The 52,261-nt window shown below is 41.2% G+C and overlaps 1 protein-coding gene across 2 annotated transcripts; it reads right to left on the bottom strand.

Annotated features, from left to right (window-relative positions):
• Positions 1-15,572: 15,572 nt before the first annotated feature.
• oprl1 (opiate receptor-like 1) lies at positions 15,573-49,477 on the bottom strand. Of its 2 annotated transcripts, none has more exons than XM_037479249.2 (6): positions 49,059-49,477; positions 44,285-44,495; positions 25,232-25,319; positions 24,439-24,621; positions 23,641-23,731; positions 15,573-16,516 (listed from the first exon to the last, which is right to left on the bottom strand). In XM_037479249.2, exons 2-6 carry the CDS (start codon positions 44,491-44,493, stop codon positions 15,972-15,974), a joined length of 1,116 nt encoding a protein of 371 aa, XP_037335146.2. In that variant the 5' UTR covers positions 44,494-44,495; positions 49,059-49,477; the 3' UTR covers positions 15,573-15,971. The 2 variants fall into 2 exon arrangements, with proteins under 2 accessions (XP_037335146.2, XP_037335147.2); XM_037479250.2 differs by lacking the exon at positions 49,059-49,477 and adding an exon at positions 48,833-49,044.
• Between the last annotated feature and the right edge of the window lie 2,784 nt (positions 49,478-52,261).

The following is a 52,261-nucleotide window of genomic DNA, read 5'->3' as shown; positions in this document are numbered from 1 at the left end:
TTTTTTTTCTCCAGAACAATGACATTTGTTTTATTTCCCCCTTTGAAACAGTTTCACGATGGCACTTACTTATAGCACTTTGGCTTTCATTTAGAAGTTGTACTTTCTTGATTCTTGTTGTTCTGGGTCGGCACCCTCTTGGTTGAATGCACTTATTGTGAGATGCGTTGGATAAAAGCGTCAGCTAAATGAACATTTTAAAATGCAATGTAAATGTTTCATCCTTTGACGTATGGGGGACTTAATGTCTGGAGTGTCTTTGTGTCGGGTTCAACCTCGTGGAGAGACTCTGTTCAGTGGAATATTGCTATTTGTGATTCACACTGTGACTGCACTGGGTTTCATTTTAGGTTTTGTTATAAACAAACATATTTATTTTAATTGAACCATTATTCACCTTTGTTTTGACGCTTTTTCAGTTCCCAATCGATAGACATTTTTACGGGAAATCGACATGCCATGTATTCTCATTCTTATGCGACAACTTTTACATTTTACCAACAAAAGGAATCAGTCCACCAATCAATGTGATTTGTAGGAATCCCCTCAAAGTATTCCTTAGAACTGCAACCACAAGAACGAGACGGCCCCGAGGTCATGGGAACATTGACCTTTCGACTCCAAAAAATCGTAGAAGAACTTGAGAACTAAGAATGGTGGACATAAAGACTGAAGCACAGATGAACAACCCTAAGTTCCTAACAACACCCGGCCATGGCAGTTGTCGGCAAAGAGGCGTAAAATCGACATTAGCATTCTTCACTTTAACGACAGAAATATAGTCTAGATTTCATAGCGTTTTTGTCGCAAACAGATGACGCGTTTGTGCAACGTGAACTGACTCTCCCCACAATTTAACGAATACATGCCGGCGTCCGTTTGTGCCGGCACTATATTTATGCAATAAGTCCTCCAGGGGGGAAAAAAAACACCCGTCGCTTTTAACAACCTTTTAGAGCAACTCATAGAAGCGATCTCTCCTCCCACGCTGTTTCTCCAGGATGACCTGATTTGTCTGCAGCTTCCATAGAAAACAAATCATTGTTATAAATCTGTTTTATTGCCGCTATGGTGCAAAATAACTAATTCTCCATTGCAACGTTGCTTGACTCCCCAATAGAACTGAATGTCCCAACATTCCTATATTTTCTCTAAACATCTTGATCTATTATTCTCCTAACGGCTTCCAAACATCATCCCACAACAAAGCCCCACTGCTATTTCTTAAATAAATCCTCCGTCCCTCAAATCAGCTTTAGGTACTTTGCCAAACAACCTTTTCTTTATTGTTTTCATCATCTGTCCTCCCTGCCCCTCTCCTGCTCCTCCCCCTTCTACTTATCGACTACATTTAATAGCATCCATTCTTCAAGCTTGATGTTGAATGCCACCTGGTCTTTTAACGTTTATCCTCCATTATTATAACCGTTCCTCCTCCATTAAATGCTTGAAATCACCCGAACATCTTATCCCATGCGCTCTCTCCTCCTCGAAAAAAATAAATAAACAGAAATTCATGACGTTCGATTCTCGCAATCAAATCAACGTAACGTTTCCCGTACTTTGGTCCAGTGCGAGACATTTGTAACAACCAATGTGATTTACTTTAAATGTGTAGTGGACCTTCGTAGTGCTCAGAAGATGCATCTTAATGGTTCAACATTTCCTCTTCCGCCGCCACCGGGAAAACAGTCCTTTAGGGAAAAAAAGCCACATTTACACAGAATTGCAGGCTGTGGTTCCATCATATATACACAACTCAGCTTTATCTTTTATTCATCAGTTCTCTCACACAAGCCTTCATCTGTATGATAATCGACAAGCACATATGGAGGACATGGTGCAAAATGTGTCAACGGTATGAATTCAGTATGCTTCCATTACTGTGAAGAGGCTTGTGTGTGCCTGTGTGAGCGTGTGTGAGTGTGTGTGAAAACACAGAATATCAGTAAACATTAGTTTTTAATTCAGGCATTTCTACCAAGGCACAAGTTAACATAATTCAATATGCAGGCTGCTTGGTCAGCATTCTGGTGTGCATTTATAAATGTGTGTTTTAAGAAAACATTTTTTAGTTTGATGAATGTCCCTGCAATTTTATGTTTACTTTGATGTTAAGTTAAGTTCGCCAATACAACTTCCATTATGAACAGTGGAATGCTAGCTGCTTCAAAACGTCCTTCAAAATGCTAGTTTCAAAACACATAGCCTTTCTAAAAGGCTGCAACCGTCATATTTCCCCTCTTGAGCCTAACATCTCCCCACCATGAAATCACAGCCTTCATTGAAGCATAAATTGCATTTCACCTCATCCTAGTCCAATACTTATCTTCCTCAAAATAGTTTTTGTCTGCACCGTCCGGGGACCTGTATGCACTTTGTACAGAAACACAGCATCCCAAAGACGTGTTTACATAACATGTATAACATTCACGCCGCCGTTAGATTCATCTTATTGCATCCAAAGATTTCTCCTGCTCCCTGTTGGACTTCAATTATATCTCAACCCAAAATGAAAGTCCTGATTTTTGGAAATTATATTTCGGAACCACTCTCTTCTCTGTAATTTGACTTTGAGTTTAATCTATGATTATTGCTGATTATTATTCCATTACATTTCAGATGTGTTTCCTAGACAGCTGCTAGATTCAATCATTTTAATCTCAAAGAACATTTATTTGCAGACACATCAGAATAAACCATTTGAGGTGAAAAATTAAAAGTATTAGGTACATTGACAAGTTATGTGACGTAAAGGGTTATCAAATAAACAAGGAAAAACCAGCGTGTCCTTAAGTCCTTTGGTAAAAGTGGCGAAAAAGGAGGGTGGCTTCGATGCTGCACACTTTGAGGTGATCCCCGCCACACCTGACCAACCATTTGTAATCCCAGATTGGGTTGTAATTTTTCTTGCTGGAGTTTACAGTACATCCCTTGTGATGCTCTTTGAAAAATGGCACCACAGGAATGCCCTCCTGGTTTGGTTTTGGTTGTCGTGTGTTTGTTGTATTGAAAATGGGATGTGAATTAATTTTGTTGAGCATCCCCGTGTTGTATAATGTATATAAATAATCCTTTGAGTCCTTGAATTCTGAGGTCTAAGCCAGTTATTACAGTCATAAAACATTTGCCGTAATGTGTAAGCCTGCGGTGCCTCACATATTGGACGTTAATCCAATCACAATAACTGCCACAGTCTAGGCCCGGCCAGCAACAGTTTCATAATTGAACAAATATATTGTTACACTTCTTCAACTCAGGTGGTACTGGGAGGGTCCCCCAGTGGGACCCCTCTCTGGGACCTTGCTGGTGCACCACAACAGGCTCTGGGTGTGGAAAGGCGTAAAGGTGACACGAGTTGAGTAACCAATACATTGATTGATTTAACAATGCTAGGGTTCAGGTTTGGTTTGTGCACAAAAAGATTAAATAAAAAAATGACTTTTAATTTTAATTTGTTGTTTTCGTTTTTAATGTTCAATTCATCATTTTCTTCAGTTTGGTACAAAATGACTTTACTTAATCTTCTCCTTGTTTCTGTCAAGAGGATGACATTATTATCGTCAGCGACTTTCAGAGCTCCTTTAAGCAGATCTCCACAGCTCTCTAAAATCAACCGAAAACAACTGCTGTAGCGAATGTAGAAAATCAATCTTCGAATTTATGGAGGCACCAGTTTGGTCAATGTTGTCCAGAATGGAAAAGGAAACATAATAAAACATCCAACCAATGAGCCGTTCTCTGTCCAGGTCAATGAAATCGCCAAAGCCGCCTGGAGTGAATACTAGAAACCGACTTTGACAGGAGTTGCCTTTCTGTCAAAGTTTGCATGTTTCATTCATGAGAGTGTGCTCGAACACTCACCTGCCTGGCAGTGGGCATTTTTTGCTGAGGTTAATACTATTTTGGATTGGACTCTAGACTTTCTTTATTGATCCATCCTCCGTCCTCCGTCTGCCTGTAATTTATTACCTGCAGCTGATCCCAAAGATTCAATGAAGGCAGCATGGAGGCGAACTCCGGGGCCCTCAAACAATGGGCAGCATTTGCAATCTCAGACTACGCTGCCCCACTTTTGAAGCTTCATTCTCACTTTGTTTGTTCAATTTGTAGTGCTGGCAGCACGACAAGATATCCGATCAGCATGCAGAAACCGTTGAATTTCAACGTGAATTCTGAAAAATCAATACGACCGCCCTTCTAGCGGGGCGTGTCCGGTGAAACCGGCCCGGATCGATATTGGATGTTTTTCCACAGTCCCTATCCATATCATTTGGTATGAAGAGATGAACGTTGCCCTGCCCCTAGTTTGTCCTTTTGTCCCCTCGCCTCAGTAACTCCATTGGATCCGTGTGTGGTGTTCCTTAAATACAAATAATAATACCACACCATAGACCTTGCAATGTAATTGAATCATGATTATTAATGCAGCAGAACCAGATAGCACCTCTTCGTTGTATTTCATACATACTTCGCCCTTATGAAAAGCCTGGTGGAGAGGCACCGTGTGAGGAGGAGGATGAGGGTTGCTGGTGTTACTCATTCCTTTCCTACACTTAACATTTCCAAGCTGTGAACTCCCTTCCAACTTGTGAAATACCGATACTTAACTGCCAACTGCGAATTGGTCCCATTGGATGCTGCTCGCCGACCGAAGAAGAAGAAGAATAGCCTGTGATCACATGACAAAAGTGTCTTTGAGTATTGCTGAAGAGGCCTAAGGATGCTTACAGTGTTTTGTGAATACATACCCTCTGAATTGACAAACGCGTTAAAAAGCTGGACCGAAGTGATGTGGAGCGTGCAGAGTGGGGACGTAAATCGGTGTGCAGAGAAACAGGGGCTACATCCGTCAATCCAGCTTATCTGATTTTGGTTTGCAGTGGAATGAGGGAAGGTAGCCAGACACATTTGTCAAACCCCTGCCTACTTTTCCCTCCCACACACAATAAAATAAAGCATCAGGTGACATAGCACACAGAGCATAACACAACACATTTTCTCCTCTGCAGCTCTTACTGAGAGCCGACCAATTACCAGGTCATTGCTGCACTGGTGTTGCTGCTTCGGGGCAGACTGAGGTCTCTGAGGCTGTAAGACAGACCTCTGGCTTCGACATTTCTCTCTCTCTCTTTCTCTCTCTCTCTCTCTCTCTCTGTCTCTCTCTCTCTCCATCTGTCTGTTGGGCATTTCTACCACCCACTGTCTCTCTTTTGTTTACTCTGTGTGTGGTAAAAAAAATGGGGAAAGGGGATGCAGGGGCAATAATGTCATGCACAGCCGTTTTTGAATGACACACTCGAGGTCATGTGTATGTTCTGCTGAGTTTGATTGGTTTTTACAAAATCATACAAAGAATTTAACAATTTAAACAAAGATATTTTTCAATTACGTTTGTCAGAAAAGGTTCTTTAAGCTCCAAACGAATTTGAACTCCCTGCAACAAGGATTTGCCCCAACATATGAAACTATTTTATTTTAGCATGTGTTAAAAATGTCAAAAGCCAAGCAATAGTTATATTGAGAGAACACAGTCGTCTGTATCTCTGCCTACCGCCATTTTGTCGTCCATCATTAATTCTATCCCTCCCCTCTTCTGCCATTAATCACTGTTCATTAATTATAGCTGCTCCTATTTCTGGATCAGCTCACTGAATGGTCACTTATCATTTACAAATACAAATGCAGCTGTTTTTGACAGCAACCGAGTCATATTAAGTGTTCGCATCAGTTGCACCCAATGCAAAACGCTGTCAATGATTCATGTTTGAATGCACGGGTTTGTGTGCGTCCGCATGTGTTTGCCTGTGCAGGGTTAGCTGAATGAGGGCTCCTCCCCCCCCGCTGCTGCCTGGAAATGATTTCAGTGTAATCACCTCGCTGTAATTGCGTCATGGCACTAACTTGTCTTCATCGTGACCGTTCTCAAACAGGGCCGAGGTCATGTAACGAAAGGAAGTGATACATGCACTATCTTTCCTGGTTTGCTCTGTGGAAGTCAACATGCTCAAAGGCTCTCCTGCTGCTGTGCCATAACAACAGTAGCGGGGTGCGAAAATGTAAAGGTGTGAAGGCTTGTCATAACAAGAAAAGATTTTATCGATTTTTTATATTGCTGTCTTTGTGTGGCTGTGCAAAGAGAGTCAGGGACTGCAGGATTACATGACTTTATCATGAAGAGGACCCCCCCCCCCCCCCCCCCGATATGATGAATCGCATGTGGAGAGTTGCTGTTGCTACCTGTGAACAGCCCAGTTCAAGCTCCATTAATACCGCTGCATTTAATTGCAGTGCTCTGGTGTGAATTGAAAAACATTGCAAACTAAGATTTTCTCCATCATCATTTGCCAAAATGTCACCACTATATTCATACTTTTAGGATGTTTCCGTGACCACCCTGTTTACCCTTTAGCTATGTTTGAAGCTCTGTGAATTAGCATGTTGTAGTTTGTTTTTATTTGAAGATATCATTGCTGAATATTTTGAGAAATTAATATTCAGTCAAATTTGGTCAGGGCCAGCCACTACTCTGCTTGGAGGTGCAAAGCCGTTGAGCCCTTGTTATTAGTTCATTTGAAACCTAATAAAGGTCAAGGGTCTGTCGGTATGCTGGTGAACTATGCAGCTGAGACCCAAATCCCCAAGGACCAATTGTTCCTGTTTCCCATATTCATCAGTCACAGTTTTGCAACAACATCACATCAGGAGTGCATGACCCCTGTGGAAGTCAAAGGTCGAGCTGTTACTAAAATCAGAATCGTCATGTCATGGTATCATCAAATGGATGAGAGACATACAGTATATTGATGGGCTCACGCTGTCAGGGGACAACTGTGTGTGTGTGTGTGTGTGTGTGTGTGTGTGTGTGTCCAAGGAGGAATCCAAATGGAGGCTACGTACTGGGTGTGAGGTATTTTATTGAGCATCTGTCTGAAGTCTGCTCTTCACAATTGAATATCATCCAAATGTCTCGATTCAGGATGTTATTTAATTCACATTTCTGCATATTAGAAAGAGAAATGCCACTTAGGAGCCTCATAGCACATTGTGTTTGTACATTAACTCCATGGTTCAGATTCATTCAATTTCATCGAGTGGTCATCGCTGCCAGCATCGGCGAGCACTGGTGTATTAGTTTCTCTCCACTGGCTCCCTGTAAAATTATGATTAACATAATGGGCTGTATTTATATGGCATTAGTGTCTGGCATGAAACCCTTTTAGAACTCTGCGGTAGATCCGGAGAGTCAATACAGGTCACGTAATCGAGCTCCTGACCTGGGTGTGTCACAGATCGGATAGTCATCGTCTCAATAGGGGAGTTTATTTGATGCTTAATTTACACAACACATTCAACAACATTCTGTACATTTCTCACATGTGTAGAAAAACAGCAACGGACTGGAGAGAACAGCAAAACAAGACAGGAATGGGTTTTGTCTTTGGGTGTAAATTATATGAGGCTCTTATGGTCAAAATGTGAACAAAGCCAGTGACATTTACTCAAGCATCTGCAGGCTTTCTTTGTCCTGCTTTCCTGGTGAAGCTGCGTCTTCTGCTCTTTTGCATAAAGCCATTCATTATTCTGTCTGAAGCTATTGAGTGAAATAATAATTTAGAGACTGTCACATTTATTGCTCAGTCTGCAAAGCAGAAAATGTTTACAGTGCACATAAAACTGGCCTAGAATCTTCTCTCCAAAAGTCCATGAAGCTGATTGACATGACTGAATGGCATTTGGTGATGTTTGCCCCGAAAAGCTGCTCGCAAATGGCAAGCCAGAGTGTGTTAGTGTATATCCAGAAGATTTACAATATGAATAAAGTATGACTTCCAAATAGGCACTTTGGATAAAAGCGTCTGCCGAATGCACAGGTACAGGTATATGAAAAGAAAAAAGAGCTCTGGGGAGCCAAGTGTGCACAAAAAACTTGGTAATTTAAGGAAAGACACAAACCGAAAAGCTCTGACAAGTTGAAGAAGGAGCAGATGAAAACAATAAAAAAAAAGGTATGAAATGGAAGGAAGAGATTGTGGGTGCAGTGAGGGCCGATTGGGGAGGAGATTGCACGTGTGTGGTGCTGGGTGGAGCGAGGTTATAAAGGACAATGCGGTGGTGTTGTGTAATCAAGAGGAGGAGAGGAGACAGAAAAACAGATGCTGAGAAAGATGAATCAGTAAGCAGATTAATAGATGCAAAGCCTTTTCTTTGCAAAGTGAGGAAGCCCTTGTCCTCACAAGACACTTTGAGCTTATTTGTCATCCAAATTCATTTAATCATAGCAATTTCAAAATTGAGAAATTAAGAAAAACATAGTTGAACAAACCACCAAAAAAAGAGGTTAAAATAGCTGCTGGAAGGTATGTGCGGGAAGAATCGCTCAATCTGCCCATTCAAGTAAAAATGGGAACTTTGTCCTTGTGGTATTGTTAGAGGAAAGGTTGGGGAGCATGAAGATGCAAATTAAATATAATACAAATCCAAACAAAGGATTCATGTACGTGTCAAGATGAGGATTTGGCCTGTGCTGTGTAAAGGAACAGTGGACGCAATCCTAATTAGGATTTAGGACAATACATATATGGTAGAGAAATGACATTCTCTCACACTAATTATACGAGAAGCACTCATCGAATGTATCCCACCCATATTCATTCATTCACTCACATCCACTATGCAGCTGCTGAATCACGGTATAACAAAAAGAAAGAAAAGATATCCCCACGGTTTTACCTGACACTTGGTGCTACATATGTTATGGTAATAAGGATGTGCCTGGAAGGCGGAAATACCTTCAAGGATAAAGTTAGGTAACAAACATCTCTTTCACGCAGTGTATGCCACACATTACCATCGTGTTGGCCATTAACCTTTGTGTTGTGCACAATGTTAATGAATGCATTGCTCTGCAAACAATTAAAGGAATAACACACGAGTCCTTATAAGCCATACGTGGCCATCATTTATTTATTCATTTCATATGCAGAGAAAAATATACAATTTAAAGTTCAAGCTTCAGCAAAATGTCTATGCTTTAACAACAAGCCAGCTAGCATGATAGTTCAGTCTGTTATCTGCACAACAGGAACATTCAAGTTTATGAAGCTACAGCCAGAGTGATGTGATATAAACAGCTCTGTCACTTCACCCCAACCGAGGATAGAAAACTATTCAAACCAATGTAATGGTATCACATTTTACTATTTTTCTGATGCACTGATTTAGTCCCACTCCTCACGTGGGATCAGAACCATAGAAACCACTTCAAGCTCCGGGATCAACGCCAAATTGTGTGAGCAGATTTGCGGTTGAGAAAAGGCCTTGAAAGCAACAGGCGCAGAAATGTTTCTCATTTTTGGGCCCTAACAGCTGTTTAATTTCATAACTCAAGCGGTGAGCAAAATGCAGTCCACAAGTAATACATAGATACGTACTGGACAGTATCCCGCACAGCAAAGAACACAAGCCAACACTGTTTTTCTGTTTTGATAGCAATAATAGTAATAACAACAACATCAACATAGTACCTTTTTTTTCTTCCTCAATTTGGATTTTCAACATTTTATTTTTATTTGACATTCATGTGGTCTGTAAAATGTAAACAAATGAAAGGAATCTCCCTGCGTTCAGATGCACGGAGGTAACAACGCGTACCATCACGGTTAGCAAGAAATAGTTTGGATTTATACACCAAGAAGAACAAGTGAAAGAGGTTAAACCAATTTCATACTTTTACAGAAGTATAATATTAAAAGAGAATATTCAGACAGAGCTAACACACAATATACTTGCTATGCTCACTCTGCGTTGTTAAACAAAAGGATTTTTTCCCCTCTTTGAATCCTATGCATGTACTTTTGTGCTACAAAAAAAACATCCAACAGTATTACGAAATAGTGTAGTTCCTTCAGTTTGAACATAAACAGTTAAGCACAAAGAGCCTAACAGCTGCATCATAGCCTCGCCTCCATAAAGGTGAATCATGTCGAAGCGAGCGTCCTTGATGCTCTGCACAGGTTTACTACACAAAGTCTGCTAGGTTGTACAAAGGATCAACCAGTATTCATAAAACTATCATAAGAACAGAACGGACGGGCTCCATCATCAAGGAGAGCAGGGGGGATGGCAAAAAATGATGAAGAACTCTGAAAATGCATGAAACTTTTCATGGGAAAGGAGAGCCTCGCAAAACCAGACAGTTTAGAAAACAAACCTTCAAAGGGAGATTCAGTTCCTGCATTTTTATACTAAATAGCCCACTTTACTAATAGAAACTTGTAGACCTTTAGTATGTGATAATGTGTCATTGATTGGGATTTTTAACAAACGGCACATTGTGGAGGCGAAGTAGGGTTCTTTGTTGTCTATATCCGATCACCTTCGAGTTTCTTACCGTGCTGAAAGCAATGTTACTTCTATCATGTACAATTGAACTGTTTTTCTGTTGTATAGGATGTTTCAAAGGTGTATCTGTGAACAACACCTTGATCAGTGATGCCTAAACCGTTGATTCAAACTCCTTTTTTTGGATTCCCTATGAACCAAATGCGCTGTGCAATTTCTGTAACTTAAGGTGCTTGATGCAAGGGTATCAAAACTTCTAAGACATGACTCTCAGTTAACTGAGAAAAGTACTTTTTACTTGGGGATTTTACCAAAAACGCCAATTCTTCTGTCAAATGCAATAGAAACTCAAACTTCAAAAAATGCTGAAATGAGTCAGCAGTCTACAAATATGGGAAATGAGAATACCGTTGATTTCATTGTTTTTTCTTTTCACTGAGGAGGTTGGTTAAGGGCTTTTTTGCCAGAGACACCTGTTGTTTTTCTTACTTCCATGAAGTAGATTTTGTTCACATGCCCTTTTGGAGTTTTACAAAATACTGCAACAAACGAAGCATTGAGAACAAATGCCATCTGTTTAAAATGTTGTAATTCTGTAGTCACCTCTGCACACAAAGGTGAGAACCAAAGTGACGGAAAAAGAAAAAGGTTTAGGGGGAGAACAAAGAAAAATATACATTTTCTAAAATGCCCGAAATTTGAATGACACTGCATTTGCCATTGATATTTAAGCTGTTGGTATTAAATAAATGAAACCCTCGATGTTTGATAAAGCTTTGTATGTACAAACTCAAAATGAAATTGTTCTCTGTCCTGATGGCTTCTGTCTTCGGAGGCTTTATGAATACAGGTCTGGACTAGTATAAACTATCAGCAAAGCACCAGTGAGAACTAGAACACATTTCATCCAGCCGGAGAGCGAGCTTCAGTTAGCGGACTTCACTTGATATTTAAGGCAATGTAAGTTCATGGAATAGTTCCTCTCAGAAAAAACAGTAGACAGCTCTGTCAGTAACTGCAGAAAAGAATGTGGTTTGCACATAACTGAAACAACAACAACAAGAAAATACACAACCCTTTGTGACAGCAAATGGTGTCATACGTGTTATACGAAATGATTAAAAACTAATAAACTAATAAAAAAAACTGTGTTTAAAAGGAAAGACATTTTAGACAACCAGAAATGACCCATTTATATGAAGACATACAAATTAAGTGACACCAACCCAAAAACAGAATCCACATCTTAATTCCTAATGCCTGGGCAGTTTAAGAACTGCTAACTCTTCATGGGAAGCTTTATATTCACGGACCGATGACTTTATTTTGATGATAATCATAAATAAAAAGCAGAAAAATCTATATTTAATAATCAAACTGAGATAATATTGTTATTTGTAATGACTATTAAAAATGTAAAGACAAATATTCTGTAAAAAGTGTAAGGTAGGTAGGTAGTTTTTGGTCATCACAAGAGGGATCATATAAAAGCTGCTACAGATCCAACAAAGCCAGTTGGACTTGTAGATAAGAACAGAAGGAAATCATAATATATGCATTATTCATTCATAATGGGTTTCTTTGTCTGTGGTTTGTCTATTTTTTGTCAGTTTAAGTATTACATGTCCCAGAAGATGTCCAACAGTTGGAGTACTCTCTCTGATCTAATGCTGTCAATAGTATTTACAAAACTAAACAGGAAATTAAGAATACCGGATGTGGTTTCTGTTTCATACTTTATTTCCACTTTAAGACACAATGAAGATAGAGAGAGAGCCTCTTTGTCCCTTGAAAAGAAGTCAAAGCACTGTGACCCTGATATTATGCTTTTCCACTTTGGTGCTGGGAGTCAAAATGGCGAACTTATAGCACGTCTTTCCAAACCCTCACAATTAATTAGTCCCTTACTCAAGATATCTCAAACCCAGAGTTCATCTTCAACACCAATCCCAGCTGTGACTCGGAACCTCGTTGTTTTTATCTCTGATTCCCCAAAACAGCAGCTTCAGACCTGGAAAAAAACAGCCCACCCATATGTATGATTTTAAAGCTGATAACAATCACTCTGTATGCTTAGTTTGCTTTTATAAATTCTCAAACCGCCATGGGTGTGATAGGAAATTAAAACGTACACAACAGGATGTTTCAGATTGCAATGTAACTTTTCTCCTTTCTACAGTGAGTCAGATGAAATGGCTCTGGTCATACTGAGGAACAGGGACTTGCCTTTTCAACTGAAACTCTAGACATATCATTTACTGGCTTTTGAAATGAAATATTCCTAAAATCTATCTGAATCCTTAAAAAACATGTTCAACATATCTGCAAGAAAAATGTGGTTTCTTTATGCTAACAAACTTCAAAATCATCATAGAATGAGGAAATACTTATGTAAAGTTATTACAGTATGGCAGGTCAGAGGTAGTGTTAAATAGTATGATTAAGCATTCAAAAGGACTATGATTCGGGAAAAAAGGTGGTACTTTTTCTGCAAAATGTGGAATGTTTTAATAACCGCTTCCACGGTAACGATGCTTCAGAATCGGCTATGTCAATGTTTTAACTGTTTGTTTTTTCAGTTAACAAACAGACAATAGATAAATAATACAATTCTCCCGAAATATCCTGTACAGACTGTATAAGGAAGCCAAAATATATTTCTTTAAATTGGCAAAAAAAAAATTGCAATTTATTAACATTTTTTGATGAAGAGCTGAATGCGACGGGTTGAGAGTGAGGAAACTACTTTCACATTTTCTCTTTGCAGAATCATGCCATGTTCAGTATAAGAGCCGCTCACAGGACAACGGTATTTTCCATTGTCCTGGCCTCTCTATTGAAACAGCAATAGCTGGTTTTACCATCCCCAATCTCATGCAAACGTTGTCAAAGGATATAAATACAAATGTTTTTATGTTTGTGCTCCAAGAAAAGACAAATATTAGAGCAGGAACCAGTAAGTAAAATCAACACATATCAGGTATAAATGATAGGCAGTCCTAATCATCAATACTAGCAATTGTTTTTTTTAATTAACTTTGACAATGTTGGCTCAACTAGCCAACTGCAGTGTGGTGTATGACTCAGTTTTAGACTAATATTTCCTTGTTGTAATATTTAAACATCCACTGTCGCAAAGTTCATCTGTGAATTATCTTTCAATTTCTATCACAACTTAGCAGAATCAATTCATTATTAGTAATCTCCCTAATCTCTGATTTCAAATGTGGCTGAAATCAATATTTGAAACCACTTCAACGAATGCTTTTTTTTTACCCAGGTTGTGTAAAAAATGTCCGTGGTGAGAAATTGATACGTGTACTTGTATCCTGCAACAGGCTGGTTGACATGTGGACAAACCTCAGAGAGTCTCTGTCCTTCATCCTGTGAAGCAAGAAGAATGATTAATACCCCGGGTATGTTTGTCCCAAACACTGATTCTGGGGTGCACTTTTAGCTGTTTTTCTGATTACAATACCACTTTTTCCACAGCCTAAAACGGTTGGATTCTCCATACACACACCAGGTGATCATGGAAAGCTTTCAAAAAACACAAAAAATGGTTTGACAGGGTTTCTCGGGCTTAATTTGTGTCGGAACACAATTATTGCCCCTCGGAGAAATAACATTTATGTGTCCCTCTTAGGGTTCATGGACAAGGTTTAAGACATATTGTTCAAGAGCAACTTGCAGCACATTGTTCTTTTTCTCATGCCGGCTATTGTTTTACATCCAACGTCTTGTCTAAAGGCTGAAAAAAAGCATTATACTTTGATTGCCCAGTCCTTATAAGGGCACATGTTACAGCAGCATATCACCGTAATGTACACCGATGTTCAGAGAAACCAATATAGAGAAACCAATACAGACCCCGTTACGAGAATGATGATTAAATTGTAATGAGCGGTGGTCCTTACCACCAGACAGCCACAATCCGTGTTCCCATTGTTGAGTATTCACTCTACAGCCATTGAGTAGTGCCTTGTGTTTTTCCTTATCCCGGTGCACCTACTACTATACCCCTCATGTGGCCTCTACAAACTTACGTTCACCAGCCCTGCTTCTCACACCCCAGTGCAGAGTCAGGCATCTTTCTCAAAATCACAGCAACTGATTCCACACTCAGATGGAATATACCGTTTCTAATGGTGGGACTTTTTGGAGATGAGTTGTCAAATAATGGTTTTTATCTCTGTAGTCTTTTACGTCCACCAAGATAGTTTGGCATCGACGATGTAGAAGTCTTCAGAGGTGTGGACTCGAGTCATGTGACTTGGACTCGAGTCAGACTCGAGTCATTAATTTGATGACTTGAGACTCGACTCGACAAAACGTACAAAGACTTGCAACTCGACTTGGACTTGAACACCGATGACTCGTGACTTGACTTGGACTCGAGCCTTTTGACTCGAGAAGACTTGCTACTTCCCATGAATACTGGGGGAAAACATTTTCACACCACCGCGCCGCTCTGTTTATCTGCATCTGTCAAAAAAATGTGTGCCACCTGTTTGCAGGGAGCGCGCGCTGCCTGAACAACATCCAATCCCTGCAGTCCATTTGACCGTATCAACGAGACAGCTCGTTCATGGTTACAAAAATCGGGATTTTTGAACCCGGATTCAGACTCCGATGGAAATCCTCGCCAACATTATGTCAACGTCCGTTTTAAAGTACTGTAATGAGCTGAGTTCAAGTTATTAGTTAATCAGTTATGCAGATGTTGCATGTGTTCACGTTATGCTTTGTTACCAGCTGTAGTTACGCGAGACAACCCGAGTTTTGGGGGGCCGTGTATGCGGAAGTGTTCGTTCGGCGTGGTGACGGCCAACAGTGACCGAAGTTGAGTTGTTTTATATAAATAAATGCAGCGGAGTTGCAAGCCAGTCATCGCCTCCTTATTTACGCTGCAGCATTGGGGTGAGCGTTACAGTACTATAACACAGTCACAGTCGATCCACCATTACCCTTCCCTTCGTAGTCTAGGTCTGTGAGGCAGCGCACCATCAGCCAGGGTTCCCCGTCCCCACTATAATAAAAGGACTCGAAATGACTCGAAACTAAAATGGTACGACTTGTGACTCGACTTGAGACTTGTTGGCTGTGACTTGTGACTTGACTTGGGACTTGCTTCGTCTTTGACTCGACTTGACTCGGGACTCGAGGGCAACGACTTGAGACTTGCTTGTGACTTGCCTAACAGTGACTTGTTCCCACCTCTGGAAGTCTTACATTCAAAAACATTTGACTCTGGCTCCGTTGAGTTATGAGCATAATCATTACTTGAACCAGGATCCAGAAATAATCTCTCCCATTTCTTGCATCTCCTTCCTAGATGTCCACACCCATCCCATCAAATCTTTCAATGTATTCAACCCCCCTCCACCCATATCCTACAAGCACCCTATGCTTTTCATTCTTACACCACCCTAAATTCTTTTCCTTTCAACCCCGTCCTCCTCATTCTCCTCCCCCCCACCCCAAGCCAGTCTTCTCGTTGGGGGGCGGGGGGGCTCGTGCCGCTATAGACCTGTGATCTGAGTTAATTCTGTGTTGGAGTTCCCCGTCCCCTGGTTCTCTCCCCTCTCTTTGGGGTCCACCCCCACCAAGGGGAGCTCCACGCCTAGTCATGCTGGATTCGGCGTCCCTCCTCCCGACCCCCTGCCTTCAGCCTTGTAGCTGTAAGCGGCCGCCACCTCCCTGGCGATGCTCCTCATTCTGCCCGACTGTTGGGTGTCGAGGCGGAACGGAGAGGGTTTGCAGAACTCCCGGAAGCAGCGCTTGAAGTTCTCGTCCAGGAAAGCGTAGAGGACAGGATTCAAGCTGCTGTTGACGTAGCCGAGGGCGATGCAGAAGTGCATCAGGACCAGGGTGAACAAGCTGGTCAGGTTGAAGCCCAGAGACTGAGCCAGGACCATTATCTGGATCGGCGTCCAACACACGACAAACGCCGCCACCACCACCAGGACCATCCTGGTGATGCGACGCAGGTTGCGGTCTTTCTCCTTGGAGCCGGACAAGATGCGGACGTTGCGCAGACGCTTGACCATCAGGCTGTAGCAGATGCTGATGATGGCGACCGGGATGAGGAAGGAGAAGAGGAAGATGCAGGTACCGAAGACGGGATCCCAGTGAGTCCTCGGTTCAGGTAAAACCATGATGCACTCAACGCCTATGTGCACGAGAATGGGAAGAGAGGAAGACAGAGACTGACTGAAGTGTAGGGTACAGCCTTCTAGTAACAGAATAGGTATGATGCAAAGGGAGATACCGCTAATTCAGCTATTGCCTTAAATACATTAAATCATATAATTGTAGACACTGTTCAATAAGCTGTGGTGACTCTTGGATTGTCTGTTGACTGGCTTGTTTCTTAAGGAAAAAATATTCTTTTCTGGCTGCTAACAAACTATACTGTTGCATAGAGGCAAAATTTATATCTGTTTTGTGTGAATGTGACTGGCGTTAATTTGGAAAAGATAAACCTTCATTTAAACACAATGCCATTAAACCAGGACAAAGCCTCCTTTGTTTACTACAGGGAACAACGTGGATCGTGCTTGAATAATCGTTCTTAATCAAAAATGCAAATTACTTATGTAGATTAGGCAGCAAGAGCTATTACTGATAGAGCACACATAGTAACAGAGAACAAAAACATGTATAGTAGTTTATGATTGTATAGGTACAATATAAGAATTGACAGTTTGAGTGAGCAATGATAGGAAAATAGGTTTTCACAGGTTAATCAGTTAACTCATCATCATCATTATCAATATAAATCACGATGATCCATTTTACACTATTAAATTTGTGCCTTTAGCCGAAATCAAAAAGAAAAACGACATTCCAGTCTTCCCGATGAGACTGGAATGAATTAACCTATTATCTGAATTAAACTCAGCTGATAACGATAATGTTCTTATCATTCAGGAAGTAATGGATCACGAATCAAAGAGCACGATATAAAGTTGACTTTTGGACAGCAGTGCAGAGAAGTTAAAAGAAACAGTGAACAGCTCACAATCAGCTTAAGAAGACATTCACAGACCCAAACTCGGATAAGCACAGGATAGTAGATGGAAAGAATCCTTTCTATATTTTGCTAGATTACAAATTCAGAGTTCTATCATGGAGGGATTTCGTCCAAGAGAAAGCAGTTATCATGCTTTCAGTGCTAACAGCGCTAACATTGTAAACAGTGCTGACACAGCCATCTTCATTTGGTTCTCAGGATGTCTTTGCTACATCTTACATATTATATATATATATTGATACTTGAATTTAACACATTTAATCAATTCAATGAATTGGTATTTTTGTCTTCATTTTCTTCAACCGAAGTACCCATGTAACTCATCATACTTGTGATGTAGACATTTTGGATATAAAGGCAACATAAATAAAAAATTGTGTTTTGAGTTAAATCCCGAAACTGTTTTTTTTAGCTGTAAGAGAACGGGGCGTACATGCATGCAGGCACTGCTGAATAAACTGCAGAAATACTCAAGGGAGCAATATCAAACAGAAATAGGAACTGTTAAAAGAAAAAGTGGAATTGGTGGATGCTTTTATCCACTGAAGGACCACAAGTGTCCATGATTTATAGTGTGCGGGGGAATCTGTAGCCTCCTTTTCTAGTCCAGCCATTGACCGAAAGAACGATAAAAGTCTGTGTGAAAGGACAGAAATAGTAACATGCTGGGCGGTGAAGTATATGTGTAAAAATGGCTGTGAATAGCTATCTGGTCATAAAACTAAAGAAAAGCACAACCAACAATAATACTGATCACATTGGGGAAATAAGTTGCATTGCTCCTCATTGAGGGTCAGCGGGCATGTCAACGTATTATAAGTAGTAGTATTTTTTAATCAATTCAACAGTATTTTTTTCTCATTTAAATGAGTCCCCTAATGTTAACCGATCATCTTCTTATTTCTAAACTAATGTAATCCTCCCTGTCTCACCTGTCTTGATCTTAAGGAAACTGCATGCTCTTCGTCCTGCATTCTTCAGATATTTCTGTCAGCAAACCATGCGGACGTTTCGATTTATTTTCTTTAATTTGTATGTATGCAATTTCATTCTCTTCCGTCTCAAGAGACCGACTGACAGCTTGTCAGTACAGTGAGCACACCACAAGATGTAGACCTACATAAATACACATTCAGCTTGTAAACAGCTACATCATGATCATCAAACACTTTACAAGGGAAGTCTCCCTCGAGGCTTTAGGCACAGGGAAGGGCTCAGGGTTAACTTTGACCGAACCAGGAATATTTGTACATTTGCTTTCTACTGGGGGGGAACTAATCGAAAACTAAGGTATTTAAAAAATATATTTACCCATCTTACTCTTTGTTAAAACCTACTTAAAAAAATACACAAAAACTTTTCCAATAAAATATGTTGAGAGATTACATGTAAGAAGTTTTCAGTATTATCCCAAGATGTATATTGTCTCTCTTTTTATTCAGGCTTTTATTTTCCCGTTCATATCTGTTGGATTTATTGTCTTTTTATTATTTTTTCCTATCACCGTTTGGACCACTTTTCTGACTTGATCTTTTCCTCTTCACTGATGTATCTTCCTCACCGTACCTCTATTCATTGTAGAAAGTGACTTTCTCTGCTCTCTACCTTTTTTATTCTCCCTATCTAGATAGAGAGATAATTCTCTCTTCAACGTCATTGCAGTACCTTTTTGAAAGTCAGGGGATTATTATTTTAAGCGGTGGTCCCAATTCAAAGCGAGACATAATGTAGACAGTAAAAGCTGCACAGTGTAACCACTATCAGCTGCTGAACCGCTCAACGACACATATTAATATTTCTTAGGTCACATTGCAGTGTGGTTATCTTCTCTTCTTCCTTCTCTACTCCCTCGTTTTTTTTAAGAGAAATGAACGGATTGTTTATTACTGTTGCTGTTATTTAAGCCTATAGCAAAATTGAGTGAAGTGGTTTTTTCCGACCGTATGTAAAATAATAAATAAAAAACACTGGTGCGGAATAACAAAAAGGCCAAAGGAAACGGCCATTAGAAGACCATTTGTCTTCATAGGTCTTAGGCATGTACACATTAAGCCTAAAGCCAGTTGTTTGAATGTGAACCCTATCACATATGAAGTGTATCCTCCGTGTCTTCCAGTTGTGTCAGCTTCTTAAGCTTGTGGCTGATAAATGGCTCCGACAGATGCTGAGTTGGTTATACAACTTTGTGTTCACTTCACAGTTCTCTATTTGTTGGTAAGAAAAATAAGGGTCCTGACTGTCTGTCACTATTTTTATTTCAACAATATCTAGAGGAAAACATTTGTTTTATATGCATGGGTGATTGTGTGTACATCTGTGTGAGCAGTGGAGACACACACACACACACACACACACACACACACGTTCCAGATTTTTCAGGTACTCTTTTGTTGCAAATGTATTAAATCTATTTAGACGATTTCTCTTAAATTTCTCATCACCCTTCACACAGAACAATGAGACACAGAACTTTACTCTTGTTACTTATTCACAAATCAACACGCGTAACATACATTTTGATTGATAACATCTCCACCAATGATATGATACTAGCTCATGAATGAACTTTTTCACTGCGAAGTGTGAAAGAAACAGCAGATGGCTATCAGCTAATACAAGCTGTTTACTTGAATGCTTTGCTCCATGCAACATCAATTTTAAAGCAAGGAATAATCATGTCTCAAGAGCTATTCATCCAATCAATTTAGCACTTGGCAGGGATATTGCTTAGGACCCAAAGGACTTTCCATGACAAACGTGGTGCAATTTCCCCAAATAGTGGGACTATAAGTTTTGGTCTGTAAGAACGTTGCTCGATCTGTGCGTCCCTAATCGTAACACATCAGTAGCTTTGACCAAAAGGCAAACACAAAAAACATCAAACCTATCTGTTTTTTGCAGAAATGTTCAATGCCAAAACCTATCTCCAACTTTAAAGTGTAAATATAACCAAACTGTGCAAAACCAACCATTTATAAGCCAAGCCTTGTGTACATAATGAACGATGACACTCCATGTGTGTCTCAGGACTGTAGCAATAATTGACATTTCTGCGCTGCCAGGAAACACACTTTGACACATTCACAAGTCTTTTGGAAGGATTAGTAAGAGACGTCTATTAGTGACAACAGGGTGAGCACTGATTATAGGCTCCTTCCTGCCACCATCTCCTCGGGCAAGGCTTTTGACCCCAATTACTGAGAGCGGTATGCTGTGACTTTCCCTGCAGCTCTCAGGTTATCAAGCTCCTGTCGTTGTCTGAAGATGACAGGAAGAGATGTAGAGAGGAGTAGAAGTGGAGAAGGCTAAATGTGAATTATCCCTGAATGAATCCTCAATGAAAATGTGTAGGTAAGGTAAGTAGGAAGCAGAAGAGAGAAGATAAGAGATGATAGTGGAGTAAAACATGGTTGAAAAGAATCGACAGAGTATGACAAAGGAGAGGTGTGGCAAAGGAAAAAGATGAGAGCATGAAGGAGAATAATACAAAGTGGAGGAGAACGAGATGTGAATGAGAAGAATGCGATTGAATTAATTAAAATGAAATGATATATATGAGAATGAAAGTAGTGACAGAGAGTAACAGAGAACAGATATGAGTGATATATGATGTAATGAGTAATTAGGAGAATGCATTAAAATTAAGATGAAGAAGATGAGAAAGAAATACGAGAGAAAAATGAATTTAAAAATGAAATTGACTCGGATGACGTGAGACTGAAATGGAAAATAAATGAGTAAAATGCAAGTGGAATTGAGATTATAATGACATAAATAAAATCACAGAGATCAGAACAAGATGCGAATGACGTGGATTTTGATGACATTAAGATGCAAATAACAATGTGAAGAAGGTAGGATAAAGAAAAGAAAAAAATAGAGATGAATGAGTTGAAACAAGAGATGCATTAAGTAAACAAGAGAGCAGAGATGCAGCTCAGCTGTCGGGTAAATAAAAATGATTATAGGATTACGCTGTAGCTGCAGGCTGAGACCGGATCAATAACTTACCACTCGGCCTCCCGATCCTCTGCTAGCTGCAGCATATTACTCAATTTAACTGCAAAATGGCCCCCGATTTGAGCCCAATTTAACGCCAAAGCGTGGGCGTGGGCACGTGGGAAATCAATGGCGGTTAAAGTTTTGTGATTGTCTTTATGTTTATTAATAACATAAATATAAATATTATTAAAGCTGTGTTGTGCCGAACCGTTCTATCTTCCAATCAGTTCAACTGGTGACTGTGACGGTGCAAACTTTTAAAAAGCAGTCGCACGATCAAGCGTTTTTGGAAAACAGCGTTTCTGCGTTTGCTGCAGCGACGTCCTGTTATGAAAAAAGAAGCCAAAGTGGATGTTCCTTAAACTTGCATTTATGTTGTAACAGGAAACGGCTGCTTGCAAAAAGTTCGACAGTATGGACGTGTATGAGAGGATGTCACAACTTGTCATTTGATGTGTTACCCTAAGTTAAAACTGTAAACATGATCTCTTATGATCCAACTGTTAGTGTTGATTTTTTTCTTTTTTTTTTGTAAGTCAGTCCCATTGTAGGTTCAGCATGCTACCACATTAAAATAAAAGAACCACATATTACACAAAAATCTGCCTTGCCAGGCTTCAGGTAATGCGCCTGTGTCCGATGCAATACGTGTCCAGTGAGGAGCTAGTGGCAGCTGAATGCAGGGCTTAGGTGTGTGCCAGAAGACACAGAGAGGCAAATGTTTTAAAATATTTTTTTTAAACTATTACGCCTCGAGGAAAGGCAAGCTTAGACAATGCTGCAATAGCATCAGTTATATCAGAGTGGAAAGTATATTGTCATTGAAAGAAGAGAAACAAATTAAACTGAAGGCTTTTTTATTGCTCTTCCCCTTATTCACTTTCATATATATTTGATTGATGGATGGTTTATCCAATCACCTGCCCCACCACCTTTTTAAAGGTCGATCCTTTTTTTAGAGTTTCTAAAGTCAAGCTTCTTAATCAATTTGTATTATATTATGTAAACTAAAATTGAAGTTTAAACCATGTATTTCACCTTCAAATAAAAATACATTCATATTGCTCGCATTTGAAAAAATGTAAATCCTTGTCTTTTGGCCAAAACACTCCAGATAATTTTAATAGTAGAAGATAATGCTTCATGATTTTTACAAGAATTACAAAAACTGTAATACAAATGTGAACAATACACCCTGCCTCTCCTTTCCATCTTTAACTAAACATGTCATAAACAGTTAGGTCCCTCTGTTATAACATTAATGAGTTATCCAGCTAAACAGTCGGTCTGTTAAAACTGCAGTAGGCAGGATTTATTTTGCTCCAGAACGCAATAGAGGCCAGTGATGGAGAATTACAAGCCATGAATCTCAGCAGCTGCTCAAGAGACGTTGAGCTACTAGCATGCCTGTCTATTAACTACTATGTTTAACATCAACAACATACGTGTTCATTTTCCACCTCAGCTTTTTATAAAGCCTATTTATTGCCCCTTTGAGGTCATGTGACAATGTTTGTGCACCTGTTACTAAACAATATGAGCAGAATAATTTGGATTTTTTGTCCTTTTTAGGAGAAGATCTGCCATCTGTGAGCTGTAAGCAAGTGTGTCAGATAGCAGCGGCTGCCAACACGATCAGACCCGATCAGATGCTCCTCGTCACTCTCACACTACCCTATAAGGCAAATGCCCTGCTTTGAAACACGCACACAGCTTATCACGCGAATAGAAGAAAAACCCAGCTGGATCCACTCAGCGGTACTATTGAGCAGCTATATGAAATAAGTCAATTTCAAACTGCAAATAGAGCTTTTATCAGGTTTATCAGGTATCAATGAGACGATAATCGACCCGATCGTCTTATAATGCCTGCAGAAATCACCAAGGCAACAAAAGTACTTGTTTTGTGTTGCGACGATGCATCAACCGTAAGTAAGAACTACAAGAATGTGAGTGGTGTTAATATACAACACCTTCCCTATCAAACAAAGGTAACCACTCACATGTTTCTTTTTGGTTTCACACAGGACAGGAACAGTTGTCCCCTGTGATACTCCTGTTTGATTGATCCCTCCAAACAACCATTAGTGGACCTTCTTGCTCGTCATACTATAATGATATTTCCATAGTGGTCACTCGCCCTGCACCGTGAATGGGTGAACAACATGTGTATGTAGAGCAATCGGTAGTAGTTCCTAATAGACTCGTAGCTCCTCGTACAGCAAGTGTCTCCACAAACACATCTGTGAACGGCTTACTGTTATGCTCTTGTTCCTCCTCGACATTTCCCAGGACCATGGCCGGGACGCCGAAGGCTGAGGCCAAAACCCACACACAGATATTCACCACCTTGGGAAAAAAGAACGGCGTTATAAGTTAAAAGTTATGATTATTAGTTATTAGTGCTGTCAGTTATCAACAGTTATAAACAACGTCAATGCAAACCCGTTTTAACGACGTCAATTTTTTTAGCACCAGATTAGCGTTTTCTTAAAAAAAAAAAAAAGTCTGTTTGAGTAGCCGGCTGAAAGCAAAGAAGGAGGCTTACCTTTTATTGCTAACCAAACTGTTACGGTTCATTGTTTCTGAAATTAGAGGCCTGACTGCTTTGTTCACAGCAAACTTTAAAAAAAGGAAATATTAAGCCATGTTTTAACTGCACCATACTTGTTTACCTGAAATATGCACTTTTTAATTTTATTGTGTACCACACTGTTTGGCAATGTTGTTTTTCAGTAAAAGAAAACATTTGCCTAAAGCAAGCCAATCCACTTTTCCATGTTGATAAGAGCATTTAAATGAAAAAACTAGATGGAAAAAAAAAACGGAAGGGACGTTTAGAATAATGCGATTAATCGCGATTAGATATTATCTTCGTTTGACAGCACTATATATAGTTTTGAGATACAGAGTTTTGGCATGTACATGAACATCTGCTTACTATTCATGTATGTGCAAACTCTGGATGAATAATCGCTGTGGTGAAGTGACTAAACTCTGACTTCTGGTCGTGTCAGCAACACTTAAAGTGAATATTGCACTTTGAACGGTTCTACCTTGGCCTTGTGAGGAGTCCTCATGTCCAGCGCTTTGACAGGGTGGCAGACCGCCACGTACCTGTCCATGCTCATCACTGTCAGGGTGAAGGTGCTGGTGAACATGTTGTAGTAGTCGATGGACACCACCGCCTTGCACAGAGCGTTCCCGAATGGCCAGAAGCCCAGAAACACATCGGTGCCCTAGAAATATGCGGACATCAAACAGAGAACAGCTTGAAAGACTAACCGGGACTGCGGTGTGTGAATGGTGTGAATTTCAGCACTGTGTATGGTAGCTCCTGTCATCAGTAAATGAATGGGTGTGAATGAGTAAATGATGACGTGTGTATGTAGACTAACAAACCCATTTTGCCCGGATTACTTAAGACTCATAAGGTGAAATCAAGGGTTTGCTGTCACAACCAGTAAAGAAGGGTTTTATTTAACCATGTCAAAAAGCATGTTGATGGTCTGAAGCTATGTGTTAACAGACAATACACGGACCAGTGACAACGCGCTAAGCAATAAATCCTCAAATCACGATTTTCATATAAATCGTAGATTTGTGTTTATGTTCGCAGGAGATATTGATTGAGTAAAGCTAACATAATTTCACTTGAGGAAAAGTCACATTCTGAAATCTTACATGAAATAGAGTTGGAAAAAAATCCTTAACATTTGTCTTGGTGTACAGAAATTGTAGTTTTGCATTATTTAAAATGTCATGGCTGAGGCCTAATGTCAAAAGAATAGTTCAGGAAACAGTGTAAATAGTCAAAGGCTGTACTCGTAAATAAGTCATAAGTCATACCTGGAAAGGTAAAGTAGCCAGGAACAAAGAGTCAGCCAGAGCCAGGTTAAAAATGTAGATGTTAGTGGCCGTCTTCATCTTTGTGTATCTGAGGAGAGAGCGAGCACAGCAACACACACGTTAAGACAATAAGGAAGCTTGAGCTCATTTCACTGTAGGTCTCACACACACACACACACACACACACACACACACACACACACACTTATGAGTCTCTTATGAGACTGAAAGATCAGCCTGAAGAAAAACTGTAGTCTGCATTGATTCAGTTGTTGGTCTATTAACTCAGGTGTCTTATTTCTGATAGTTCTTGGTTCTCATTGCAGGGAGAACCTCAGGTCTGATGGTCCAGTGTGAGAAGGTTTTAACAATACAATTGCTCACAATGTCTTAATTATGTAACCAACAGTCTTGTACAAATTTGACAGAAAATATACAGAATTGTAAATCCGTTTACATCTTAAAATCATCTTGAATCTTAAATAATGCTACTGAAACATTGAAATGGATGAATTTAAATTAATTCCACTGCAGAATTAAATAAATGATACTAATGAAGGAAAAATTTCTGTTGTTTTTGCTTTTCCTGCCCTGGATAAAACTTTAAAAAGGCATCGCAGTCGATGCGATTCCTGCACCTCCCCATCTTCCTTCATTCAGTTTGGCCTTGAGCTCTTTTGCACTTTCCCTTTTCTCCTCAACACATCCCCTTCATTCTTTCATCTTTTCTCCCTGCCTCCTCTTCCTCTTTTTTTTCCCTCCTCATAACCCCCCAACCGTTCCAACTTTAGATACCGTTCACTGTACGCAACACCCCCCTCTTTAATTATGTCTTTCACTTATCTATTCCCTTCCATCTCGACTTCTGTGTCTTTCAGACTTTAATCCTTTCATCCTTCTCGTTACCTTCCTCTAACTTTATGTATCTTTCCTGCACTTTGCTTGTAATCCATCTCCATGTCCTCCGTGTTTCTGATTCCTTCCCTCCTTCCTGTATTTGTCTGTGTCGCATCTGCATGTTACAGGATGAAGATATGTTTAATAGTGGTATGATACTCCAAGCCTGAAATTAAATGTCGTCGCTGTTGCGTCTTCATCTTTTCATAGATTTCACCAATGAAAGGTGCTTACTGAATCTCAAGACTCCCTCTGAACCTCACTTCCCCGCCTCTATTCTGGTTAAAATGCCGCTCACAGCAGAACTGAAGGTAAATCGTGACACTGTGATTTTGTCAGTAATTGTGTTGCTATGTCTATGGACACCAGCTATGACAGAGAAAACTTGATGGGTTGAATATATTACTCATACTACATGTATCTCATCTATATCTCACCCAGCTCTGCACGCCCAGCCTTTTTTGTTCTCCTCCTTTATATTCTTACAAAGTATACTTCATAAGCAAGTATACTTCGGAGCTGTTCATGAATGTGCTCTGAATACTTCGGAGCTGTTCAGTTTTCCTCCCTTCCTCACACCAGGCACCAAATCAATCCAGCAGAACCATCCATATGTGTCTGTTACTCTTCTCTGGATCATCTTTTATTATTTCACAGTACATCTCTGTATGTTTATCTTGTGTCCGGATATTCACAACGTTCTCATTGCCCCTAATGCCCTTCCTTTCTTTTTCTTTATTATTCGGTAACAGCATACGTCTCGCTGCAATGGGTTGGTTTTCAAAATGTGGTTTGATTGAATTTGCTCAGGCAGAAGACCAACTACCAAGATCTTGTTTACCCAGAGCAGCATCTAACACTTTGAGGAGGGGGGGTTCCACGCTGGGCTAATTTTCCTCTTACTTGTTTCTCTTCTCATCTCTTTTCATGTGTATCTCCCCAAATATTTGTTCTCCATTTCTTAGTCTGCCTCTATACATTTAAAGAGGGAAGTCTGAGGAGGATGAAATGAGTTTATCAGATGACTCTTTCATCTGCCATGCTCTTCCATTTTAAATATTAATAATCACTCTGAATTATTCACAAACGGCCGTCTGCAATGTGTTGACTTCAATGAGCTGTCACACGCTGGTAGAAAGATGTGCGTGCACCTACTCTTAAATTACTATGGAATGGGGGCCTGTGTGTGTGTGTGTGTCCTTATGACGATGTGGCTCACATTGTCAAACTACTACAGCACAAAGGCCATTTGAAATGAAATAAATATGACATGCATTTTTTTTCTTTGTGAAATATTCTGTATCTCCCGTTCTAAACACATCTCTCCTTCAGTTTTTTCTTCACTTCCAAAGGAAAAATAAATGTTTTCTAATCTCAGAGCTATGCAAGTCTCTGACTCTTTTTTATAGCAGTAAACCTGTTGAACTAAAACAATAAGGTCACAATGACTCAGCCTTAATGAAAGTTTCTTACTCGACACAAAAACAGAACAGGAAAACAAAGCATGAGCATCTTTCAGGCTTTTCACTGGAGGTGAATTAGTCTTCACAACAGGATGGAGTACCTTTTAGAGTTACGACAACGCGGCTGTAAATGCGTGTAGGGTTTTATTTGAGTTCATTGAGTTATGTCAATGTGGAGGATTCATACTTGCGTATCAAATATATATTTTTAAGTAGGAAGTAGACCGTGGTAGTTTTCCCTGTTTGAGCACAGTTCTTCACAATTCTTGTGAGCTGCTGAGAGGCAATCAAAGTGATCCTGTGTTTGACATAACCAGGTCTGCCAAAGCATAGAGAGAAGAACCTTCTGCCAAATAAGCTGAATACAACCCTTTAGTACGAGTCATTTTATTTCTCCTTTGCATCGTTGTGTCTCTTTTGTCAACTCTATTCTTCAAGGTCTATGAAAGTCTCTAAAAGCAATTCAATGAGTGTATGATTGCCTCTGCCTTGCCAAAAAAGGGACTCAAGTGTGCACTATGGATTATGGAAACATCTGCATGCCGATGTTGAACAGTCAAATGTTGGCAGGTGTGGTGAGGATTACAATGATATCAGTTTAAAGAGTTTAGAAATGGAGTCTGGAGTGTTTCCCAGCTGCCTTTAGCGTTTTGCTAGCCAAAAGAATATGTTGTATGGCATAGAGACACACGCACACACACACACACACACACACACACACGCGTAAACACATGCTTCTTATTCTGGTGCAGAATCAAAAGTCCACTTAATTAAGACAATCAGAGTTCCATCTTGGAGAAAAAGAGGCTTGACAAACCTTGATGAGGACATGGGAGGACAAATCAAAAACCTGAGCTCCAACACCATCTGTTGCAGACACGACAACACACACACACACACACACACACTAACCACAACTTCTCATCTCGCTGCTGTGTCCCTGTGACACTCTGGACTCATCTGTCCAACACAACAAATGTCTCAAAAGATTTATGAAGCATAAAATACTGCTGTTGTGCTGATTATGTGCCTCCTCGTTCACTTGTGTATTTCTCATTCTGAACATCAACTGACTGCTTTTCCTTCCTGTAATTCTTTCACTGTCAATGGTAATGTGCATTTCGTTTTCTTATTTGTTATCTGATGTTGTCTTAATATAAAATACTCAAAAACATGCAAATGTTTGTGTATGTATTGTAGCTGAATCCACTGAAATTGCACTTTAAGCACAATCACTTAAAGCTATTGTCAGGGAGCTGAACCTCAATGCAAGTCTAAACAAACGCTCCGCCTTTTACCCAATTTGCAATTCAACACTGCAGTACTTTTGTCTACATTCCATTCGACACAATTACCTGTCACCAAATCACTTCAGCAATTTTTAAAACACTGCAATTAAAACTGCCGCCACAGCCAAGTATACACATGCCGAATGGCAAAACAGTGTGCACTTCATTATTTGATGCAATTTCTTTATATTCTGTAAAAACAGCCGCTGAACGTATTTTTACACGATGCTGTCAACTAGGAGAGAAAATACTCTTTTTTTCTGCAACCGGACAATAAGCAATACATTTTAAAAATACTGGAAAATGTCTTCTGAGGTTTGAAGCAATCTCGCTTCATGATTAAAATCAGGGCTACAGGATATTGAACATTGCACGTCTTCATACACACATAAAAAAAGAATACAGCAAACTAAAATGAATATGTCAACTCCAATAAAATATCTCTGAAATTGATCAACAAATGTGAAATCTCTATCTGCTGTGTGTGGTTGTCTTACTGGAATTCCACCTGAAATTTTGCTTTTGACAGATTCTTCAAATTTTGGTTAATATTCTCAAAAAAATCTTTAGCCCCACAGAGCCTCCGAGCTGAGCAGACAGTCATTAGATGGCGTTTACATTCAGATGCTGCTATAGACTTTAATCTTAGCTCCAGTAATTCCCTGCCACTAGCAGAGCTATAGCTGCTAAAAGCAACATTTGTGTCTGTCAAGATTGTGTCTGTTTAAATCAGCGGGACAGCTGAGAGGAGAGGAGCTTGCTCTCATCCCCACAGACTGAGATGTGGAAGATTAGCCCTGATGGCCACACTATTTGGATGTCAGAAAGGATGCAGATGGAACATTGGACCCTGAAGCAGAAGCTGGACAGGCGAGTGTTGGGTCTTTTCCTTTTCATCTTTCTTTGATGTAAAGCAGCACGGACTGGCAGAGTTGTCCTAGATTTATGAAGAGTGTGAGGTTTCCTGACATCATCGCAGTGACCTTGTGTTCTTTAAATTTTGGGGTTGAACGGTTTGGCAAATATGTTCATTTCTTAATAAAAACAACAGTTGCAATCAAGATTTAAGCGTAGGGCTTGTGGGGATTGGCTAAATCACTTAATAAGGATGTGCTCAATTAAGCAGTCTGGATACAGGCTATATATAAAGTAAATGAATACATAAAACTAGATATAAGTTATTTAAACAGCAAAAAATATAGAAATATGCAGATTAAATTCATATTTAGTAAGATATCACGTTGCTGGTAAACTGGACATATATTTTGGACTGAAAGACTGCAACCAGGTGTCAAGATCATCATCATCTAACTTCCAGGCGTTTCGCCTTGCTTTCGTTGTGTTTTTGGCAATGAAAAATACAAAGTACAAAGAATTTCATTGAGGAAAAGGTTGTACCTGCTCAGGCTGTGAACATACAAAAAAATCCATCCAAGAAGTGAAAAAATAGTTCATAGTTACATAAAAGGCACAATTAGATCAAATCTCACACTTTTAGAAGGATCACAACTGTGCATTTGCCAATAATCATCTCCTCATTTTTATTTTTCCCTTTTGAAACCCTTTCTTGTCCGTACGCTTTATGTCCAAAAGCACTGACACGTTCTCTTGTCTATTCTTATCTTTGTGTGCCAGGAAATCATCTTCTCCTCCATTAAACCGTGGAACAGGAGGAGGAAGCCGTGAAGGGAAGACAATGCAGTGCCTGCAGATATTATTATTATTTCATTATTTTGACTTAACTGTTCACATTGTGAGGAAGAAACCCATATTCATTTGTCACAAAACAAACCTGGAACAACTACTGTCATTTGAATGATATTTGCATAACGCCACCAGCCTTGATTTATTCTATCCACAGACCAAATCCCACTCTTGTCTAAGGATGCCTGTTGATAATTTATTCCTGTGCCTATAGTGACAAAATGAGGAAAAAGGCAATCAATACATGGCTCCTCTACAACGTCATTGAAGTTGCCCTTAACCCAGTGGGAAGAAAAGGTCTTACAACAACGACACACCCGCTCAGCAACCGACGCCGGATATGTATCAGCAGCTCTGTTCTGAGAAACCAGACGTTAGCGGGAACCAGGGGCCATAGTGGTCTGAATGGGAGAATAAAACGTTTCCTCCGGCCCCCGCACAGAAGCTGACCCGCGATGAAATGCGTAGCCGCGTTTCATCATTCCCTTCGATGTGGTGTCCGGAAAAACTAAGTGGGCTTCGTGGATCACTGGCAAACTTTCTGGGAAACCTTGCCAGATGAGAAGTGACAGCATTTGCACATCTTTGGACCTCGGGACTAGGAAGCAGAGTCTCACAACCTTCTCTGCATTTAGACCAGCCCAAAACTCCTAAATTCATTAAGTCAAAAGCAAACATTGAAGGTGTTGAACACAAATAACCTTCAACCAAGCCGCCGAACCCCAGCCCCTTATTCGAAAACTTTGGGTTCAATCAACAACGTAATGACATCATCAAAGACATGGCTCTGCCGAAGTTGGAGGTGGGTTATTTTGCGGGGTAAAAGAATTTAGGAGCAAATTCGAACACTGCTGGCGTTTGCTCATCCAAATTCAAATTGATTCCAATACAGCAGTTGGTTGGAGTTCATCTCAATTTTCTGGCTCCCTGAGTCACATGTCTGTTGATTTCCATAGAGACATGTCTGCGAAAAATGGTTTATCGGGAGTAAAAATGAGATTGGAAGAACCTTGTGCAAAACACACGTCCCAAAATAACTCAGGTAGCCTTTACTTCAACAGTTTCTCATCTGACAAATGTACCCGCGTCAAATAGATGCCACATATCATAAGCTTTCCATTTGATGGCAGCGCAAAATATATTGTCTTCTCTTTTGATGTTGATTTCTCATCATTTGTTTCGATCTGACCGCTTGTTCACTATTAAAAAGATGGACGCACAACGGCCTGTGAAGACCTTCATCTCACTCACACACACACACACACACACACACACACACACACACGCCGTTGTGCATAGAAAAGGTGCAACACTTCCCTCATTAACTTGAAAGAGAGTCACCAACTGAGATCTGAGGATGCTAAAGACAGAAGGAGAGTGTACCCTGGGATAAGATGTTCATTAGAGCCGCTTTTTCCGCCACTGTCAGCAGGTGCAAATGTGCGAGCGTCGTGGAACGGCTCCCTCCCACGCAGCGGTGCAGCGCGGCTGCCCCCCCCCCCAGACACACGCGGTAAATAATGAATGATTCCTCCTTTAAGTCGTTGGTAAGCCGGCGTCTACCTCATTTCACCGCCGCTGTACCAGCACGCCAGCTTTGCTCGCGGCTCTGCTGGGAGCATCGGGGTGCCGCGTTTCGTGCGTGCTGCTGCCTCCTGGCAAATGTTGTGCAGTACCACGTAAGCCCTTCAGCTGGTGTGAGCTTTGGTCAGCGCTGAGAAGGGGACCGATTGAGGTAGTTGATGGAGACCCGGTGGATGGGGCGGGGGGGAGAACCTATAACCTTTTTGTTTCAGCAGAGAATATGGACCCGTTAACATCCTGTCACCTCTGCAATAGATGTGGTTTTCTTCCCCTTGTGTGAATTTTTTCCAACCATTTGGGCCTATTTCTTGTCAATATACTGATCTACTTCTTCGATAACCCAATACAAGGCTAACAAATACTCTATTAAAAAGGGTTATAAGCTGGTGGTTGAGGAAACTCGACTCGCTTTGCTCAGTTAGATGAGAGCTTTCCACCCATTGCATCGAGGCTCTCGGTGCCGTGTCAGGATAGGATTTGATATCTAGGATTTAGGCTGTAAGGTATTGTTTAGCAGACGAGGAACTAGGCCGCACCGGACGAGACTGCTCTACTTCAAAAAACTCATTACTGTTTGATTACAACTTTAAATTCCTACTGTGCCGCAGCGGGAGGATGATAAAAATCCTTTGTGGTTTAGGAAGGGACACCTGGCCGGCCCTCAACTCCTCCAACAACATATCACCAGCGGAGAGTGTGGCTTCCTCTGTTATTCAGTCTCAAGAACAGAGGAGGGGAAAAACTCTGTGAGCGTTTCTCTTTGCCCTGAACAGAGGCGCTTCATCTCCAACAATGTCCAGGTCTCCGCTGTGTACCTGGACGGTGTCCATCGTCAAGTCCCAACTCAATCTTTTGAGTCTTCTCTTTCATGTATCTTGCTGAACAATCATTGAACCTCCTCATTTACCAGCATCCTGTCCCTCCTGAAGACACATACAAATGTCCTCAGCATCTTCACAGTACTTTCTGTCAAAAGACCAATCATTACAATCTCGCTACAGCTGTAACTATGATATGCCTTTATAATGATACACATTTATGAAATGCATACAGGCAAATATATGATTTTTGTCCGTATTTTATTCCTTTAACTCTCTCTTGGGACCAGAAGCAACTGGCACTGCAACATGTAGCCTACAAATTATGCGTGGCTTATATTTTAACATTTGACAGCAATGCTAACGGCTGGTTATCAGGATTCAGAACTGTCTGTAAAATTTTTGTTGGGAATTAGGGAGTTATCCTGTATAACAATTCAAGCATTAGACGGTAATACGGATAGAAGTTGTGAGGAGCTGAGGGGTGGCAGGAGGCACGCCTGCATCCATTAAAAGTAAAACGAGATACAACTTCCAAGATTTCCCCCCAAAAGAGACAATTTAAAACCAATTCCGTTGAGGGTGTTGCTGAGACGTCCACTTCTGTTTCGATTGTCTTGGCATTTTGGGGAGAGAATGAGTCATAGCGAGCCAGTCTGAGAGTAGTGGGAAAAGCAGCGCAACAAAAACATAAAGGTGACCTTCGCGTAGTTAAATAATTCCCGTTTAGTCCAGTGTCCAACCAGCGTGTGTGTGTTAGACACTTGTGACCATACCGCCCTGTTTTAAAGCTAAACTACAGAAAGAGAATCCACCACTCTGTCATGAGTTAAAAAAAAACTAGAGAGAAAAATGTTAAAGTGGCCTTTGCTGCAGAAAGTCTTCTCAGCCACCTCATCTTTTATCCACTATCCACAAAATCATGTAACAGTCGCAGTGTCTCTTCGGCCTCCTGAGGGGACTCATCCACGTTGGGCAGGCCCACTTGTCTCCGTTCATCACCACTCCGTCCTCTCACATCTATGTCCTACGCTGCTGCCTTGATGTTTCCCCCCCTCGGACTCATCCCTCCTCAAATGCAATCTCCTATTTCTCTCTCCTCCTCTGCCTCTCGCTTCACATCTTCCCCTCCACTTTGTTGGAAACCTTCCCTGAAGAAATCTCAAAATATTTTCCCGTGTGACTCTTGAAAGTGAATTTGTGAAAGAAACAACCCTCGTGTTGTACTTTCTTTTCATCTCAATTCAAGGTCAATGGGTTGTCATTTCAGTCATCTTTCTTTGATTTTATCTCTCTGCACTCTCAGCCAAATTCAACCCCAACGTATAAGTCCCTCCATGTTTTTGTTTCACCGGTCTGCACCCACCCTCCTTCTCCTCCTTCTCCTCCTTCTCCTCCTGCATCAACAATCCAATCGAAAACAATCACTCACCTCACTCATCCTGCTCTTTGTTCTATGCATCTACTTTTTCTTTTGATCTAATTGAAATGAATCTACATATCAAGTGTCTGTTTTGCGATTCTTCTTTGTAACACTCGGATGAATAAATTAGCTCAAGCTTTTTAATTTGCTTTTAAGTAACTCTATGAGCTCTATACCAATAGATCTGTGTTATTCATTTAAGATAACAAAGCAGCGTCTCTATTTCCTTTTAATCGGTCATCGACAATAGGTACTAGTCTTTAAAATACCTGTCATTATTGTCCCGTTGATAAGTCTTTGTACATGTTCATGATAGCATCGTAAACACATTCACTGTTAGCTAGAACATTTATAAGTTATTGTGAAAACAGCAGACTGCCTTGTTAAACAGTGCATATTAAAGTATTAGCCAACAAGGCATTGCTATCACATCAGATCCAACAGTTGTAAAAAGTAGGTCTTGAGAAGGGCAAAGTTGTCAGCTAATATAGGCATCTTGTCAGATATACAGTGACTGAACCTGCTGATTAAACAATAATATTGGATCAGTAATCTGTGTTTGATATCGGAGCCCAGGTATCAGGATATAAATAGTGGGAAACTGCATCCCTTGCAATCAGCAATCATTTTATTCAACTTTTTATAATATTATATCAATCATATGTAATGTTTGTTTACAAACTGAAAAACGCAATTTACTGGGGCCGGACACGCAGGGGGATCATTTCCAATGGAGATGTGAGGTAGAAGAGGGTGGTGCACTCGTGTGTTTGTTTACTAATGACGTCTCTTTTAGAGACGGGTTTGCACCATCCAAATTGTTATTGTACGGGTCTCAAATCTTTAGAATCATTTTTAACACTGGCCCAATCGTTCACTCTCTATTCAACTCAATTCCATTCATTCACCACAACCCCCCTACTGTAGGGCAACTGCAGCAATCACTGGTCACAAATCGACCTTTCGCCCACTATTGAAAATCAAGGTCCGTTCTGAAGCTCGCAGGCAAAAGGCTTGATTGGAGGGGAGAAGCGGCGCTGTGACGGTGCTGTATGGTCTGGCTCCATTTCACCACGCGGGGGAAAAAATGGCTCCCAGAAGGCTCAGAGCGCCGCAACCCCACCCCCGACCGTGCCCCCGCGTGTGCGCGTGTCTGCGACGGATTAGCCTCCCCGGTTCGAGTCCAATCTCTCGACGGGGAGGGAGGAAACGGTGCGTCGCTGCCAGGACCACATGCCGCTCCGGCATACAAAACCCCTGTGAAACACTTTGGGTTTCTGGACAAATGCATCTGTAAAGGGTTCTGAAACTGATGAATCTCCTCCCTCAGAACATTTGTCAGTGGTGTTACTTAGCGCTGAAACGTGCGGCATATATACATTAACGGTGTAATGACAGTTGAACGTAAACCATTGGCAGTAAGTTCCTGCTGCCAGTGAAGAAAAGGATGGCAGAGAACAAAGAGAAGAACTGCAAAAAATGGGAAATGACTTTTGAGGGATTGAAGAAGCCGCCCCTCATTTTCCTATCTGCCGTCTGATCTCTGTTTCCCTCGTTTCTTCCTCTTCTCTGCACTCTAATAAATCACAGCTCCTCTGATCGGGTCTCAACAAGCTGTCAGCCGCACATTTCATGACACAGAGAGGCCCGATGGAAATACAGACGGGCGCAGAGCACACGGCCTTTACGTGATTACATGATGATTTAAAGCGACATCATTTTGTAAATATTTTTGAATATTTGAAATGAGCGCAACCTTTAAAATATTTGCAGGTTGGCAAAATGAGAAAACCCAAATTGGCATGAGAGGGATCTCTGATGCGAACAAGTACTGCACCGCCACCTGCCTTGTTGTCCACCGTCTTAACTGTCTGGTGTCATGCGCCAAACGCCACAAGTCAAATTCCTCGTATGTCTGACATATTTTGGTAATAAATGCTTCCGGATTCCTGATGTTATAATTCTAACAAAAAGCCTGATCCATTACCTTAAACTATTTAGTGGTTTCTGCAAGCAGGACACAAGACTGATCCAAAAACTATTCATGAAACGTATTTCTAATCTCAAAGGACGTTGGTTTGCAGAAAGGTGAGATTTGTTTTATACATGGAGGCAGGTGAGTGACCTTTTTTAACCCGAGGCGATAGTCGAGCTCACCACGGTGGAACTCCACACAAGGGGAGGATGGGGAGGCAGATTCACTTTGTCACATGAGGCAAAGGGGGGCTTTGTGTTGGCAAGCAAATAAGACAGAAAATGTCACGTTCTAATGTGAAATGTCCTAAGGCCAAATAACTGAGGATTTTAATGTTGAACATTTAGTCCATGCCACTCTTACTCAAAGAGTGATATTTTCAGATATCTCTTTTGAACTTAAATATGATAAAACAACAAACAGCTTGAGCATATCGACCATTTTGACTAAATGAAAAAAATAAATTGGAATAAAGTACAAATCTAGGCTCTCCTGACCTCACTGCATGGAGGCACTAAAGTAAAATGTAAGGTCAAACTTCATCAACCCAATCTCATTATAGAACACTGTTAAAACGGCCGTAGATAAAAGGATTGTTAGAGATGAGATGTTGAAAAAAGGTCAGGAGTAGACACAAAGAATAAAGGACAGAAAAAGATTTTAAAAGAACTTCGCAATTATGGCAATTTACTCATCCGTTCACTTAAGACATGTTGGAGGGATTAAAAAGACACATAAACGGGACGGATATTAACAAAATATATTTCCAGAATAAATAGTAGTATAGATAGTTTTCTCGTTTTATTCAAACAAAAGGACTTGGTTTCAGAAATGTCCATTTTAAAACGTAACCATCATACAATAAGGGAGGAAAGGAGATTAGAAAAATACCTTTTTTGGCTGGCTCCTCATTAGGATCATTGTTAATGCATCAATCTTTTTAACTGCTCACTAGGGACAAGATGTATTAGTTAAAGGAGACTTATATGACATTTCAGTGAAGGAAGATGACGTTTAACACCCAATCAAAATACTCGCATTGTTAATGTGAAGCAATGATTATGATATTAACTTGTTCACCCAATCAATCAAGGAGGGGATGAATGCGACAAACAAACAAACAAACACAGCATTTGGAACCACATCTTCTTTTAATTCATGTTAGTGACTTTGCACTCAGCTGTGTGATGTGTTCAATGATTTACTGTACTAAGTATGTAGGCACTTTGACGAGGCTGTTAATTTGACCAATTACTACAATATGAATGGGATTGACGTGAAATTGGTAAAAACCGAGAAAGCTAAATGGGAGGGAGACAGAAGGAATCTAGCGAGGGCTACAGAGTGTGCATGCCCCTGCTGATATGCAGATGAGAGTGAGTCTGTGTCATAACGACAGAGACGTCTTGTGACAACCAGAGGGGTGTCTATTACACAAAAACACACACACACACACACACACACACTATCTGTCTGTCCTGAGTACGAGGGATTCATTTGCAGTGCAGAATAATGGCTTCTTAATTCACTGTGGTCATTATGAAGGAGGAAGGCACACTCATTACCCTTTGGCACACAAACACACACATAACCGCGTACGCCGATACTTGTGAGGACAACCTGAACCCTTACCGAAACAAAACTCTTACCTGGACCTTCAAACCAAGACGGGACCCTGAAAGAAGCCTCTGAAGATACGTCTGAAGGCGATGACAGGTGGAATGGGCTTACTTTTCCAAATATGTTCTCACTCTCAAGGTCTAATTGGTTTTTACAAAGATGGACGAGATGTTCAAGTACACACACGCTCGCACACACACACACACACAGAAACATCAATCCAGGTGCAGAGTTTTCAGGTCACAGGGCTAAGGACTCTCTCTCTCTCTCTCTCTCCTGGTTGGCTCTCTGTGAAAGATTCCCATATAGATGAGATAACATCATCTCTCGACTTTCCAACAAACTTACATAATCCAGCCAGCGGCCTGTTTAACTCACTCTTACTTTGTGCATTGCTACATTAAAGGGCATGCTACCGCCTGCATCAGACAGTCAGGTGCAAATTGTGTAGACATTAATATGATGGGCTAAATACAAACTGGAAAATACCAAATAGTGGGTTTATACTATGATCACAGGTTGGAAGTTGGAACTGTTTCTATGGAAATGGCCATAAAATCAGAGCTGTGAGGAAGGCAGAATGCAGCGTAGTGGCTGAATTCTCACAGACTTACATAAGCCAGCATCCTCAACCCTCGGGCTTTTAACTCATCGTGCAACTTTCATTTGATTCCTTTTTTGTTTGTTCACAAACAGCAAGAAATACTGCAATAGATGAAATACCATAGACAGACAGTACAGCAAGGTAAAGCGTGGGCGACTTAGACAGGAGGGCTAGATGTTGAGCGACAGTAGTCATTGGTGAAAACATCTTTAAGAAGTCAGACAAAATAAATTGCGTGTATTCCATGTGGTGTGGTTGCATGTCCGCCAAGGGTGTTGGTGTGCGTGTGAGTTAAGGGTCGTTATGATCAGCTGGAAAGCAGTTCCAGAAACAGAAGAGAGCAGCGGGAAAAACAACGGGTCATTATCACATTCCAAACAAGACAACACCGTGAACATGAAGCCCGCAAACACAACAAAGAGTACCCGAGGTGGATGTGAACGCACCATTGTCTGTTTTTTTTAATTAAAAATGACCTTGTTGTTGTTCCAGTGCCATCATCTTTGAACGTAGGTTTTCACATGCCAAAAATGTTTCGTCAGCCTGCTGATGGGAGAGACATCTACTGCGCAGCCGCAGCTGACTCGAACGACGGGGGGATCATGCCAATCATTCCTCGCAGAAATTGCCCAAGTAAGATGGGAAAAGAAAATAATAACCCAATTAGATCATGATGTTTCAAGATTTTTTTTTTTTCGTACAATCGTACAAGCTTCTAAACTTAAATTGAGTGTTCATGTGTGGTCTGGGTGAGAACATCATGAAGACAGTTCAACAAGGTTGAATGAAAAGTGATGACGGAACCATATTTATCGATTCATTATTTTATTTGAACTACAACGGAAAGTTTATCACCAATCAGGGAAATCTCCAGATGCAATTTGATCAAAATTAAGGAGTGATGTTTCGGAGAAACCTGGGCAAAGGACAAAAGAACAAACAAAATGGATAAAACGATTTTGACAGGAGGATCATAGTGGCTTTCAGTGAACGCAGGTAATACACACACACACATCCTGATCCGTAAAGGGAACTATAGCAGAGATAAGAGCATGAGAGGATATCAGATAATGTGGCACAGGATGCACCTTCTCTCTTTCACTGATGTATTTTTAATTTGCCCTTTATTTCTCTCTCCTTCCCTCCCATTATTGACCTCTATTTCCTCTGTTCCCATCAATATATTTTACATAAAAAACCCAAATTAAATCCCCTGAGCTCGACCCGTACCGCCACACACACAAATGCACCAACACCCGTTGTTTGGGACTGAATGAGATTCCTCTAAAGAATAAACTTGCTCTTGGAAACAGAAAATTTTTTAAAGCTACTGGGACACACACACACACACATACATGATGTAAATCTGGAGAGATGACTAGTGAGAGGTCAAAAATCACTCTGTATGCACTGTGTGCATTTGTGTTTTTGTGATTCCATGCACGCACACCCACGCCCGCTGGGTTATTGGCTATTCATTTAGCACCATGTCTCTAAGCCAATGTATGAATGTTGCATTTCTTTTTCTTTTTATTCAAAGAAACAGGTGGCTGACGGGGCGCTGCAAAGAGTCACACAATTTCCAGAAGGACAACTTGGAAACTTGACAAAATAAAGAAAGAACCATGCACGCTATTTAGCAGTTTACTTCCACTTAATGTACAGATTATTAGGTAGTGTTCTATTTAACGGCCATTTAGTCAAATTACAAAAAGCTGCATGCAGTGTATTCTCCCATCACATGTGCAACCCAAACTGCTGACACTATATGACTATAAAGCAATTTAGAAGAACATTTGACTATATTAATGCAGTAAATACATGTTTTTATATTTCAGTTAACCGGAAGATATTAACCTGAAGGAAAGCACACCATCTATTCTTTCTGTTAGACTTTGCTCGGTAGCTGTTACCATGTGACCGAGGAGGTTGGAAGAGGAGGAAACTCACTGCATCATATTGCGTTAAATCCTTTTTATGCTTAAACACATGCATAGTCAAATCTGGTTACAGGCTCAACAGCTGGTGCACCATAACAGAACAGGGGAGGATTGATTAGTGTCACTGAGATGTCTTTGGTTGGCTTCGGGTGGCAGCCTATTTTACACAAAAAATGAGTTATTTCTTTATTTCTACAACATTTGCTTTAACCCACCAACATTGCAGCTCCAGCTACATTGCACAGTTGTGTCACTCCCAGGTTTATCAACTCTCTGGTTGATAAAATAAGTCAAATTGCATTGCAGTTTATGAGAAAAGTGATACTACTTCTCACTATGGCCATATCAAGACATGTATTAAGACATGTATGATTTGAGCCTGATGTTCAAATGACCCCGACCACCTTCTATCTCCCCTTGCTGACTATCAGCATCAAATAAATTCAAAAAAGAAAAAAGAATTGGATCATTTCTAAAAAGGTTTACCAGTAGCCATTCATAAAGAGAACAGCAACTATTAATTTATAATAAAATTACTTGTAATTAAAGTTTAACATGATTAAATTCAGGTGTATCATAAAACTCTCTTTTGTGAACCGGGATCTTAATAGAAATGTAACAGCCAGGTCACGGTCTAAACAGAGGCTTGAATATCTAATTATTACATTCATATAATTACTAGTTTATACTTGATCTGCGCGTTTGGCTTTTTCTCAAAGAATCTGCTATTTGCTGAGGCAGTTGTTCATGGTTTTTACTAATGATTCAACTTGAAGCGTTTCATCCTCTATACATTATATGACACCTCTGTGTTCCTTTATTACATTGCCGGACATTTTCAACACAAGAAATGATGACATCATCGAGCCTTAGTATCCACTCTGAGATCTGAACCCAAAGCTGCTGCTAAGGTCTGACGACGTCCCAAAACGCACAACATGGATCCATCTGTTGTTATGGAAACAGACCCCTTACAAAAATCCTTCCCGGCAGTTTCTTCCCAAGCAGAAACCCCCCCCCCCCCCGCTTCATCCTGCGAACCTGTCCTCTCTGTCTCCAGGCTCTTCTGCTCTCATTCTCAGCAACATGTTTATCTCTCCCTGTGGTCTACCTGCTCTCTTTTTTTTAGGCATTTAGCTCTAAACAGATGCGCGTAGAAATATCTGCTCTTGGCTCTTGTTATTGCAAACGGCCCAAAAACTCGTCTGCACTGCGGCGCTCTGCTGCTGGAAGTTAGAACTGCTCTTCCGCCACAGCCCTCTGAAACACACCAGAAGCTCGCAGCGCTGTCATGACAATCACTGCGGCATGTGGGGAAAATGAGAAGCCGGAAAGACGCGAGAGCGAGGTTTGCCTACAGATACGCGACTTACGTGAATGCGGCTCGATGGCTTTTCCCTTTTCCGTTCCGTCGCTCGTTATTGTTTACAAGGAAGAGGCGGATTTGACTGCTGCTGTCAACCACAATTGGTTACTGTTGCCAACGCTGCTGTTTCAATGACTTGCGGCTAAATAGAATGGTACTTCTATCTTCTCTTACGAAAGCCTTAACCGTAAGGTTTTTGGTGAGGAAAAAACAGGCCATACACAGTTTGTGTGTACTAAATCTGTATATATTTAACAAGGCAAAACAAGGCAAAAACTGTATTTGCTGATGGATCCAACCAACCTGAAACGATTGATGGAGGCTGCTGCCTTCTGGCAAGTTGTAGAGGCAGCCATCTTTACCGTGGGCAATGGCCGACATTGTCACACAGGAAGGGCAGTTGACTACAGCGTAGCCTTTACACCTGTGAGTTGTTGTTTTCAGAAGAGTGTCGATGTTTGATCATTTTCTCTATGCGTTTTCATTTTCTTGGTCTTCTGGTTTGAGGATTATTTTTCAAGGTATTTTATGCAAGCAGCTGGAAAATGACAGGAATGAAGGGAGATAAAGAAAGAGGGGATGGTACAAAGGTTGCAAAGGTTGACCCTGTGAGTGAAATAATGTGTGTGGGTGGTAATGTTGAAGAGGTATGGGAGGACCGATAGAATAATAACCATTGGCGTGTGTGCATGTGTGCATGTGTGCATGTGACTCATATGTCTACGGGGCTCCCTGTAGCTGAGTGAAATTTGAAAAACCTTTCAATGACAATGCCATTATTCTCCGGGTTGGAAAAAAAACAAGAAGCGAGGTCAGAGCTTTCAGATGTCTCATCACGCTAACAAATATTGAGTGTACATACAGAGCAACAGTGTCCCATCATCAACAACAGAGTAACACACACACACACACACTCAGTGTGCTCAGTGTTTTGGTTTAACAGGAGATACACGAGCAGACAGCAGCTGTCCACCAGGCCGACCGTGGATGCACACAGATCCACCGACTGCAACAACCAGATGTTCACTTACGCTTGGTTCAAATCCCATTGACAGGGAATGTTTGCCGACACTAAGACACACGTACACAAAAGACACACTTTCCCATCTCTAAGAAATGGGCAATGTGTGTGCTCAAACAGACACATGCTGAGGATGGCTATTACGCTATAAAAGATATAAAAGATGTCAAAGAACTGTGTATGACCTCAATTCACTTATAAGTCATCCTTCTGATAAGGAACTACTGTTTTGTTGAAATCAATGGTTTTGGCTCTGATCTATAAGCAAAAAAAACCCTTCAGAACTGTGTTCAATATTGTATAATAACCAGTCTGTTTTTTAGCTTTGAATTTGACTTTCTTAACATACATAAAAAAAACAATATGGTGCCATATGTGGACGTGCAATCCTTTTTTGTGGGAGTGTGTGCTAAAAGCTCGTCTCAGAACTTTTGCACATGTGTGCACATTTGTGCACACAGCGCAGAACCTCTGAACTTGTCACATCCAGGACAGCTGACAAGATTCAATAGCCTCCATTTATTCTTCGACCTGAATATTGAAAGGATTTTATCCTCTCAGAATGGATTGTTACAGCAACAGTGATCATCCCGTACTTGGATGTAGAGGAACGGCTGAAGATGTGTTGTTACAACTGGAAGTCTGACCCGCAGGGGTTTCTCTACACTGAAGTGTTTAGACCAGGGGGCCCACCACACTATTTCAGCTGGCGAGCTACTTTTCAATCGAACAAGTCATGGCCATCTTAATGTTGACTATTGACTATAGCGTTGATTCTCAACTGGTGGGTTGCGACTAGTGCATGGGAAAAAAAAAATGTAAAAAGAAGAAAAAAAAATTCATCCTGTGATTTTATTTTGAAGGGACTTTTTTAATGTCGTTTTTTTCGCCGGCTCGTCCGTCCATGTTTTCAGTCAAGCGCAGCAAACCCGCAAAGCCCGTTAGCACCCCCCCGCCCCTGTTGACCGCTAGAATATCTCCCAAATTCTGAGGTCTCAAGCTAAGTTGAGGTTGAGGTTGGCTAGTAAGATAATTTGAGATGTTTGAGAATGTACCTCGATTTGGGTCGCGGCTTGTCATTAAGGGGTGATGGTGGGTCCCGGAGCCAGACCAGTTGAGAACCACTGGACTATAAAACATGGACTATTTTTAAACTATTTCAACACAGGGCTGAACGTGAAAGAAATGTATTAAGTTTTCACTGGAATCATTCCTACTTTTCCCCATCAACAATCCACATGCTTAAAAAAATGGCAAATGAATCTGGTGTTAGTTTGATCTCTTCTTGAAGCGTTTCTATCAGAAATGAGTCCATTTGTTGTGCCTTTGGAAATGAATGGTCTTCTTACCTTATGATGACGTACATGACCAGGAAGTTTCCCACCAGGCCGATGACGCAGACGATCATGTAGACGACCACGATGGTGACCTTCACCCCCGTCGGAAGCAGCGCTTCGGTCTCATTGTAGGTGCCGTTGAAGTTGTTGGCGAAGAACGAGTCGTTGTAGAACTGCAGGTGGCCCAGTTCGGCGAGGAGGAAGTCGTCAGGGTACTCCATCTCTGGAGGGGGAACGGGGGATGTGTTAAACTCAGCCGGGTGCGGTGTCACATGTAGTACCATATAACAACAAGGAGGTCATAATAGCTCACTTTTTATTGTGAACATGACCCAGCATTTAAGTGTGGATACATATTAAACGTAACTTCTCGCATTGCTTGGGCGACGTACAGGTGTACTCTAAGCCCCTGTGACTGGGTGATGTTGAAGATGCAATTGAGATCACACCAGTACGTGATGTTATGAATTGAAAAGAAATTAGTGTTTCGAATAAAGAATTGAACCTGAAAGTAGTATCTATAAAATCCTAAATAAAATGATCACTAGACAAGACGCAAGGACTGAAGCTTTCATTGGGGCTGCTGAGCGTTTCCCTCCACTTTAATGGCCCCGTTATTCACTCAGTAACAAATCATATTGTGAAGGTATCCCTCAAATGCATATTGTAGTCCTTTCGGTCTCCTTCCCTTTCCCATTTCCTAACTATTATTTCTTTGGAATATATCTGCACTGACTTGAACACCCCATATTGACATGCCACGGTGTGAAAGCTGGACAAGCCCAGCAACGGTAACTAAGGGGGGGAAAGAGAGTGCAGCACTATTGGGTGTGCTGCACTCTCTTAAAACATACAGTGAAGGAAACAAAGGAGCCATGCTGCAATGCCATGAATTGTTATTGTAATCATACAAAATATGGACAAAAGCTCCAATTTTTTGCCTTTTTTTATAATATGTTTGTGGTTACCTGCTGGTTCCTACTATGCTAAATCTAAGTCTATTTTCTATTCTCTAGGAGAGGACTCTAAGGGTGATTCAAATATTACGACTATTGCTGCAGTAATTGATGTCTAATCATCATCACCAAATCCACTTATTAAATCGAAATCCTTTTGAATTGATCATCATATATGATGAGGTTTTGCAACGCTCAACAATTAACGCACAACACACTCCAAATAGTGAAGGTCCTGATGTCGATTATTTAATTGAAATGAGGTGACTCTGTTGGTCCCTGCTGAACTGCAGCAACACAAAGTCTACTCACAGTGACCTGTCACACTGGTGTTATAGATTATTATCCCTCATAAACAATATTTGGCTTGACCCAGGTATCAACTGATTTTTAATTTAGCTCTTTGGGGCAATTCGTTTCTTATGGTTTAATCTGCTGCCTTTGATGTGAAAAGGAAAGTCAAGAGATGCGGTATGTACGGTTTGATAAAAGTTTGACAAAACAGTTTTCACCAATCAGACGGAACTGGAAGACGCGATCAGTGGGCACATCATCAGATCCGTTCAAACCGCTGAACAAATCTGCAACACATGATGCAAGCCCGTACAAGTTTGGAGTGAGTTGCTATGAAAGCGTTGAAGTGTGTTGGGGGGGGGGGGGGGGGGTTGTGGGCTGCCATAGAGAAGGAGGCGCTAAGCCTGAAGATGAAACACTCAATGTGCTGGTATTTTTAACTCTTTGTTTTCAGGGTGTCTGGACAGGTTGCACCCGATCACAAAACCTACAGTTCCTATTAGAACACGGAGCACATAACCGACCATGGTAACGAATTATAAAAGTAATTCCCCCTCTTATACCGATTTTATTTTGCTGTCCGTAACAATTCTTTGATTTTAGCCAAAACAAAACATTTTAAGAATTCAATTTTGAACACATGATAATAATGCTTCACTGATTAGAGCATTAACACACCATAATAAAACTCAACTGTTTGTTAGCGACACATCAAAGTGCTGCCGTGAACCGGGCTCCCTCCCTCCCTCCCTCCCTCTCTTTGCCGGATGATGAATATTCATCAAATCAACAGCAAAGTTTCACTGCTGTGCTGCTAAATTCCCCCGCGGTTGATGCCAGGCTCGGTACACTATCTCGGTATCTATGCTCTCATATCTCTCCTTCATTATTTCCTCATCTTTCCATCTCTTCTTCATCTCCTTCCCCATTGAAACACTTTTTTTCCCTCTCCTCCCTCCCTCCCTCCCTCCACATCCATCCAGCCGCATCGGTGTGTTTGGTTTCACTTGCTTTGTCTCTGCAGTGTGTGTGTGTGTGTCTGTGTGTGTGTGTCTGTGTGTGCCCTGATGAATAAGCAGCTAAACTTGAGCCTGAAGTGTAAGTCCATGTAAGGCTGCTGTTACATTTTGGGTGGGCCACTGGACCGCCGTAACCGAGTGTGCGAGGACACGGACGCACTAATGATGCTGACGTGTGACAGAGTGCCTCAGAGGAAAGTGAAGCTACGCCGAGCGTTGTGCGTTCGCTGACTGCATTGTCAAACTACTTTCAGATCTATTTGTCCATCCAGATGTTGAAGCTTTCAAAAGAAAACAGAAAAAAACCCAACATGTGTCATGAATTCCAAAACTCGACGGAAATATGGAGATTGGATGAAACCGCATTCAAATCCCTGTAATTATCAATCCATGAATCAGAAAATTCTCTCAACATACTTCAAAAATCTATTTAGTGGAAGGCTTCATTAAATTGTGGCAAATATGTCATTTTGAACAACAAACGTAAAAAATGGCTGCAATGGTGGCAGGACGGTGAGCTATTTAAAAAATTGGGACGTGCAGGTCTGTTTGGAATTTTTATGCCGAGTCATGTGTGACAGCGGGACACCTTTCTCTACAAAGAAGTTATATTTAGAGGATGAAAACAGAATCACTTCATTTAAAATATAGTCGGTTACCAATAACCTCTGTTTCAGCAGGACTTAAGTGTAATTGTTGGAGAAAACAATGTTGAGATTGCAAAAGTTTCTGTAATACAGACATTCAGGCTTTAACAATACAATGGGTGAGTGTGTTGTTTTAATGGACTATAGTCCAACGAAACTCTGTAATCCGTGTATTATCTATAATTATGAAGGTGCATCAGATGCAAGAGGGGTTAATATTACACTGTTTCCTGGTGCCTCTGCTGCCTGGAGAATTAGATACCAGGTATGCTTTATTGTCGATGAGTAAGGGAGCTGCTTTTTGTAAAGTTGTCAAACAGCATTATCTTTTGTTGGAAATTGAAATATGTCCTGTGTAGATATTTAAATCTGTGCCATGTCACAACAACCAAATGTCACAATGCTCCTTTCTCTCCAGTAACAGAGTTACTCCATTAGTACTGGGGATTACGGCTCAAGTCTAACCCCAAACCATTGTCCTGATGAAAAGAAATAATAATTACCCGATGATGCTCCAAAAAAAGGCTGAGAGGAAAATGAAATGACGCGTTACATCATCGTGACGTGCTCAAATTTGAGGGATGAATGATGTTTTTGTTTGATACTCAAAGACCCTCAATACGATTTGATGAGGAAGAATACCCACAATGACGTCTGAGGAACACACACCAGTAACTATCTTGTATATTTCCACCAAGACGGTGGAATAATTGTTACTAAACATACACCCAAAACTCCACAATCGACAATTGTGATGGATATCTGCAGGCTCCCCAACACCCTCAGAGGACACCTATAACATAAACATGTGTTAATAAGCTGATACAGTGAAGGTAATGTGCTTTCTGCTTGTTTTCAGCCTTACAGCCATGTGTTTCCAGAAAGTTGAAAAAAATGCACCCCACCAGTGAAACAAGGTGGGGAAAGTAGAAAGTTTGTTCATCAGCCTTGTGTAAAGGACTTAAGAGCAGCTCTGGTTATGTGACGTTGATTATCTACGGGTTCATTACACATGTTCACAGTGGTAACTTGGAGAACAGGTGTGGACAACATTATGAATATATCAGATGTTCAGGGACAGCATTGAGTTATTAATTATCATCTTTCTGTCAGACTCCACCGTCTGTTAGTCTGTCTGAGTGCACATGCCAACAGGTGAAAACAAATTCAAGCCTGTTGATTACTTGGAGGGGCCATCTCTCATTGAAACCTGGAAAAACAAAAAAACAAAAACGCATCTTCTCCAAATCTGTTGAAAAAAAACAAACGCTGATCCGAGTGAGCTTTCATGTTCGTGGTGTCGGACACACTTTGTGCAGTGTTGTCATTAAAAGACTTCCATGGAGATCTGCTGCAGAATCTCTCACTAGTAACACCACATGCCCACACACATCTTAAAAACACAATGAGAAAGTACATATAAAGAATGCACATGATCAAAGCCTCCCCTCTGATGAGACCTCACGCGCACACGTACGCCCACGCGCAATCACGCGTCTCCATCAGAACAGGTGTTCAGATCGCGTGCGTTTGAATGCAACAAACTTGGTTCCCTCGCACCGCGACCTGCAAACTAAAACGCAGCACGAAAGCAAGTGGCGGGGCAAACGCATGCAACACGCACCGCGAACGCGAAATACATACGTCAGGCGCGCGCCGCGCCGAGCGCCATATATGCAGTGTGTTATGGCAGCCCCTTCAGCCGGTGCAGCTCAACATAAACACGGTGACGGAGTGCAGATGGACACAGCGGGCGCGTTTTCACACGCAGTGCGCACTGCTGTGATCCAGCGCACGGACGCCTATTGCGCAAACATGCACATGTACTGCGCATATGGGCTGCGTGCACGCGCCTGCAGCTCTGTCTTACCTCTCTGCTGGCGACGGCTCCAAAGGACGCGACCGTTTGGAAGTTGTTCGATCCCCCCCCCCCCCCTGCGTTACCGGGGTACGGTCTTATTCAGCTCTCTCTCTCTCTCTCTCTCTCTCGGTTTGGTTCGGTTTGGTTCTCTTTCAAATGTGCAGTTTCCCTTCCGCTGTCACCCAGTGATGGGCTAGTCTGTGTCACAATTCCAAATCTGCGGGGGGTCCGTCCAGGTTTTTTTTTTTCTCGCTGGGATGACGAGGGCACAGAGGAGGCGCTTCACCTCCAGTCAGCATCAGCTGGCAGGGAGACAGAGAGAGGAAGGGGGGAGAGAAATATGGGGGAAGGGGAGGGGTCTGCTGGGATGAAGATGCAGCCCGGCACTGCGCTTCGCTTTCTTCTTTTCTTGACAGATTTCTCTCTCTTACTCACTCACTCCCCCCCCCCCTCTCTCACTCTCTCTCTCTCTCTCTCTCTCTCTCCCTCGGGGAGATCGATGATGGCTCTCTCAGGACCCCCCCACTCCACTCTGTTATCTCCATATCTGCACTAGTAGCCCATCTTGTGTGTGCATTTGGGTCGGGGAGGAGAACTTGCTCTGTGTGTGTGTGTGTGTGTGTGTGTGTGTGTCTATGCGCGTGTGTGTTTGTGAGATTGTATCCTGGCATTCTCATACATCCACCACGTGCAACCATTGGTATGCATAAACACAGTTTGATCACGATGTTTAAAGCTGAACCCAAAAATGGGAAAACGTGCTCACGTGAGCTGAGTAAAAGCCTAGAATTCTCTTACTGTAAAGCTCATTATCATCACGCCCACCGTCTCCAGAGAGAAACACGGCTACAATAAGCGAAGGCATGACTACGGTGAGCAGGTCGTTACAGTCTTATTCCTTCCGTGTATTTTTTTTCCGTATTGCTCTGACCTGTTCATGACATTTTCAAACCTAAACTGGACTTTCCCCATGAGATTGTTTGAGGTCTTTCACATTTATTCGCATGACTTGTCAATCTAACCACTCTATTTTAATCATTTGACTCAAAGGCTATTTGGAAAAGCATTTGCTGCATATCAACCACGGATGGTGGACCGACCAAGCATTTGACAAGTTGGGATCACAATGTGTCGGCTGGAGACAAAAACAGAAAACATGCTTGAACTCTCCAATACCTTTTAAATACCCCCCCCCCCCAACATGTGTAATGTGATTCTTAAAGCACAGACGTTAACATTAATAGAAAGAAGCTTAATCAACAGCAATGAGATATTTGTTCGCCTTGTGATTGGTCTGCTAACTGCATCCTTTCAGGAGTCTCACGTTTCCGGTTTCATAATTCCGCCATTATTAGAATGAAGATTTTTTTTTAGTAGAGAATGGATCAGTTTGAAGAGTTTTGGTTAGAAGAAATCTGTAAATATGACCACTTAAACAACCCGTCATTGGCGGACTATAAGGACGCGCTGATGGCCTCCAATTCATGGAGGGAAATCCCCCTAAACGTCGGTTTGCCGGCCGAAGGGTAACAAATTGTGGAGGAAAATAGGGGACAAATACGTCCGCGGACAAAAGGCAATGAAAAGCAGCAGTGGCGATGCACGGTGCTAAAAAGACTCTGATTAGTAAATAAACAAACCAACGACTTCCACACACAAAGAAGTCATTCTCTTGGTCGTCTTCAACAAAAAACGCTACTCCGCCTCGTGTTGTGACGGTGAATTGCTTTGCAACTCGCGCGAGCCTCAGCCTGTAAAATGTTGTGCTTAGGGAATGAGTCGAATGGGATTACCTTCCCAAAGGGGAACCTTAGATTTCAACCTAAAAACCAAATGAGCAAACTTTAGTTTAGTACATTCTCAAACCATTTCTACCGTCGAATGCACATGTGCATTCTACTGAACGTATACGTATTCTGTTCATACATTTACTCTTCAATGATGTCATGTGGATTCTTCTGATCTGTGGAGCAAGCATCAAATCTCTAAGGTTGACTCTAAAATGACTTTCATAATTCCCACTCACTATCAAGGGAAATCTATTGCTGTGGCTCAACTTTTGATGTGCAGCCAGTGGTTTACCTCATAAAGAGGCTAACAAACACGAGATGTCTTTTACTACTTATTCTTAGTTGAATATAATAATTCTGTTTACCCGGTCAACAGCTAAAGTAAACATTGTGATAATATTAATCACATAATTATAGCCAGCAGATTATTGAACAACTATCATTAGGTATAAATACCCTTTGTGTTTTGTCTCTTAAAAACACTGGAAAATAGTAATTACAATTTGGATCAGATGGAAGCCTAAAGGAGAAAGTTGCATTGATTCCGCATGTAAATATAAAAAGAACGCATTTTAATTGAACTTTTAAGAAATGAATTAAGAAATAACAGGCAGCAGTCATAGAATAGAACCTAATCAACCAACTAAAGCTGTAAATTAACCAACCACAGATATCATTATCGGCAAGGGCAATTGAGTAATTGAGTAAGTGCAGAAAAAGCAAGCCTATTATACAATTTGGAGTAGCAAAGCTGTGGTTTTGTCCAGTAATCACCCACCATTTTAGTTGATTTAGGCCAATTAGTTACTGCTTTTTGTTGGGCCCGCTGAGTATAAATCAGCTAAAAGTAGTACAATGCTAATGCAGAAATGTCCAAAAGATTTCCAGGGAAACTTTAGCTAGCTCTTAGCCAAACGGGCCACGTCACGTTAGCTCTCTGACCGCACCGACAACGGCCTGGACTGAAGCGTTCCGACTCCGTCATTGTGATTTAGGAAGCGTTAACGAGCGTAATCCGCCGGGGTGGGCGCCTCAAAGGAAGTAATACACCTCATCAGTCAGTCTCCAGACTCCACACGCTCTACGGATATGGAAACAAGATTATGGAAACGTTCTACAGTCGCTAACTGGTCGCTGATGGAGGTCATGAATCCTACTGTGGAATACGGCAATGCAATTTTATTGAAGTACTGTAAGTTTAATAAACTTCCTTACCACAAACTTAATGTTGGCAGTAAGCTTGTTTACCCGGTACCTATTTTTGTCATTTCAGTTACCGTCCTGGTGTTCCTGCTGATTTCTCATTCACTTCACCTGCGTTCAATCACCTGCACCTGGTGGATACCACCACGGGGATAAATACCCCCCCCCCCCCCCCCGCTTTCCCGTGTTCCGGTGCCCAGATTGTCTTTGGTCGTCCCC

Source organism: Pungitius pungitius, chromosome 1 (assembly GCF_949316345.1).
Source record: "Pungitius pungitius chromosome 1, fPunPun2.1, whole genome shotgun sequence".
In the NCBI taxonomy this organism is placed as follows: Eukaryota; Metazoa; Chordata; class Actinopteri; order Perciformes; family Gasterosteidae; genus Pungitius; species Pungitius pungitius.
This window is presented reverse-complemented; position numbering and strand designations above follow the sequence as displayed.

Excerpts from the sequence above, each read along its gene's own strand:
- oprl1 (XM_037479249.2), bottom strand. The coding sequence starts at position 44,493 with ATGGAGTACCCTGACGACTTCCTCCTCGCCGAACTGGGCCACCTGCAG. Across the intron at positions 25,320-44,284 it reads GTCATGTACGTCATCATAAG|ATACACAAAGATGAAGACGG; the intron begins GTAAGAAGACCA and ends CTCTCTCCTCAG. Across the intron at positions 23,732-24,438 it reads GGACTCCTCACAAGGCCAAG|GTGGTGAATATCTGTGTGTG; the intron begins GTAGAACCGTTC and ends TTTTTTCCCAAG.